This window comes from Athalia rosae, chromosome 1 (assembly GCF_917208135.1).
Source record: "Athalia rosae chromosome 1, iyAthRosa1.1, whole genome shotgun sequence".
In the NCBI taxonomy this organism is placed as follows: domain Eukaryota; kingdom Metazoa; phylum Arthropoda; class Insecta; order Hymenoptera; family Athaliidae; genus Athalia; species Athalia rosae.
This window is the reverse complement of record NC_064026.1, coordinates 24390536-24451483: the sequence shown is the minus strand read 5'-3', so window position 1 is coordinate 24451483 and position 60948 is coordinate 24390536. Positions and strand designations below refer to the sequence as shown.

General features: G+C 43.5%; 7 protein-coding genes across 11 annotated transcripts; 3 read left to right on the top strand and 4 right to left on the bottom strand.

Annotated features, from left to right (window-relative positions):
- Positions 1 to 4636: 4636 nt before the first annotated feature.
- LOC105690914 (cytochrome P450 18a1) lies at positions 4637 to 8630 on the top strand. Of its 2 annotated transcripts, XM_048648726.1 has the most exons (6): positions 4637 to 5158; positions 5234 to 5358; positions 5461 to 5582; positions 5683 to 6112; positions 6205 to 6469; positions 7141 to 8630. In XM_048648726.1, exons 1-6 carry the CDS (start codon positions 4986 to 4988, stop codon positions 7562 to 7564), a joined length of 1539 nt encoding a protein of 512 aa, XP_048504683.1. In that variant the 5' UTR covers positions 4637 to 4985; the 3' UTR covers positions 7565 to 8630. The 2 variants fall into 2 exon arrangements, with proteins under 2 accessions (XP_048504683.1, XP_012264491.2); XM_012409068.3 differs by having other exon boundaries at positions 4638 to 5358.
- A 3270-nt stretch (positions 8631 to 11900) lies between these two features.
- LOC105690922 (cytochrome P450 306a1) lies at positions 11901 to 35211 on the bottom strand. Of its 2 annotated transcripts, none has more exons than XM_048648727.1 (7): positions 35010 to 35211; positions 13664 to 13812; positions 13358 to 13563; positions 12788 to 13070; positions 12564 to 12716; positions 12327 to 12501; positions 11901 to 12237 (listed from the first exon to the last, which is right to left on the bottom strand). In XM_048648727.1, exons 1-7 carry the CDS (start codon positions 35068 to 35070, stop codon positions 12059 to 12061), a joined length of 1206 nt encoding a protein of 401 aa, XP_048504684.1. In that variant the 5' UTR covers positions 35071 to 35211; the 3' UTR covers positions 11901 to 12058. The 2 variants fall into 2 exon arrangements, with proteins under 2 accessions (XP_048504684.1, XP_012264503.3); XM_012409080.3 differs by lacking the exon at positions 35010 to 35211 and adding an exon at positions 23004 to 24061.
- Positions 35212 to 38303: 3092 nt separating this feature from the next.
- Positions 38304 to 41834, top strand: LOC105690884 (seminal metalloprotease 1). The gene is made up of 6 exons (XM_048648728.1): positions 38304 to 40096; positions 40155 to 40616; positions 40689 to 40871; positions 40938 to 41240; positions 41306 to 41439; positions 41577 to 41834. Exons 2-6 carry the CDS (start codon positions 40454 to 40456, stop codon positions 41733 to 41735), a joined length of 942 nt encoding a protein of 313 aa, XP_048504685.1. The 5' UTR covers positions 38304 to 40096; positions 40155 to 40453; the 3' UTR covers positions 41736 to 41834.
- An 11-nt stretch (positions 41835 to 41845) lies between these two features.
- LOC105690966 (serine/threonine-protein kinase fused) lies at positions 41846 to 45370 on the bottom strand. 2 transcript variants are annotated; one of them, XM_012409165.3, is made up of 9 exons: positions 45113 to 45370; positions 44913 to 45026; positions 44664 to 44809; positions 44373 to 44552; positions 44097 to 44241; positions 43822 to 44015; positions 42535 to 43739; positions 42274 to 42449; positions 41846 to 42161 (listed from the first exon to the last, which is right to left on the bottom strand). In XM_012409165.3, the coding sequence occupies exons 1-9, from the start codon at positions 45221 to 45223 to the stop codon at positions 42093 to 42095; spliced, it is 2340 nt and encodes a 779-aa protein (XP_012264588.2). In that variant the 5' UTR covers positions 45224 to 45370; the 3' UTR covers positions 41846 to 42092. The 2 variants fall into 2 exon arrangements, with proteins under 2 accessions (XP_012264588.2, XP_012264589.2); XM_012409166.3 differs by having other exon boundaries at positions 42274 to 42446.
- Positions 45371 to 45674: 304 nt separating this feature from the next.
- Positions 45675 to 49073, top strand: LOC105691010 (DNA-directed RNA polymerase II subunit RPB7). 2 transcript variants are annotated; one of them, XM_048648730.1, is made up of 9 exons: positions 45675 to 45834; positions 45922 to 46031; positions 46101 to 46260; positions 46331 to 46381; positions 46451 to 46516; positions 46599 to 46670; positions 46738 to 46771; positions 47638 to 47688; positions 48607 to 49073. In XM_048648730.1, the coding sequence occupies exons 1-8, from the start codon at positions 45823 to 45825 to the stop codon at positions 47649 to 47651; spliced, it is 519 nt and encodes a 172-aa protein (XP_048504687.1). In that variant the 5' UTR covers positions 45675 to 45822; the 3' UTR covers positions 47652 to 47688; positions 48607 to 49073. The 2 variants fall into 2 exon arrangements, with proteins under 2 accessions (XP_048504687.1, XP_012264665.1); XM_012409242.3 differs by lacking the exon at positions 48607 to 49073 and having other exon boundaries at positions 45676 to 45834; positions 47638 to 47935.
- LOC105691009 lies at positions 48068 to 50109 on the bottom strand. Its single transcript, XM_012409241.3, has 5 exons — positions 49836 to 50109; positions 49062 to 49559; positions 48879 to 48967; positions 48571 to 48792; positions 48068 to 48485 (listed from the first exon to the last, which is right to left on the bottom strand). Exons 1-5 carry the CDS (start codon positions 49965 to 49967, stop codon positions 48227 to 48229), a joined length of 1200 nt encoding a protein of 399 aa, XP_012264664.2. The 5' UTR covers positions 49968 to 50109; the 3' UTR covers positions 48068 to 48226.
- On the bottom strand, positions 49977 to 57966 carry LOC125499695. Its single transcript, XM_048648731.1, has 2 exons — positions 56540 to 57966; positions 49977 to 50920 (listed from the first exon to the last, which is right to left on the bottom strand). Exons 1-2 carry the CDS (start codon positions 56839 to 56841, stop codon positions 50881 to 50883), a joined length of 342 nt encoding a protein of 113 aa, XP_048504688.1. The 5' UTR covers positions 56842 to 57966; the 3' UTR covers positions 49977 to 50880.
- Between the last annotated feature and the right edge of the window lie 2982 nt (positions 57967 to 60948).

Sequence of the window (60948 nt, the reverse complement as noted above, 5' to 3'; positions counted from 1 at the left end):
CGTAAATTGTAAATTTTTAATGGATGAAAATATAATTAGGATACTTAATGGACGAAATTAAAAATCACCATCTGAACAAATGATGAAGCCGATGAAAAAAGGTTAAAAAAAACAATCATTGGCCGAATTCGTGGGGAATCCCTTCAAATTGGCCGAATTTAAAACACTCGATAGAGGCATCTACGTAAAATGATCTAATTACATGTGCAATGTATGTACCTATAGGTATATCGTGTTATTAATGCCAAATGGACGTATCGTTTTTCTTTTCCAATTATTATTGATTATTAGGTACAAATCAATTTATTTGAAAAAAATATTAAAACCAGAAGGGCGTACCCAAAAATATTGATTTTTTTTTCGTTTTTCCCACAGTTCTACTCATATTTAAGTTAATTGGAGAATTTTTGTTTTTCGATACGCCCTTTTGGCATTAGTAACGCGATGATATATAGAGTGGAAAAATTATCAACACTATTGAATTAGTCCACAACGTCATAGGTTTGAATTTCATAACGTCGACGCAAACACATTATGTCATGTAATGAATGGGGAAAACGATTCTTATCTAAATTGATAAAAAACACATATTTTGCATATGGCGTCGAGATTTTCTCAATATTTAAATCTTGAGATACGTAGAGAACTCGTCGCAATAATTATATCGTTGAGTTCGTAGAGTTGAGAATTCAGTCGTACCCCCGCTGATACTGTATCATCTTCGAATAAATCTTCTTTTTTTTTCTCGCTTATTGAATACGAATGGAAAGTCGAGTTGCGGATCAGGAGCAGGTAACTATACGTAACCTAACCTGACCTACGCGTTTACAGGCCGGGTGCAGAGACAGAGAAGTGGGCGAAAATTTTATATTTAACTCGTTTGTCCGTTTGTTCTGTGTGCAGAACCGCAGCACTTTCTGCCCGATCCCGTCCACGGCGCCCGCGTCCGCGAAGTTCGGTCGACCTCGCCATGACCGCGTTCGCGTATATTGTTCTTCAAACAGGACCAGGTCCCGGTCCCGCTAGCCTCCTCCGCTTCGGGGAGTTTACGATAAATCAAGACTTCTCTCCGCTACAGTAAAGGATACGCCGCACATGAGAAACTGTTGTTTTTTCACCCCGTACAACGACGCGAGGCGTCGAGTAGGCCGAGGGAATAAAATACTTTGCGTTCTCGCCCGTGTATTCTGCGGCAGAGTCGAACATCGAGGAAAAACGAGTCCTACTTTAACCTACATTTCGACAAACAAAGGACAACGGTCTATAAATCTCCAATGCGGAGAAGGAAAAATTTCAAGGGTGGCTAATTGTTACGACAAATATACGTACGCATAGATATGTGAGATGTGCACGTATATTATGTATACCATATGTAACAGCGGCTCTGGAATTTTAAGACGCCGAATTTATCCAGCGTTATATTCGGTTGACTCGAGTGTCGACCTAATTAAGCAATTTGCCTCGCGCGTTCTCGATCCATTCGATAAAAACCGCGATTATGTTCGCTCTGTACATGCGGTGTACACATGTATTCATATATACATATATATGTATAAGTATACTTTTATACATTGTGTACATGTATATGTATAAATACATATGTATAAATAAATACATAGTACGTACATAAGTACGAAACACAACGGAAATTGCAGCGGCACAACGTCGTCGTAAGTAATTGACTCGTCCCAATTTTCATTTACTTTTTGCAATCATCGAACCGGAAATGGAACATTTTTTGTCTCTCGATATACCGCTCTACATGGATCGTGTCATCTTCGGTGTACACCGAGCAAAAAGAGGAACATTGCAACAAAAAAATACCGAATGGGCACAAGAATTTGAAGCGGGGGCGTGTAGGGGTTATATAGGTGACAAAGTATACATATAACTCTCGACGTAAGTATATAAGGTTATACGAGTTTCCGTGCGTTCCGCAGGTGCGAACGCACGCGCTTTGCATTAAATTGCATCGCATCGATGTACTCGCGTGTGAGGAAGAACAAGATGAAGAATGAGAAACGAGGGAAGAAGGAAGGGCTCGTTCCTCTGGGCGCAATGCCCTCTCATGTAAACAATTGCCAATCGCCCGTCGACGTCACGGGGGGCCACCGTGTACGGTAACCGTATCTAATTAACATTCAAAAAGACCACCATACACGAATCGATACGTATGGGCCGTCGCACGTCGAAGCCGACGTTAGTGCTCAATATATCTGCCGTACGCTCACGATACAACGACACGATACGATTTCGTTTTTATTATTATTAATAATAATACCGAACACTGCGAGGGGGGTCATCGACCGTTATCGTCTTTGCATTCGATGTGTGTAACGCGCATATATTTATTTCTCTCGTAACACTAGAGATGAATTTGTTCCCCTCGTCCCTTTCTCCGTGGCAATGGCATCATGTACGCGTACGAAATAAAAATAGAAGAAACAAAAAGGAACAAAGGACAAATGAAAAGCAATGAAAAGAGATGAAAGGAAATGAAAAAAGACGGGGACATTCGCAACACCTACGAGAACGAGGCGATGATAACTGCTCTCCTTATAATACCGCTTTATCACGATCGTGATCATCGAGTCCCGTAGGGTATTCTCTTTGGGTCATACCTACCGGGCGATTGCGGCTGAGGTGATAAATTTAAGGTGTGTATACAAGGCGTGTAAAATGTAAAGCACCGTTCTAAATGTATTTGCATCGATACGAGAATAACGATCAGCGCTGCAAAAATATTACCGTGCAATTCGTACGTAAGTACTTACAGGTCGTTGTTTTGTCAACTTTCAACATCGAATGAATTGACCTTCGATCAATACTAATAAAAATCACGATCGTCTCCTATTCGCGTACTCGTTGCTTATTAATCGATTGCTCGAAAATTTCAGAACATGTAGTTAATGATACGAATAAGTTGTATCGTAGACCAGCTCGGAATCTATATAAGAGGTGAACGACCGTACGTTGTCCGATATATGTATATCTATATTGTACGTACGTACGTACGTGTATGGGCAGGTATGTACGTACGTACGTGTAAATACATCATGATGTACGCCGAGGACATCACACTTCGTACGATTAACTCCGAGACTTTCTTGGAGAGTTTTTCTCCTTCTTCCCGCATCGAAGCATAGGTAGAGTCAAATATATCTGGCACGACACTTCACAGACTTTCAGCCGGAGGCTGTGCGAGAAAAGAAACAAAAAAAGAAACAAAAAAAAAAAACAAAGAGAGAAAAACGATTTACAGTACAATGGTCGTGACTTGGAAAGAGCGAAAATTTGACAGATCGAACGTATCGAGATTATTTCTCCTCTCGAGGATAATAGAAACAAGAGAAGGAACGAAGAATAAAAGAAGCGACGAATGACGATAGGAATGTGAATCATTGCAGCGTTGCATCCGGGGCCGAGGAACCCTCGAGGATTTTTCTTGGATTTCACGAAGCGCGTACATCTAGAACTAAGTGATGCAAAAATTATTCAAATAAAAATCGACGAATGTGATTCTCTCGATCTTCGGATAAATCGAGTTTTAATGTAATTGATAAATTTGCATCAACGGAGAGACTTTGCATATCGTCAAGTGCATATATGCGAGGTTTAGTTTTTATCTCCAATTCGTACATGACGTGCGCTCCTCGAACCGAACTAACGAGTTTCTTTTTTTTTTTTAAACGTACGACACGACGATCATTCCCGCGGTTACAATGACGATTAACATTGTAATATATGCGCGTCCCTCCTTCCCAGAGGAATTTGGAGAAGGATTTTCATCTCGCGACGGGTGAATCAGCCCTTGGATATTCTGAAAAATGGAAGGCGAAAATCGTCGGAGCCGCTTCGTTCGGACGTGATAAATTATTCGGCGAGATCGAGACTCCGAGTTTTGGTTGCAGGGTCGATGACCTTCCGAACGAATGCAGGCCGAACGGACCCGTCGCGTATCGAGTCGGAATGCGACCAGGAAATTCGACGGAATAAAAAGGTTAACGAAGCGCGGCGAAGGATGAACGAATAATTCCACTACTTCTCCCTCGTTCCGCGGAATGAAAGATCACTCGGAAGCGAAACGATGTACTGGAAAAAACGAGACGTGAAAATAATCGGATCGCGTCGACGGACCCTTCACGATCGGCAGCGCGCCGGCGAGGAGGCCCATAAAATTCATACGCGACCTACCGCACTAAATTTATGCGACGGGGACGAGTTTAACGCGTCGCCTTTCAGCCCTCCGACATAACGAGCACGACCGCGTGGTTGGGTGTTCGTATTTCCGAGCGACGTAAGATCCTGAGCAGCGTCTTTACGGGGCTCTGGGCCTCGTCTGAATCGTTTTACGATCGGGCAGTCGGTTCGGGCCCGTCTTAGTTGGCCGTAGGTGATCCCCACTACTAAGAACAAGGCCCCACCAGGTTACCGAGTTTTCCTCGGATGGATCAGGGGCCGGGTGGCCCTGCTCTTCGTTTGAGTCCCGCCCTCGCACTACTGGAAGTCCGAGAGTCACTCCCGAGTAAGATCCCCACCGCCCCAATAGTCCCCTCTTTTTAACGCTACGGGCGTCAGTCCTCGGCTGATGAGTCACTATATAAGACAGCAAGGACAAGAAGGTGTATGTTAGTACACATTCATTCTTCCTCAGACTCGTACAGTAGTCGGTCAGCAAACGACGTCTTATACTGATTGTGAGACCGACCGCTTTATCGCTGCACAACGTGCGGTTCCTATCGCCGGATAACAAAAAAGCAAACCATTGGAAACACTCCTTCTAACAATTGTCAACCGGCGAAGAAAGTAAAATAGGAAAAGAAAAGGAAAGAAAAGAAAAGAAAAAAGAAAACAGGGGAACGGAACGACGGTCGAACTCGTTCGAGATTCGGAAGAAAGAGAAAAGCTCTTCCTCGCAAACGTTACCTCCAATTTTCGGAAAGATAGACTTTTCTGTTTAACTCAAACACAAACTCACGTTCAAAATGCTGGTGGAATACGCTGCCAAGTGGGTTTGGAAGGCGTTAGGGGGTTCGACGGGGGATGTTATGTTCACTCTTACGGTGTTCGCGTTGGTGTTCGCAATAGTGAGATCTGCTCAGTGGCTAAAGTTCGCGCTTTCCCTTCCTCCTGGGCCTTGGGGCCTCCCTGTGGTCGGGTATTTACCGTTTTTAAAGGGTGATATTCACATACATTTTGGACAACTCGCTAAAAAATACGGTTCTATGTTCAGTGCTCGGCTTGGTACTCAACTCGTTGTCGTACTGAGCGATTACAGGGCGATAAGGGACACTTTTCGACGCGAAGAATTCAACGGAAGACCTCACAACGAGTTCATGAACATCCTGGGGGGATACGGTAAGTTCCTCATATATATATTTCGATCATATGTGATCGGGAGGATACGTACAATCCGCGACTTTCGGTGGTCTGACCTCGGAACGGTTCTTCCTTTCGCAGGTATCGTGAATTCCGAGGGTGCGATGTGGAAGGAACAGCGGAGGTTCCTTCACGACAACCTGCGGAGTCTTGGAATGACGTACCTCGGTGCTGGAAAGAAAATCATGGAAACCAAGATAATGGTGAGTGAAGAACCGAACGAAACCGCTCAGAAATTTCCGAATTTCGTTCGCTGAACAAGCCCCACTGACCCTCCGTTCTTTTGTTCTGTCCGATTTTCAGAGGGAGGTTAACACGTTCCTCCGGTCGTTGTCCGTGCGTCGCGGTGCTCCGACGAATATTTCACCGTCACTCGGAATGTCCATAAGCAACGTGATATGTTCGATAATAATGGGGGTTCGTTTTCACCACGGAGACAGTCGGTTCAAACGATTCATGAGTTTGATAGAAGAGGGTTTTCGGCTTTTCGGGACTATGGTGGCTGTTAATTTTATTCCCATGATGCGGTATCTGCCGGGACTTCAGAAAATAAGGGCAAAAATATCGGAGAATCGGTCGGAAATGGCCACGTTTTTTCAAGAAACGGTCGAACAACATCGCGCCACTTTCGACGAGGGAAATATCCGAGATCTCGTCGATGCTTACCTCCTGGAGATTCAGAAAGCTAAGAACGAAGGCCGCGACGCTCAACTCTTCCAGGGAATGAATCACGGTAAGTTCGGGAGTTCGATAGAAATTCACCAGATCGATCAGCGCCGATTCGACGGGACCGTTTCCTTTAGCGTGCGAATTGAATTGTTCCAGATCGTCAGATGCAGCAAATCCTTGGTGATCTTTTTTCCGCCGGTATGGAAACGATAAAAACTACGTTGGAGTGGGCGGTTGTATTGATGCTGCATCATCCCGAAGCAGCGAAAGCGGTTCAAGAAGAATTAGATCACGTAGTCGGTCGTTCACGAATGCCAGAATTGGAAGACCTTCCATTTCTTCCGATAACCGAGTCAACGATCCTCGAAGTTTTGCGCAGATCGAGTATCATCCCCCTGGGTACAACGCACGCGACAACCCGGTGAGTAAAATTCAAACCAGAAAAACGAAAAAAAAAAAAAAAAAAAAAAAAAAACAATAATAATAATCATCATCAGCGTTATAAAATGAAATAACTTATTGGTCAGCCTAGGAGGGAGTGAGGTCGTCGTAGTCGTTTATAAATCGCGAGCGAATATTATAGATTCGGCAAAGCAAAAGTGAAAGCAATATAGCCGCTATGTAGATATATGGATATTTATATATATAGGTGTACATATATGCTATATATCCATACGTACATAAGTATTCGTATAAGCCACCTGCCGGTTGGTTTACCGTCCGAGACAGAACGCGATCTGAAAAGGTCACTGACACCTTCGCGGTCCTCGAACAAAGTAGGCACTTAATTTAACAGGTATACAGGTATACGTATACGCGCCAACGTACACTCGTATACAACCAATTCCCCAAAATTATGCTCGCGCATAAAAATGAATGGTGCGCGTAAACGGTAAAAGTTGCATTTTCAAAGGTATTTAATTCTGCACAATATTTAAACTGAATCTTCAAAATCTTCCCGATCTCGAGTCAACTTTCGCGTTTATCTGTTGTAATTGACAAAATTGTCAACATTTTCCGTGTAGATTGGACGACAAATAAACGTCAGAACCGAACGTTTCGACTGACAATCGCCTCTCTTTCTGATTTCAGGGAGGTCAAACTGAACGGTTTCACTATTCCCGCTGGTGCTCAAGTTGTTCCTCTTCTTCACGCGGTTCACATGGACCCCGACCTCTGGAACGAGCCGCAAGCTTTCCGTCCGGATCGTTTCATATCAGCGGAGGGTAAGGTTTGCAAGCCCGAATATTTTATGCCATTTGGCGTTGGTCGTCGCATGTGTTTAGGCGACGTGTTAGCGCGTATGGAGCTTTTCCTATTCTTCAGTTCTTTGCTCCACACATTCGACATCACTCTTCCCGAAGGTGCGTCCTTACCAAGTTTGAAAGGTAACGCGGGTATAACCGTTACTCCCGATCCCTTCAAAGTTTGTGTTACCCAAAGAACTCTAGATGGTCTAGATTTCGAAAGTCCCGAGGGCGTCACCGGTTCCCTGAGGAACGTAGGGAGTCACTAAAATTAGGCGATCGTTATTTATAAGAGAACAGAAAACAAAAAACATAAAAAAAAAAAAAAACTAAATAAACAGCACGGTAGTTCCTAATACCGGTGATGATTATATCGTACACTTCAAGTATGAAACGGAATTATTGAATATATTTCAATTTCATCCCACTTATAATATGTATAGATTACTGTATACCGTGACGGGAGAAAAAGTGCCATTACTTTATGTTCGATATAAAAAGAAAAAGGGAAAAGGGTGGGGGGAAGGGGGGGGGGGGGAAATACGTTCGGAAATGATACGTGGCAGCTTTTTACGTTGGCTGGCGATATCGAAAGAGAAAAAAAAATTTTATTTTTTTTTCTTCTCTACCGTTCAAATCATTTGATCGATCCAAAGAACCTGCTTCTGCAACGCATCTCTTTCACGCCCGTGCCCCTTTTTCATGTGTATATTAGACAGTAAAGACACGATAATGATAACAATGACAATGATAATAATCATGACGATCATGATGAATAATAATAATAATAGTAATAATAATAATAATAGTAAAAGTAATAATAATGGCAATAATAATGATGATACTAATTATGACAATAAGAATGATGATAATGATAGGGATAATAATAGTCATAATGATAATAACGAGTATCGACTAATCCTACCATATAGATTGTAAATCGCAATCACCCTAATAATTCTCGCCCATACTTAACGCCATATAGATATGTACGATAATAATGAAAATAATATTTATTGCCGCACACCATATATAAATGTAGGTATTATCCAAACACCCGGATAAAATATTTTTTAATGATTAAAATAATGGGGGGGGGGGGGGGGAGTAAGAGGGTAATATCATCCATCGTGAGAGTCAAAAGAAGGAAAATAGAAAGATGGATAAAAAAGAAAGAGAGAATGAAAAAAAAAACACCGCGAGTGTTCAATAATATAAATCTATATGCATATATTATAACAGTTATAGACGAGATTTAATTCCAACTATTACCTATACTATACGAGGTGCCGAAATATTTAACAAAAATTGGACATATATATATATATATATATATATATGTATATATATATATATATATATATTTTTTTAGCTATGTATATGTATATTATTATTACGATAGTCTGCAAAGAGAACTATAAGACTACATATGCGACGTCATTAATTGATACGAGAGTTTTTTTTTCAAATAATGTTATTACATATTGATGTATGTAATATGCGCGTCCTTGTGATTTATTAGTTTAACAAATAATCAACGGAATATAACAGTGATTATTTCATATATTCTTCATTAATATAAAACCGGGCGTGAATGTACATCCATTATTCAACAGATATTTATTAGATATTTACGATGTGAGGTTATAATTCGCTTACTGTATCACAAATAGGTCTAACCCTCAATAATTATTACCTATAATAATTATTACTTCAATTATTATTATCATCGTCATCATCGTCATCATCATCATTATTATCATTATTAGTATTATTATTCTTGTTATTAACATTGATAATATCATTTATGATTCCTCACACTCGGCTACTACTACATTGTTGCTGCGATATGTTATGATTATTGTAATATTAATTATTGTGTATATGCATACAGTATATACATGTATGTAGCTTATATGCAGGATATCTTTGTTAGAATGTTATTTCTTTCTATGTATATCATCGTCTTTCATTGTTATAACAGTTGTTGTTGTTGTTGTTGTTGTTTGTTGTTATTGTTGATTATTGTATTATAGTAATTTAAGACAAAAATAATGTATAGTAGCAGCTGCAGCAGCGTGTGACCGATTTTCTTCTTTTTTCTTATTTTCATACAAAATTCTCACATAATTAAATGATGAAAAAATGAAAAATATCGGTAGTATGTTAACTGAATAAATTTAGAATGTTTAAGAATTCAATCCATATTATAATTATTATTATTTTTTATTTGTTTCTATGAAATAAAATATTATGTATCGACAAAACCATTGGAAAAGAATTTTTTGTTTAAAAAAGAAAGAATAAAATCAAAAAAAAAAACACACACACACACGCATACGCATATAAATGCAAATCGTTGATATCCTCATCCTATATCCCGATCTCTTCTTCTACATGAGCCACATACATATGTACATGCGTACGATACCTACGTATGTGTTGCATAATCTTCAGAAGTTATACGATACGTGCGTTAAAAGTACGCAGCTATACATAGGTATGTACTTATTTTGTATTCTTGTTGTGAATAATCAATGCTCCATGTATTGTGAGGTAAATTTAGCATATGTAACAAACGTGCTGGTATAGGTATACGACATACGGTATATAAATACATTATAATAGCTCGTTTCGATCGGCAGTAGTTACTTGAACGTCGATCCGCATGGCCTTCTCAAGCGTATAGCTTTCTCTTCCATCGCACCGCCGAATATGTGTTTGGTAAAATGCCCAACGAAGAACGCCGCCGCACGTTATGAGTGGGTATGTGTTATGCACGTGTGATGCACGTGTATACGTACACGTATTCATTATTCGTGTGAATATGAGATGAGCGTGCATGCGGTAATTAGAAGGCGTTGGCGTTCAAAAAATATCAATGAACAACTCAATACATACTCACTACGTACCAATGCCTACTCATTGGTTAATTTTATCGCTAGAATATATCCGTATATTGTATATTTTCGGTTATACGTATGTATGTGTATGTGTATCGTATGCCTGTAGGCGAAGCGAGGGGAAAAAAATTTGAAAAATGAGCCGACGAAAAGCATAAAGACGAGAAAAAACTAATCAGACTAAATGAAATGAATTGTTTTTCGGGAAAACGATAATCCGGAAAATGAATATTCATTACACTATTATAAAATAATTCCATTCCTTCGGAGCACCGGATTTATTAGTTATATAATATCGTGAGATGTCATGTCGAGACGTTTTCTTTTTATTTTGTTTTTTCCTCAAACGTAAAACACATGAAATAAAATAAAATATTCGAAGACTTCATTCGATCGTCGGGATAATCATTGCAAAACTATCGCGAATTAACGCGTTGATCTTACGCACGCATAGCTATTATGTAGTTATATGGGTAATACTTGTGTGTATCCGTATACCTGTACACACATCCAGATAAATTAGGAACTTAGGGTGGCTATAGTTGGATAGAGATCACGGACGTGATCGGGGAACAAATATAATACGAATACGTAAATAATATACAAATGAAATGAAAACGGAGGCGAATATATATGCATATGATTGATATTACATATGCATTGCGAATTGTATGCACACATAGCGCGATACTCCGTGACTGTAAAATTGTAAGATATATAAAAGTGGAAAAAGGCATTGATTACTTGTATGTGTGTATATACCTATGTATATACACGCACTTACATAAGAGAAACTCTCAATTGGTCAGTTCGCGCCGGAGGTTGATTTCTAACGAAATATCGCCATCCGAACGCGGATAGGTTCAATCCTGCTTCATTAACGTATCGACAAGCGACGGGTTAATGAAACTAGAATCCGAGTGGGCAAGAGCTCGACAACTGCTCGTCAGATAAAACTATACACACCTGTGATACAGGGGTTATTATGTAATAAACTCAGTGCACGATTAATGAATCGGAGTCTTCGTCTATACGCATACCTGTATGCGTATATGAGGGATGAAATTGCAAGTGAAGTATTCTTACCCTATTCTTGTCGTGCGTTTTGTCGCTCATTGAACCCGATTCGATTCATTCATTCGTTCATTTTTACGCGTTCGATCCAGACAAGAAACGAATACGACAAAACGTAATATTCCATCGAGACGGCAACCGATTTTCACCGGCAAGTTCAATATTGGCCGCAGCGACGTTCCGCGCAATATCATCGGTGAAATTTTGGCGGTCAGCTGTGCAAACCCGATGATTGGCTATGCGGTATGAATAAGTACATCAAAATCACGGAGTGATGGAACAAACAAAAAAGAACTCTCACCTCCATGTTTTTCTACTTTCTTTCCCTCTTTCTTTGATTTTGTCGGACTTTTTTCAACCGGAATGTCGTCAATTTCGGCACTAGGTGAGACGCGCGATCGAGAACCGAGGAGAGAAGTCGAACACAGTCCACCGCCGCTATATGATATGTATATTACCCAGGGCTTATAGGTGTATATTTATGTATTATATATGTGTACATATGAATTTCGGTGCCCACCCGCGGAGCCCAAGGCCAGCAGTTTTGCAGGTAAAATGTCGCAACATTATACTTATTGGCAAGTTCTGATATATGTATATATGTATGTAAACGGCATAGAACGAGACGTATATGTATATAAATATATTTTTGCTCAACGAAAATTCTATACACCGTATAAATATATATACTTAAATAGGGATCGCTAAGTATGCGATTATTGATTTTTAAGCAATGCATAAACGGAACAAAAAAGAGAAAGTGAAATGAATGATAAAATGGAAAAATCAATGCCTTGGGGTAAATATCAGCCTGTGGGGTTTCGGCGTTAAAGTGATACCGCAGTCTCCGGATAATTCCACGGTAACATCGGGAGGCAAGGAGATTTTACAATCTTGAAGAATACGACCGGCAAAAATGAATAGCATCATCCCAGCGAGTTCTATTCCAAGACATACCCTCTTACCTGTATAACAAAAGATGTTAAAAATGGATTTGGAAACGATCCGTCCGCGGGAAGATGATATATTTGCGGCGTAGATCGATTGTATTTACCGCTCTGAAAGGGGAGGAAATTGTCCCGTTTCGCGAAGCTTCCATCTTTTGATATGAATCTGCTAGGCTTGAAGTCGTCTGGATTTTCCCAATACTCTGGATCCATGTGAATTGCCCATTGCAACGGGACGACCATCGAACCCTTTGGGATGAGGTAGCCGCCGATTTCGGAGTCCTGCGGAACAAATCCTCATTTATTCCCGGAAAAAGAATAAATATTTTATTCCTCATTCAAACCTCGAGAGCTCCATGGGGTATCCCGATTGGAACGACGCTCCGGATTCTCTGAGTTTCCGCAATCGCGGCCTCCAAATAGGGCAGGACTTTTCTGTCCTCGAGTTCTATCGTCTTGCCTTTCAAAACCGTCGTTATCTCGTCGTGGATATTTTTCTGCGATAAAATGGGGGAAACGGAAATATTATCGAGACTGCTAAACGTTCTCGCGACGTACCGTTGTTCACCTGTTCCTGCGGGTGGACGGCCAGAAAGAGCAGCAGCCACCGAAGAGTTGTGAGAGTGGTGTCGGTTCCTGCACCGAAAAGATCAGCTAGTAGGTGCATTTTTTGCGGTTGATCAAAGTGGCCATTCGGTTCGCCATTCTCTCGTCTTCTCTCGACTTCCTCATCGAACGCTGACAGCACGCATTCCGTGTTATCCTCGCGACTCATCCCCGCGTAGATTTCGTGGGTTTTTACTTTTCCCTCGATGAGAAAACGCATCATTTTTTTGTACCGCGGAAGCCATCTGCGGATGATAAAAACGGACGCGAGGTGCGTGCCGACAATTTTTACGTCCCATGTACCGTTCGTACATATGGATTGTGCACGGGAATACGAAATTTGCGAAAATATTAACTGGATGCCAAAGAAATGATAAGCGTCGCCTCGCGTCGCGAGTTCTCAAGTGGCACTATAAATTTTCTATTTTTACCCTCGCCGTTTTAAATATAGATCTATATGTTTATCTCATGATTTATTTAGTTTGCAACGACTTTTAACGAATTACAATTGTAACGTCTACGTTTAATTCACCTGAGAAAAGGGAGAAAATTTAGCGGCCCCGCTATTCCTATGTGTTTTACACCGTCCTCTTGAAGACTTTGTAGCCATTTCCAAGTTTTATCGTCCTCTTCGAATACCTTGCCGAAAACTATCGAATTCATTACGTTTCCCATGCAATGGAGCAAGGTGTGATGGGGATCGACGCCGACCCCGTCGTTCGAACGCGTCAGTAGTTTCTGTGCAGACGATGAAAGAGAGTAAAAAATTGATATGACGCAACTACGAAGTTGAGGAATTTAAAACGCGAGTAACAACAGGTAGGATCGACTCGATTACCGCGATGCTTTCGTCGACAGCGGTTTGCAACCTGGTCTCCATTTTTATTTTCTTCTTGATCCCAAGTTTAACCATTCCAAGATTTCTGAGACATCCGACGGCGAAACGGCGCTGTTCTCGCCACAAATCTCCCTCGGCGCAAATCAACCCTTAGAAAAAATAACAATAACAATCATATATCCGTGCACGCGCGGATCTATTTAGGAAAATACAATCATAGCGCGGATGCGTCGCGGCGATAAGCGTATTCTCAAAGTCAAGTCAATTATCCTATCATCATTGTTAGATTGAAAAAGCACTCGCACGTATATGCGCTGCCTTTTGCTTTTTTATTTCGAGCCCGATGCAGCAGCTGGCCAGACGGCAAAACTTGTTCCAAAGAATGACCTACCGAGACAATCGAATGCAGAAAGCTGCTCATTGGCGAAAAAACTTGTACAACGATATCATCTCGGATATCGTATCCTTCAACCGTGCGCGATGCGCTGTGGGAGTAAATTACGCAGCGTTCAAATTACTTGTTATAAATAAAAGTAAATTGATTCTCGGTTAAATTATCCTCATTAAAATAAATTAACGCTGGTTGTAACTTCACGCGTCATTGGAGAAAAAGAAAGAGGGGAAAAAGAGACAATCGCCATCGAATCAGATCGTATACAAGTATTGCAATTCTAGCGATGGAAAATTAATTTTCCACACACATCGTACAAAACGAGGCGTATTCTCTGCATTCGTACGAGCCGCAACACGAGATTAGATCTGTGATAATCACGAGATAATTGAATAAATTATAAAGTCATTTGCAGATGTAAGCGGTCTGCGAACAATATACGTTGCAGCGCGGTGTGCAGTAATTTGGTCATTCGGTGGCGTTCTCTTTGACATTGATTTTTGTATGGTCAACGAACACTAGCCGGTCGGGAGTTTTATTTTTTTGTCCCATTCTTTCTTTCTTCTTTTTTTCATATCGCCTTGAGCTAGATGCGCTCGGAGACTGCTGAATGCTTTAGCGCGCGGAATTATCGAACCTGGAATAAAAATAACCTGCACATCGCGCATCAGCTGATGAGCCGCGGCAACCGATAAACAACATGACAATGCATCGGATATAACGCACGCACCGGCACTAGCCGGTTTGATCCTATAATAACGAAAATTTTACAATTCAGCCGCTTACATACGTATCTGTGTATCGGTGGCAGAAATTAAGATCTTTCAAAATTGTATACACCGATCGAGGAGACTGACGTGAGAGACATGAGAAAAAGCAAAAAAACCGACTTATATCTTCACCAGGAGATAATTTACTGTAGCGAGATTCACGAACTCAAATCAAAGGTGAGAAGAATGACAACGATGACGTATGTACGGTTGTACTTTTTGACTTTTTTTCCCTATTTTAACTCGCAGGTGAAATTTCCCGCAAATTGACCAAATTTCCGAGTACAGCGATTAAATTCCTATAAAAAAATGGGCAGCTTATGATTATTGTTTTATTTTGTTTGTTATTTTTTCCCACAACCCGACGCGGTTGCAGCAAATCCATATTAATGTAGAACGTTTAGATTATATTATAATATATAATCTCTGCATATATGAATAAATACTTCAAGGTAAATACCCGCGGGTCTTGGCGACAATCACCGATAGACGATCATCGGCATCTTAATTCTCCTCCTCCGTATAGTGGAACAATTTGTGCATTTATTCTCAATATCACCTTGGGGAGCCGGCTGTATCGAGCGCGTAGATCGCGCGTCGCGTCTTTATAGGGTTACATTGTTATGCAACGGAATGAGAAATCATTGTCTTCGCCCGACTGCAAGCGGCGGCAAAGAACAAAAATAAAACGACGCGAAACGAAACGAAATGATCACTCGGTGTTTCAAATTTAACAACAATATAACCGTGTACGTGTGCGTAGGTGTACGCGACTGTTACAATGGCATCGTAAATAACACGATCACCTATAGACGTGACCGTTCGGTCGTCTGCTGCAGCTTAAAAAGGAAAAAGTAAAAGGGGGAAGTGGGTACACGTATTGCAGTATTGTACGTACATATAATAGCGAAGAATTATATGCAGCGGTAGCAGCAGCTAGACGGTAAATTATTCGTCGGATCACTGATCTTAACGACCGCGCGATTTCCAAGGCCGCAGACGTTGTGCGTTTAGAAGTCAATCGGCAAGCGGCGTTGCAAGACTCGTTGCGGAAAAGAATAAGAAAAAGGCAAAGAAGGATCGAAATTGAAAAAAGTACCGCAGTTACAGTATATATGCGCACGCGGAAAACAAAAACCATGATTTTTAGCCAACATTCCGTCCGTGACATTCGCAGACTGTAATAAGCGGCATACGGTGCGCGGGAATATCATTACCGTCAAATAAAGCAGACGACACAATGACGACGACTACGACGACGGTGACACGTTTCCCGCCGAAGCTTCGAAGGTGCGACGTAAAGCTATCCTCGCTACATAATTGTGTCTGGACGAAAAAGGTTGATCGATCGGATCGATTTTTCGAACGGATTTAAAATTCTCGTCCACGAAAGGGAGATGCATGAAATAAAATGGAGACTATTTAGCGCGCGATGTGATAAGGAAAAATTCCAGTCTTCCGCAGTCCTTGCGTCGGTACATTGTAGCCATGGTTTTCAGACACGTGGACACGTGGGAATGATGAAAATAAATCAATAGAAAATCGTAATTACAATATTAGATCGACGATAACCAACCGTATCGTGAATATTGCAATATAGTCGCAATTATTACTGCAATATAAATGCATATCTCAATTACTCTTGCATTTACCTATACCAACCGCGTGTTCAACGTGATAAAAGACACCCTCCGAGCCGTACGTTGTATGCACAAAGTATCTGATGCAATAATAATTTTGGAAGCAGCGGGGACCGAATCTCCCGTCTATGGTACCGTGAAGAAAAGGAAAGGAAAGGGAAAAAAAAAAAAAAAAAAAAAGGTAAATTAGATACACGAATAAACGAGTGAAAAAATAAAAGAGATACTTCCCGCCCGCGACTAATTATGGATCCGTGGAAGGTCAGTTACGATTCAGATATATACATAAGTGATATTGCATACAGGTATACATAATAATACACGTGTAGATATTTGTAATAAAATAAGAGATGTAAGGAAGTGGATTCCCCGAGCACCATGTGATCGTCTAACTGTACCTAACGTACAGGTTATACATACACACGTCAATGCATATATGTATACCTTGGTACAGTATACGTAGGTGTAGGTACAGGCATTTAGAATATCTCGGCAAAATCCCGCGGACGACGTATATGGGTATACATACGTTATCGCTGACGATTGCATCAATAGAATTTATGTATAGTTATACGTAATATGATGCAAATACATATGCATAGGAGAAGGAGGGGCAGAACGAGGTAAGACTTCCGAATATCCCCCCCCCCATCTTGATCAAATTTTACAGACGCACAATACGTACAAAATTAGGTTGAATTCCCAAGTAATAAGATGCGGGAAGATCTTAGTTCGCGAAATATGAATTTTCCAAATAATAATAACCACGTTATTAATGTTAATTTTACGTATAGGTATACGACTAAACGTACGACGAGTGACTTCCGCAGTAGATTCGTTCAAGTCTACATTATTCGAATTGTCCTCATGACCATACAATCCATCACTCACGCATTCACGTCCTTCCCCCGAATCATCGCCTCACCAAATATCCGATGAGTCTACGATCTGGGTACTAAAAATCACAGATACAAAAAAGGTTAGCGAGGCCTCTACGCGAGGTGGGTGGTGCCATTAAATCTCAGCCTTATTGGGGATATACTAACAATGATTCTACCAGACGATGAGAATGATTATACATATTTGAAAACATTAGCAAAATACATCACTTCTCTCAACTCTACCCCGCTAGTGAAGATAGTCAATAACCTTAATTTGATCGGATTTGAAGGTAAAACAGCCGAACCGAGCAATTACCAGCATAAAAATAAAAATATTTTCGTTAAATGAATGTTGAATGAATTTGCTATGCATACGATGTACTCGACGAGAAGATCACTCGGGGTTTTCCTCCGCGGAGATTTCAATGCAATAGATAGTTGAATAGGCGCGTGATCCGTCGTTTGACGAAAGTAGGAGTACTTCGGATGAAAAGCTGCACGATTATCAGGCGCCCCGATTTTCACACCATCAGACAACGTCCCTACCTATTATCGTTTGTTATATATCTACGTGTATCGTTACTCTGTACCGCGGTGTGAATTCGTTAATTACCCGACGGATATTTGTACACGGTACCTCGCGTACGTATAACCCATCCGTATACACCTAGGAAGTTTACAATTATCCTCGGAATATGATCGCGTGTTGGATTTTTAAGTGTATATCTTGTGGCTCGCGACGATGTTACGTACATCGTTAAATGTCAGGATGACCAGACAGCGGCTATCAGGGTCGTCCTGTTGAAAAAAGTCCTTGAAAGCGTACAGCCTGCTGCACACGTCTTCCTCCCTCGGTTTATTTTTTCTATCTTGTTTTCAGGACGCGTGGCAACTGCGAAAATTTTATCGCGACGTAATCGAGATGCAATTCTTTATCAGGACAAACCTTGCGGAATATGTATTCGAACCACGTGTCACGCCCCGTCGAGTTCGGAGATACGATGATCGCGGTGCGCCTTGATTCGAAATCGTCGCGACGTCATTTTCACGTTTCGAAAAATCGCGCGATTCTGTCCCGAGCGATATTCTGAGAAGGTGTATTCGAATACCAATCGTCTTCGCAAATCGTTACTGCTGGTTATTTGGTTTTTAATTTTTACCATTTTTCAAATGGTAAAAATTTGAATAGCCCGGATAATTATATCATTATGTTTATGGTATACGCAACGCGCGGTTTATCGATAATTCTATCAGAGGTGAGAAGATGAAGCGCTCGGATATCAAAGCAGCATCATCATCGTCATCGGCATCGGCATCTGATGTTAGTACACATAAATATATGTACACGTATGTATATCGCATCTAAGCCATATAAACTTAATACATATATATATATATACTTATACATATACATATATATATATATATATATATGACACGATAAATACCTCACAGCTCGATAGGGAGCACCAACCGAATTCAAGGTCTGTTTTCGCAATGTATAAACGTAAATATTTATGCGTATCGCATGTTTTCTCACATACATACAGGTATGTACGTAGGTATGTATAAAACCATAGGTACACACATACCTGTACAATATATTATCATATCGGCCCTTTTTCACGCCTTTAAAATACCAAGCGTCATCGTCATCGTCGTATCGTGTACGTAAAGTATAATTCCAGAGGTGAACAGCCGCCGTTATATCGGTAGCAAAATAAATATTTCTTCTCCAAGTTTTTAGTCAAAGACATTTAAATGTCCTCCCTGCCCCTCCCCTACTCCCGCCTTTCGAACACGTATGAAAAAAACATTGAAAAAAAAGCAAAAAAAAAAAAAAAAACACATTAGCAAATACGCGGCGGGTAGGTACGCACAGCTATGTGATTTCGAATAAATATGTACTCATATTTCGGCGATGCGGTGAAACAATTATTCGTATGATATAATTTCATCGATGTATATTCAAATATAGAAATCATTGGAAAAAGAGATGGTGAATGAAGAAGAACAGGATTGAATAAATGTCGTGCATATGTAGCGATAAACTATTGTCCAGAAATTCCGTAAATTAAATTTCAATATCCGCTATAAATTACAGTTCACCGCCGATACAGACCCATTTAATTATTCAGAGATATAGGTATAATATCGAGTTGATAGTATGACCGTCCTCGAACCCAGAATGCCTTGCGCAATCGCCTTCGGTTTAACGTAATCGCCACGGCTGCGGCTTATACATATCAGCTCTTGTAGTGGCATCTCCCGTACGTATCGTCTCGGTTGATTCATACGTGTATGTGCTTCACATGTGTAAATATATGTAGAAGAAATATTTCACACACACGTGAAAAATTTCACTATATCTCATTTATTATTGCCCAAACTATTGATATCCACGTAGCACACGTGTATACGTGCAAACGATACGATATGATCTCAAGTGAATGACAATTTTCAGTTTTTTTTTTTTACTTTATACGTATACCTGTGAAATGTAGGCAATGCGAATCGATCGATAAATGATTATGAAAATGATTTTCTTCTTTATCCGCCACCCACATAATAATTGCGGTAATCGGCACGCGTTGTGCGTGTATGTCGTATGACTGATTTTCTTATTTATCTCTCGACGTACAAGTATAGCGTTCTACTTGTTATGCGGATGCAGAATCGAGTAAAATTCCATTGAATGGAGAAAAAAAAAAAGACGATTACATACCTGAATATTATTGTTTCAATAGTCACGTGGTAATTGTGAATATGAGGATGCGACTTTTTATTGTTGACGATATTTTTTTGATTTCGTTCAATTTTTCTCAGCTACCCAAATACTATCTCTGCGCCATATCGTGATGTCAACGGAGCGCGACTCCGAACATTATTTTACCGCGAGGAGAATTTCGGAACGACCTTCGAACAAACGGTTGAAATCGAAAGAAAGGGGTGAGACAAAAGAAAATAAATGAAAGACCGAGGAAGGATGGATTGTTCCGTGTTCGGGAACCAAGTTTCGGACGTACGCACGACGTACAGCGACACGAGGAAGTATCCGGCAAAGTGGAACAAGAGATGGGAGAGAAAATGACATGCAATACCCCATTACACGTATAGAACATAATCCGCGAATAATCGCGCGTCGAACGAAACGGAATAGATCGGTATCGGATGTATACAATTGACATTGGTACAAATGGCATTGCATTTATTTGCACCGTATGCTTATTACGATACACGAATGTTTTATATGGAGGTAATGAATAGGGAATTAGCTATTAGATTTTCGTCCGTCTAGACGGGAACGGGCGACGTGCGATAAAAATGCTGTTTCGGATGACGTATCCCAGGTTCAATGCTACTCTCACTTTCGTATTAGGTGTATATAAGATACCAATTCAGACACGGTTGCCCGCTACGATCCGCCGCCGCCGCCGCCGCCGCCGCGCCGCGATACAGAGTCACTCGTGCACATAAAGGCCTGTTAAAAAAAAAATAAATTGTAAAAAGAGGCGCGGGGATACAGGAATATATATATATATATATATGTATCCGCGAAGGTCCCAGAACCGGGACGTTTGTATTCGGGTTCGAAAGAACGCGTGGTATTTCCGTTTGAAAATTTGAACCTTCTCGGAAGTCAGAAAACCCTCGGCGCGGTCCCGAATAGTTTTCACTTTCGTAAATTTCACATACAGTACCTGCGTATAAATTTAGCCTCGGGTATACGTTACGTTGTTACAAGGCACACACCCGCGATGACCCTATTTCGATTCGACGATTGAACAATAAAGAATACGACGTCTTATTGATGAAAACTAGAATTATCTCATTATACTGCTGCCGCGACTACAGGTAACGCTATTAAATCGTTTCTGTTCGATGACTCGTATTCCGCACGCGCGCGCCACATTCTCGCCCGTATACACGTATACCTTAATTATAAAATATATATATATATATACATTGATCGTCTGCGGCACGTCCAAGTTCTACGAACGTTTAAATACCTAAATGATTAATTTCTGTGTGTATACCTACTAGATGGATGGATTATTGATTTTTTCACACACGCGCCGTTTCATCGACATAACCCGCGCGTATCGTTAATGTATTCAACGATCCGCACCCGGTTTTACATAGTTGTGTCGGACCCGTTCATGTAACGCAATTTTCTATTGGATTGTAAAACAAACGCGTAATCGTGCAGGTAACGTCGTTTGTCGTTTGATTCGAATTTTTGCGGGACACCTATAATTCCAATCTCGCACATCGCCCCAACGATATCGAGTCGATCGCGAATTCCGCGGATACGGAGCAACAGAAATAAAAAAAATAGATCAATGAACGGCGGTAGAGTTTTCCATGTTTCTTTTTTTTTTTTTTTTTTTTTTTTTTTTCCTCTCTGCTTTCTCCGATAGCAAAATCGACGGTAGCGAAGAGCGAGTCTTTCCGATCGGAAATTGAACGAGGAAGCGGCGCGTCGTACAGACCAGGTTGACCGAAAGATGAATGAAAAAAAGAGGAAAGTAAGCGAATGTGGATGGATGGGCTTAGAGACCCCCGTACGTCATTCGGTCGGGCGTAGCGGCAGCATTGGGGAGCGTCGCGCAGTGGAGTGTCGGGAGTCGGGTCGGCCGGCGAGTAGTAACGCCCGAGGTTCGTCGGGCGCGAAGCGTACGAGCTTAGCGGGACCGCGACTACTGATATTCGATATAGATATACGGGAACCGGCGATCCCGCGCCTCGGCAGATGGTACAATCCCATATACAAACATCGCAACGTGCTGCGCTGTGCGGTATCGTGTGTCGCGGGACGGCTTCTTCAGGGACAGTTCCGAAAGGGCGTGGCTTGAATCCCTCGCCGGCGTCGCGAGTGGTGAAAGGACACCTTACAAAAGACGGTCGTCGGGAAGAGGGAAGCCGTTTCGAGCTACTCGGAGGGGAGCGAGATACGGTGGTGGGAAACGCCGTTGGCCACTGATCATTATTATTCGCTCGATTCTTCGATAATGAAAAGTTTCTCATTACGCGTATCCACCTATACTACAGATGCCCACCGCAAATTTCACACCCAATTCCAAAGACTTCCGATTTGAGGAGAGAAAGAAAAAAAAAAAAAAAAAAAAAAAAAAAAAGAAAAAAAAGAGAGTCTTTTCAGGAATCACCCGATGCACCGCGCAGGTTGATCGAAAGCAAGAAAAATACTCGAAGGACGCTGATATGGGAATGAATATATTATTCGGCGGTCGAAGAACTTTGACGGCAATATATCTATAGGTAATATATCGCATCTTCGAAACAAAGAAGGCGAGGCTGATTTTCGAAATTCTCTCCACGGCTAATTGGGGGATTCGGAGAAACGTGGCATATCTTTATCCTCCGCAACGATGTTTTTGCTTCTTTTTTTTCTTTCTCGTAACGCGAACGTGGTGGTCGAACCTCGTGCGAATCGCTCGCGAATACATCCGAGTAGATCACAGCGGCGAGGCTGCGGACGTACGTATATATTTAGTAGGTTAGTCGGTTGCGTGGCCGGCCAGATTCGGACGTTTCGACCGCTGAAAACCGTTAGATCATCCGACGCGCGGACGGCTGCCCTTTCATTGTCTTCGCCCGTTCTCATTCGCAGCTCGATGGTCGAGAAGAATAGCTCACCGTATCCTTGCATTATCCCGTGGGTCACGTAAAGAGGTGCTCTCCCGGAAAGTTCGCTCCTCCCGAGTGCCTGAGAGACGAGACGATGATCGGCGACGAGAACCGTGTAGAGGGATCCCAATTTCAGGCCACACACCGGTCCGTATTTTCGCACGAGTCCGGTGAGAGTTTCGTGAGGTGCGTCTGGTTTTATCCAGGGTAAAAAGCCGAGGATCGGGACTCCCCGCGGACCCGGCGGCAGCCTGCGACCCTGCTTACGATTCGTCAAAAATACGAACAAACAGAATCCGAGGGTAACGCAAATCCCGATAACGAACTCCGCGTAAGAAGACATCTCGCCGTCCGACGGCCGCGTTGCGATATCGACCGTTGAGAGAAATGATTTTGACCGGAGGTTCTCGCGACGGTGTAGCCGTAGCGTGAATGTAAACAAACGATTTAATTACGATACGGGAAATAGATTCTGAAATTCAGCGTCACGGTGATTTGTTGAAATAACACTAGATGCCGGCGCGTCGCCGCAGGGATCGTACGGGCGCGGGGAAAAACTGGTTCGCCTTTTTAAAAACGAACCTCCGGCAGATCCAGGATTCGCACAAAGAACAATGGCGGTTCTTCCTCCGTCCGCCGATGCCCGACCGATCGGTCGTCGTCTCCTGCTTTGTTTCTTCTCCTCGGTGCGATCCCGGAGTCCCGACGAACCGAACGACCGCTGCTACTCGCGGTACGACGACGAACGAACGTATATTATTCCCTCGAACGATACACGGCTGCCTCGCGATATCGGAGCTGTTGTCGGACCGAGGACTCCGAATACGATTTCGTCAACGTGTATACGCGCACGGTCAGCACTGCGACGAAATACGGAGTAGCAGCCGGATGTCACGGACGACGAGCTCGTCGGCGTTCGCTATTCCCGCGACGGAGTGTCGACGGGTCCTGAAGCCCGGTTCCGGCGCGCCGTTTTCAAACGGACGTCATTTTCGAATGAAAATACCGCACTCGAGCTTCCTCACCGTTTACCGGGGACAGTCGAACGTGAAATGCGTAGATTCGTGACACGCGAGTCCATTTGAAGCCGTCCGTTCGGTACTTTGACTAACAAATTCCTGATTCCATATTCGAAACCGATCGGATTATCTACCCCGCGTGATCTCCTTGACCCGCGCCAGCCGAGATTCCCCCATGTTGATAAATACATCCGTAGCACAGAAATCGTCAGCGCGAAACAAATTTTTCTTTCAATGCCACGGAGCGAGCGCACCTTGTACTTGTATACATATGTTGTATGTAGAGTAAATATGTATATCGAGAGCGTAGAATTCGGAACGTCGAGCGAAGACAACGCGGCTATTCAACCGGCGTAATTTCTCACAAACATCATACACGGGTAGTACACACACATGTGCGTACAGTATAAACACACGATGATTCCCAGGTATGATAATCCGTGGAATCGCTCGAGCCGATCCTCGAGAGGTAAACTTATCATCCGTTCGTTTATTTGTCCGTTTCACGTTTAACCCCAGCGCGTGCATTCCTTCGCCACGCATTTTTCTTACTCTATTTTTCCGTCCCCCTCGCGTCTCCGTCACGGGGTGACCCGATCGAATCTTTCGACGAACGGAGGGGGCGAGGATCGAGCTCGTTCCGCCGCCGAGAATCGTAGGCGGGGGTACGTAGTCGGCAATTAATTCCGACGATCGCGAAGAGCGTCCGTCGGCTGCAGAGTGCAACGTCCCGCGCGCGTCCGTGAAAGTGAGAGTATATACCTCCGAGTAGCCTCGTGTCCAGAGATGGACGGACACCTCCAGGTACGCGCGTCCCCATCGCGCGTATACACGCGCCTACCGTCTATGTACGCGCGTCTCTTGTTGCTTCAGCGTTGTGTATCTTGCCAACGGAACCCGGGGAAACCCAATTCATTTGTCATCCGCGAGGAGCTTTGGGACCGATCGGATGGAATTGGAAATTTGCAACGATCTGCTCTTATTATTGGCGATCTATGCGCGAAATCGCAGCATCGCAGTCCCTTTTCGAACCGTTCGCTCGTATATTGTCGGCGAGCTCGTTACGTGTTGTTGTTGTAGCGGGAGACTTGGTAACGAATCTACCGACATACGTACGCCGCTACTGGTACGTAAGCGAACTTACATCGAACACTTTCGCGTGCAGAGCCATTCAACTCCAGTTACGTCTTCTCGTGACACGCGGGCGCGGACTTGTTAACAACTTTGCTCGGCACGGTCGTTCAATCGTTACGCAATTTATTCGCACACCGCCATTCATTGCGGACCGTCGTCGTTCGCTCAATTTCATACGTCGGCCCTTTTATTCGATCCCGATGCCGCCGTACAGTTAATGTCCGTTTCGCTCCGTACAGGCGCGACATCGTCCGAGTTAAATCGTCGTTCTTTATTCTGCTGCGAAAAAGAGTAGAGAAAAAAAGGAACTGAATTCTCCGAGTTTAGAGCATACGCGTAAAGTGGGCGGCGAGTCGCGAATAATATAAACATAGAAAATGGCGTCGTCGCCCGGATGCTAATGGATGTTTTTCAGGGGGACTGGATCGGGTGAGTTGAATTCTGGCATTAGAATCGTGCGGTATTCAGATGTAGATCCGACGATATCGAGGAGAAACGAACGATACGTGGTCGGCGGCAGTTAGGGAATCTCTGGGGGCCTCCCGTCGGGGTGCGTAACCAAGGATAATCGAGTTGTACGATCCGCTTTTGGAATCCGTGAGAATCACCGGGATACCGAGGAGGTCGTCGCCGTTAAAAGTTACCGGCACGGAGACCTCCCCTACCGCGTATCCCCCGATGAGTCCCAGCGGATATCAAAGGTTATCAAAGCCGAGCCTCCTGCCGGCGGTGCTGCAGAAATGCCGTAAACTCTTCGTCCGACGGTTGTGCCAGTTTTCGCAGACCAGAGTCCGTTCAACTTGGTTAGCACCGGCATTCTCTTCGGCAGCCGCCTCCGCTCGACGAGCGATCTTTGCGCGCGAATGCCGTGCGTATGTATATTGTATACATAGGTGATACATAGGCGTACCTACGCATACACGCTACAGATGTGTATTATGGAAGCGTCCGAAAGTCTGGCGCTCGATCGTCGCAATTATATCGTCGTACGTTTCGGCGGCCGAATAATAATCGAAGAAAAAAGACGTTAACCGCATCCTTCTACGATTTGCCGATGTGGTATGCGTAGGAGAGCGTACGGTAGACGAGTGCTGTGATTATTTCGCGACGATCGAGAAGTAGCGTTTATGTACGTATATACGTGTACTCCTCCTTATCGGAATTCAAGTGACGCAACGAGGTATGCAGCGGCTACGTCTCGATTACCTTCGAGTTAGTCGAGTGCAATGACTGCGAATAAGTTATACCGATGCATATCTAACGTCGCGAACAAAATGCGATATCCGATTTTCCTGCTATACCTATACCTACTCGGGTGTATATGTATATATATATATATATATTTACGCGTACGTAGGAATACAAACGAGACGGAACGTGGATGTGTGTGCAACGTGTGTGCGCGCGGTGAAATCGGGCGGAACGCGATCGACGAGATTAATAAATTATCCTTGAAAGCGACGTTTTCCTCCACGGCCATCGGCAGACGATGCACCGAATAAATCCGAATGAACGACGACATTTTTTCGCAATCGAGAAACGGAAACAACAAAATGAAAATCCACATCAAAAATGAGAGAAGAAAAAGGAACAATGGAGACGCGCGCGTACGCGCGCTGCAGGGGCGAAAGTTCCGGCGTATCGCCGAGGTGCCGTACCTACGGCGGGCGTCCTCGACGCCCCGCACCTTCGATCCTGCGGGCGCGACGCGCGACGGTTGGCGGTTTTCGTCGATATATAGGCGCGGGTTGACGGGGGTTCGGGAGCGAGGCGACGTGCAACGACCGACAAAGGTCACTCGCCGGCTTTAAGTCGGCCATGGCGCCCGGCGACGTCCGCCGATCGGCGGTAAGCACCGGCCTGCAGCGGTACCAGGGGGGAGAGGCTCCTTTCTTAAATCGGTTGGCTCGGTGCGACTCGACGATACGGGGAGTCTCCGCAGGTATGCCACCGAAGAGAACGAACCACGCGGTGCCAACGAGCGGACTCCGCGCGCTACCGAGGGGTCGATGTCTCCGACCGGCGGCTGATCACCTCGCCGAAACCCGGTCGACGCACCGAGGCGCGAACAGCCGAGATATCGTCGCGATATCGCTACGTTCCGCCCGCCCCGATGAAGATGTCGAACGAACCGATGACCGACGACGAAGGACGACATCTCTACCCCGACGCGAGACATCGGGGGAAACCGAATTCCGGCGGTCCGTCCCAACGGAAACACGAGCCGCGGACTCGCTTCCCCGAGCGATTCCCGGTTCCCGTTCCGCGAATCGGCCACGGATCCGAGCCTGAGCCAATGGAATTATTTTTATCAAAATGTAAGGACGACCGCTTCGCTCCTCGGGTTCAATGGAACGGACTTTTTTTCTCGCGATCTTCACCGTAGCGCGAGGGACGCGGGCGGTCTACCTGCGATTATCGTTGCGGGCAAGAGGATCGGCGACTTTTTGCCGAGTTGCGAATCGTCGAGAGAATAACGAACCCCGTCCAGCGGCCGCTGATCCCCGAGTCCTCCTGCGGATGCGTCGGACCCGAGGGGGATCGATGTACATACTCGCGAAACGTCGACGATATACGTGAAATGTATCGGTGCGCACTCACAATCGGCGATATGCTTCGATCCATCTCCGCGTATCTTATACGCTCATACATTTTATCGCAATCTCTCTGATTTTCCATCACCGATTTTTACCGAGTCAACCCCCCTGTAATGTGCGTTCGAGCGCGCTCGTAAAGGCACAACGTACTCGCACATCGCAGTACATACCTACCACATCGAGTTGTCCCGTGTAGTATGACGTCACCGAAACAGAGCCGACGCTGCTGACCCAGATCGCGTGCCCCGCGGCACTCGGTAGAGGATGAGAAATGCCTCACGGGTGGTTGATGCGGCATTTCTAATCGCTTTTTAATTTCAATTAGGTATACGTGGAGTCGTACACCGGAGTATTACCCATTACGACGGTCGAGTGCGCTCTCGACGATCCACGCTCGATACAACGATATCGACGCACGTCGTAACGCGTAGGAAGACGATCGCTTCGACGAGTCGTCGTCGATCGCCCGTGGCTCAGCCGGACTTTCCTCGGAACCGAATATATCGGGAATCATTGGTCCGCGTCGAACGACGATGGAATCGGGACCGTGACTGGGAACGTGATCTTAATTTGCCGACAATACTCGACACACCGTAGGGGACAACGGACGGCAACAAAGGATGTCGACCTAGATTTTCGACCGCGACCGTCGATCACCGATCAATTTACTAGCTCGATAATATTCTCCACCGCATCTGCAGTCGTGTAACTATTTTGCGAAGCGATATTTTCTCATATCCCCATTACATTGGATATAAATTATGCATATTTCGCATACGTGGAAGTTATGTCGGTAGGTGTGCACGCACGTAAGTAGATGGTACATAAAACTAGTAGTTATAAGGCGTCGCGGTCCCCCGGGTCTTTGACCTCCCTATGTGCCATGAGATACGAGATACATACCAGACTGGTGCAGACCCACCGTCTCTTCTGTATGCCTACATATATTTAGAAAAGATTTACATCCGCAATAGCGAAACACCTGGCCATATCGATATTATTACCTGTATTCCGTACTATATGCCGATAAACGGAGCGTAATGATAACAATTATTAACGCTGGAAACGCGGCGAAGGTGCGCCAACTTGAGGCTATCGAGAAAACCAATGGTGATATTATTGGTCCACCGATCTCCGTATAGAGATCGTTACATTGGTCCCATTCGAACGATTCGTGAATATTTCTTTCCATCTTCTCTTTTTCCCCTTTTCTTCGAAACGAGTAGTCTCCAACGACCAACGTTTCGGCATGTGGATAATGGTTTCAGGATACTTCATTATCGCTGCACTTTGTTCTCGTTAAATAAATTAATAAGTTTATTACCTTGGTTCTTTTCTTTTCTCCGAACGCAGTATAACGAATGAATATTTCCGTTGTAATTTGAACGAACCGTGTTATTCTCCAATTGAAACGTATGTACATGGGAGAAAGAAGAAGAAGAAGAAGTAAAAAAAGAAGGTTTTCATTCCTTCTCTTTTCATTTTTCGCGTTTGATTTTTCTTCGCGACATAATGGAACGCGACGAAAAAGTCCGTCTTCAGAATCGCATGATCCGCAGGAACGTACGTGCGGTTTCATTTTACAGGTCAAGGATTACCGGTCCAAATATAATATATAGCGAGTCAAACAAAGTCATTGTTCTCGTTATCAAATCTCATATAATTATTGTTAACATACGATCGCGAATGACGTATACGCGCTTTCAAAGTTTCATTCAAACTTTCAACGTGTCGTCTTCTTTGTCGCGTATAACCGCATAAATAAGTATCTACCTCTCGTCATAATAATGATCATTATAATCGTTATACACCACATACGATGCACTGCACATTCTTCGCTGAAGAAGAAGATAATATTATACCTTTATAACGAGTATACCCATCTAGGATCCCCGTGATACGCGATATTGCCTATATATTCTCCAATTCCATGGACTTGCAGCTCGCAGAGAGCAAAAGAAAAAAAAAAAAAAAAGAAGAAAAACAAAGAAAAAACAACAACAAATGGATAAAAAAAAAGAAATCACGCAATGACGATAAGACACGATCCGCAAGGAACCACGCGGCCGTTTCCACCTCCCGTTTCGTGCGACACTGTTTTTTTTTTTTTTTTTTTTTCTATCTTCTTTCAAAATAAGCATAACGTATGCAAATGCACGTTAATTCTCGTTTTCTTTTTCCTCTGTTTTAACTCCCCTGAAATTTTCAACTCTCCTACACTGTACTCGATTACATCGCGTCAAGCTTGAATAAATCAAATCAAATCGATTTTTTTACATCTCGTTGATACGCCCGCGCCATTTTATAACCCAAAAGAGCAGTTATAGCTGAACCAGAAGAGGAAAAAAAAAGAAAAAAAAACACAAAAAAGAAAGAAGAATCGTGTAGTGACTCGTGAATTAGCACGCGGTTGAGTTCGAATCGTCCGTTTACATTGCACCTTACGGCCTGCACCGTATGCCTTAGGTAACTATGTAAGGTAATGAAACATAAAAATATATATAGACGGGCACATACACAATATATGTACATGAAATCGTCAGCGTGCAAACACTAGAGTAAGGTATATATTAACCATATATATATATTAGCATAAGGAGAGAAAGTTGCGGTCGACGCCCTGTCGCCGCTCTTTGGCATCCGCGGACGTCTCGCGATCGCGCGTTCAGATCCAGGAGTGGCAACCGAATCTGCGCCCCCGTCCCCCCTCCCCCTCCTCCTCGTCCCGCCGCCGGTCCGCAACCCCCCCATTTTTCACATCTCGTTTAATAAAACGTCGCTGTATATTTTTTATAGACTTATATACGCGAACGTACGTCCAGGTATATTCCTGTTTGTATACATATAGGTATATAATATATGTATATACTCCGCAGCTGGGCGGCGGGACGGTGTTCCTTAAAATAGACTTTGATTGGTTTATTGACTCCTGCACAACACTCTTATTCATTTATACATATATATATATATATATATGTATGCAATTATGTACGAGTTATTATAAACAGGTGTATAGATACATTTGCTGTTTATTTATTTACTCGGTTACGCCATTATATACTATTCTCTGCACATATCTTCTCACGTATAATATACGAATTGGCTAAAGATTTCTACATATGCGCCAATTCTGTTTTGCAAACTGACGAAAAAAATTGCCAATATCGGACATTTTATGATAGAGCGTTAACTATAAGGCACAGGTGAGTCGAGATAATTCATTCGATTCATTCATTGTTCGACGTTCTCTTACAAATGGGTAGCGCATGTATAATAGTTCTAATTCAAACGTTGATACAACGAGAGTGACACTGACCGCGAGCTTTGGTAAATGGTTGTTGCACCGAGATGTTCGCGACATGGTTCTTGGAATTAGGGTGTTTTTCTATCTTCGAATTGCCACGTCCCATACGAGTCGCTCGGTTATTACACATATATACATGTATGGATGGATGTGTACACATAAATGTAGATTATACCGTGCGAATGTTCGGAAGAAAAAAAAAAACGGAATGAATTAGTAGGTGAATCTAATTATAGCGTACGTTATAAATAAATACCTAATTCCGAGTGAAAAAATCGTTCGAAAATAGGGTATCTAGTATATATATATATAGTAAATATAGTAAATATTTTACCGCAACATTAGCAGGATATTCGTATGGGCTATACGCGAGCGGTATCGACGGGGACTGGAATTAGGTGCGACAATCGTCGAAAAACGGAGAAACGTAGAGCCGACGTACCGATTCTCGAATAGCAACCGTCCGGACCGGCCGTGATCAGCCGCCATCCGGTATTATAACGCTGCGTAACGGTACAAAAAGACACGTTTGCGGAACGCGCACGGTCTCAAAGTGATCGCCGCTCTAACGTGTCACGTGGTAGAGATCGCGCGCGAATTATTGCCAAATATCGGCGAGCGCTACGTACCGCGGACACCGCGGCTGAGAAATAAGTATTCGTCGTCGTAACAATGTGGGGGAGACAAATCGAAGCGAATTAACCGTTTTCCATCGCACGCATACCTAATCGCTATGAGACCGCGGATAAATCATCGCGCATGACGTCGCAGGCAGTTTATACCTATGGAGTACAATTTCATTGTATGATAATTTTACAGCGACGACGTCCCGGTTAGCGAATTTCGACCCGGGCCTACCCCACCGTGTTGAATGTGCGCACATGGGGCGTTTCACTGGTGTATAAACTCGACCATAGGCGATTTTCACCATTATTCACGGTACGGCTGCTGAAAATTCTCTTTCGAAATCAGTAAAGAGTTACATCGGTTTGGAAGGGAATGAAGTTTGAGTCAAATGACCTTCTTCTACCGTTGTCAGAGGACCGGAGGAAAGACCGCGCGTCATTCAATGTCTCGATACACGTTTAGAATAACTATCGAAATAGGTAAAATAAAAAGGATATGGTGAGGGTTAGTATCGGGTCGAGTTGACGTGCGTAATCTATATGTATAATGGTACGTCTCAAACGATTCGACTTGATGTGTATTTGCCTGGATTTAATTTAGAGAGATTTCTTCGCTCCGAAAACCCGCAGCAGGGATAATATGTGTGCGTACATAATTTTTTGGAAAAGGTGTTCGCGCATTTCGCGGTTCTCTCGCCTCTCGGGAATATAAAGAACGGAGTCGTATCCGAATGGCGTTCGTACGGGTCGATGACCCAAGTAGAGGATTTGTAAACTTTATGCAGGCGCGCGGTGACTGCGGAGACCGTAAAAAAGATCCACCTGAAAAAGTGAAAAAATGAGAAAAAAATCAACAGTTAACTCGATACGTATCTTTCGAGCGAATAATACGTTATTGTGTAGCTGCATCGGTAGCTCTGAGTTTTAGCATGTATTGTAGCGGAATTTTGTCAGACGTATCAATTATGTATTTATCGCCATAAAGACGGCCGACCTAGGAGAAGATCAACTTTCTTCGTTCATTCATTTTGGAAACGTAGATACATCCTGCAGCAGACGCGGGCGCAGATTATAAGCCTAGGTCAAGAAGATTCGAAAGGCGAATGGACTGTAAAGTTCATTCGGTGTTTCGTCCGTTCTTTTTTTTTTTTTTTAATTTTTTTGTTCTTATTTTCGTTTTTATCATTTCGGTTCGATATACATTCGATGCATGACGAATGGTTTAAGTAATTATTTTCGGTTTACAGCTGCTTCAATGGAGTTGGGTGGGAATAACAATAATAAGCGGGTTGCAATCGGCTCGACGAAATCATTTTTATTCACGCTGGTTATTTTATTTTATTTTTAATTTTTTTTTTTTTTTTTTTGTGAGGCGGCGTGAAGAGAAATTCGAATAAATCTGGTTCCCTCGAAAACCGGACCCGGTCAGGTTTTTCCCCTACGCGTTATAGCTTCGCTCTTTCCAGCTGTTACGCGCCGCGTGGCTATATAAAAATTTGGCATATATATTGTATATATATCGCGGTATAGGTAGTACGTACCTATACGAATTTTTCGATGAACAAAAGGGATGCGTGTCACGCGGGTGTTCGCTCCAGCGACGTAAGTATCGTTGAATGCGGGGTTGAAATTTATTCGTGGATCAATTCGCTCAGCGATCCAACGATTCGCGTTTATTTTAAAAGGCGTTTGGGTCACTCTATAGCAGAAATAAATGAACAGAGTTCTGTCGCGGAGCGGTCAACGCACTCGAAAGTTCGTCCGCAAAGCTTTCCCGGCTCATCAACATGCGCACCTCGCAATATTGTCTATTAACGAAAATTTCTAATTTCAATTTATGATAATTAATAATGAAGCAAAACCCAACGGGCAACAAAACACGAATATTACCAAGCGCGCCGCGGTATACATGCCCGTGAGATGCAAATATTTCCCGAGGCACAAATGCCAATCACGTTTATAAATGCCGAAATTAATCAACGTACGAATCGATATCGTATATTCATTCGCATACATTCCACAAGTGTAGCTCGTCAAAGGTATAGATTTTCAGACAAGTTTGACGGGCCCATAAAAGTTACATCGCATACAAAATAATTATCGAAATATGCAACGTATATTAGGCTTTGTCATTTTTACAAAAATAGTTCGAACTCTATGAAGAAAAACAGAGACAATATACTATCCTCGATCACGCGTCCAGCTGCACGTTAACTTTCATGAACTTTGACCTCGTTAAGAATCATCAATTCGAACATCATTCGCAATTTGTACCGTTATAATATATTAGAAGATATCCTGTAGGTAGGTGCACAAATTGCCGTATCTACACGAGTTGGAATCACGTTACAGAGACGTATTATACATATTGTATTTAGAATCGTGATCGCGGCGAAGTAACATTTGATCGTATCACATAAAACTTCGCGAATTAATGTATACTGTACTATAATGAGTATTTTGACACGGTTGCGTAACAATATATCAATCGTTATACGTGCGAATCGGAGATGATCCGATTGAGCCAATACTTCGTTATAAAATTAGCGAAGCGACGAGGATCGATCGAACGCCGATCGATCGACCGACCGATCGACCGACCGACCGACCGACCGATCGATCGTCCCAGTTCACATTAGAAGGTATCACGTCTCAGATGTATAATAATCTTAGAAGTAGCTATAATGATTTCGCAAGGCAGCAATGTTACAGAGGTTCGCGTATAATCCACGTTTTTTATTCAAACGGTTCAACTGTTCTAACGATTCCCACTCATGAATGCGATCGATTGATTCTATTTGTCAGAGATCGGCTTCGCGATGAGACAATGAGAAAAAAATAAGTTGCAGCGTACGAAATGTTTACCGATTATCCGGCGCCAGAAACCGGCGCGGATTTCGCGCGTACGAAAGAAGAGGCACCTTCGGGATCGGTATGTGGCGAAGGAAGAGGTTCACTCGCCGAAGAAGAGTAGGAGAGGGAAATGTGAGAGAAGAAGAAGAGTCAAAAGCGAAGGAGGAGAAGTGGTAGGAACGGGAGGATATGGCGGCTGAAGAAGAAGAAAAGGTGGGAGACGAGGACGAGAACACTTTCACTATCACAGGTGCATGACCGGGGCGTCCAAGTTGCCCAGTTGCACAGTTGCGCTCACCGCGACTCCCCCCCTACCCTCCTCCCCCCTCCCACCGCCCCACCCCCAGCCGTGTCTCCCGGGTCGTTCTCGATTCTCGGCTAACGGCTAACGGCCCCCCCGATTGTTTTCGCGGTCTTTGATCCTCGCAGGGTTTTCGCCTCGTGTCTCCTCCTCCTCCTCCTCGCACTCCTCCGTTACCTACCGTAAGTATACCCCGGATCACATATCCGCAGATCGCCTAGCGAAACCTCACCTGTAACCATCCGGAAAAAGAACCCTTGAAAATTTTCAAACTATCCATATCACGTAGCTATAAATTCTTTGGTCAATTGGATAACAAGTTGGTCGATATATTTTCCTGCAGGTGCGGCGGACCGATTAAGATTTTTGTCCTACGATTGCAACTAATCGTGAGTATATTACGTTTTACACGGAATTACAGATACGCGTATATACCTATGTATATAAAAGTAACACCGTCTGGTCGATCAGCTGTTCTAACGGCATCTCCGGTTTGATCCAGAGCTATCGGCTGCAGACCCGCGCGTCGCCTTGTACCGGAATACAGAGCGTACAGAAAAAGAAGAGGAGGAAAAAACAGAGCAAAAGGAGGAGGAAAGCAAGATTGAAGAAGTCAAAGAGAAGAAAAGGAGAAAAAAAAAAATGGGGAGATTCTCGTCTATCCACGTGATCGTGATTCCAGGAAACTGCACAGCTGGGAACGCGAAGTCGTATAGGAATTTCATTGTAGAAAATTGAAAAAATAAGAGAATATGCAAATGGGCAGGATTGGTACTGTGTGATAATATCGTTGTTCCAACGTAGAGAAGAAAAGAGTTTTGATCGTGTAACGAAGTCAAAGATAACTTGATTTTTTATTCAAATCCAAAACCATATGTATAACGCACAATCAATAGAGTGACTTTCAATGTACATATATAATCGAATATCAACATGCAATAAATTCCTATTGATAAGTAGAGGGAAAAGGAAGGAACGGAGAAAATTTTTGAACCGCTTCGCGCGACGAAAATTTTACTTCAAAGGCCAATCAGTCCTGTAGAACGGTCATTTGTCGACCGTGGGATCACATATATATGTATATATATATATACATATATGTATAAATACATAGACGTACGTACGTACGTAAGCCGGGCGACACCTGCGACGAGAGGTCGATGAACCGATACACGATATCTTGGAACGTCCAGCGGCATGAACAGCAGCAGCAGCAGCAGCAGCAAAAGAGCCGCAGAAGGAAACATTTGCCGTACAACCGCGGGGTAACGTTCACGATGGCCAACCGCGCTACCAAAATACGCGGCCACCAGTACCACAAGCTACGTGTCCCAGTGGGTCACTGGTTCACGAGGCCCGCGGCTTTACAACGCCCCGAGGCGTCGTTTTGTTCTCCCCAGTTTTACCTGTGGCAACACGTATGACAGCTCGTTAGAACTTACGAGGACCAACGAACAGCCGGAAAGCATTTACATGCGATGATTTTTGAATAAGCAATTCCACTATATACGTATACAGGTATATCATTCCAGCTGAATTTTTGTCCACCGATATCCCTCGACATTTCCAGAGATGAAAATTTCCTGCAAATTATTTCCACACCCGCGAAATACGGTGCAGCAAGGGTAACGAAGGTTAGAAGGGAAGCGCTGATGATTACTTGAAACTTTTCATAAGTCAGACGAAAGTGTTGGAAGATGGCGAACAAAACGCACGATTAGAATTACGAAAACCCTGTCGGGGGAGTCCGGTGCGAAATGACCGGACAGAAGAGATATCGATTGATATTGGATAACGACGAAGATTTGCCGATAAATTAGCTCGAAATCATGATATCGACGACAAGTAGACCGTTGTGCGGTGCATCGCGCGCTTCTGGGCGAAAATCGGTTCAGTTCGTTGCGTTGCGTACGGGCATGATTATTGAAACCGGCATAAAGAGGTTAACTGTTGTGCTGCTAAAAATATCCCTCGTGCGAATATACTGCACGTGTAGTACGAATACCTTTAGGTAAAAGTGTGTGCAAAGGTACGTGCGAATGTGTACGGTGTACGTTGCACTAGTGCGTGCGCAAATATCTTCTGCACTTCGAACGAGAGACTCCCGCGATTCGAGTTTGCTCAATGCGATCCAAACCGCAGGAAGCATCCCCCCCACCATTATACCATTTCCATTATGCGGTATACGTGAATGTGATATGGTCAACTTGCGGAGTTCGGTCGTAGGGAACGGGTACAACCTTATCAGGATTCTCCTTAAGCAGATCGTGTTCTGAGGCAGTGTACTTTCTCGCCTCGCGATCTTCACGAAAATAATATTATAAGTAGGTAAGCGTTACCACGTGAAAACAATAACCAAATATTACGAATAAAACTTCATCAAATTGTACTTTAACACCTACCTATTAGAGCGGTATGAGAAAATATACCAAAGTCTCAACTTTTATTTATTACTCGACTTTCGTAAATGAAAAGAACCCTCCGCAGGATTTGGTGTTTGAAAATCTGCAACGCGGTCGTTTTCAAAAATTTCCATCTCTCTGAAGCATGAGACCGTATTCTTTCTCTCAAGACCCTGAATTCGGCGATAGATATATGTATGTATACGCTTTGTTTTTGTAAGATGGTAAAAAAGTAAGTGTAACTTGGGCTTTTTTTTCACCTGGCTGCGCAGATAGTACAGCGTGAACATCGCGATGGCTAATTATGCTGAGCACGTTGTTTTATGCGCGATCGAGCACTGATTTCTCTTGTATGAGGTTGTTGTCAATCCCCTCCAATAGTTACTTTGATGGAATATATGATCGGGATGCTTGATTGCCGTTTGATTATGATCAACGTTCTGAGTACACTGTAATCTTTATAAGCCGCGCGTGTTGGCTAGTTTCACTTTAACGAGAAACGATCGATCTCGTCTTCGATATACGTTTGGTACCTGACAAAGATCCCACCCGTTGCTCATGACGTATACCTGAATATAATCATACCGGGTTTTCGCATCTTCCGATCGAAAATATGGTCTCCCGTAGGTACGTACGCGTTCCATTTCGGTGTGTATGCGTATACTGTATACTCGCGATGCACCTGCCTTCGAGTCGTACCTGTTAGACCTGCGGGAGACCGTTGACCCGGGAGACACGTGCTGCAAGTTTCAGCACGTGCAACAGCTCTTTCTGCATGCGTGCAACGAACACGCGGGTAACTTGCATTGAACGGTCCTTACGAGCGTTCTACCTATATATACGTATTTACATGTAATACATATGTACAGTGAACGGAGCGAGACCGCAGTGATTGAGAAATACATCTACGGACGCGCCGCAGATGTGTGCATGATTTATTTCATCAAAGCTGCTGTAGAACCAACGCTACTTCGCGTCGATTGATTCGTATGTTCAGGTATTTCATGGATGGAACCGAAAAAGCTGAAATTTGAGCAAAACAAGTGATTGTACAATAAATTTGTTCGACCTCGTTTTGTCATCCCTAGAACTTACGGCTCGGTTTTTTTCCTGGAGTTAGAAGAATATTCTCTGGTAAAAGGTTCAACTGTAATAAATACCCTCGAACAAAGGTACCCCGAGTTCAGGGTTATTTACAACTAATAAAAGAACTGTCGAACGAACGGACTCCGAAATTCCATGAAATTCAAGTCGGATCCAGTGATGGTATAAAACTTAAGAGCGTCCTAAGTTAGGTGCTATCAATTGAAATGGAGTGTACAAAAAATTGTCGGTCCAGTGTCAAGATATTGTTGGATAAAAAATGATTCTTTGAAGTTGAAAACCCGGAGATGTGGTGAAATTTTATTTCTCAATTTGAGGGTGATCTTACCGATTTCCTTCACTGAAGCGAAAAATTAAAATCTTTTACGATCACACCTCAAGGATGGTGCGGAGGACCGAGGACTGAATTAAAGACCCAACTCGAGAGAGAGCAACGACCGCAGCTGTGTTCCAGATTCACCAAGACCTCCTCATGCATAGCCTAAATTCTAGCCGGACAGCTTCTTCTTCTTCTTCTTCCTCTTCTTCTACTTCTTCTTCTTTTTCTTCTTCTTTATGCGATCGGATCAAAGAAAAGAATAACGAGCGATTGTGTATATAGCACGCGTTTCTGTACCAATAGCGATTAACGCTATATCTGCACTACGGTCAATAAAATATGGGAAATAAAATCCATTTCGTGGAAAGAGAAACGAAGGGGAGAAAAGTAAATCCAGCAAAACGGATCGCAGACAACAATAACCCGATCGGGATCCTGTAACGGGTTATAGGTATATCGGCTAGACTTCTAGATCAAGCGTAGGCGGATCGGGTTCGACGCGTCGTGATCACCGATGCGAGGATCGGGAGCACCGGGTGAGTCTGGTTTCTCATCCCTGTTTCAACGTGCCTACAACATACATGTGTACAGCTACATAAAAATGCTATACCGTAGCAATAAAATCGTAGTTCGGTTGACGCGGTTCGGCCCCTGTTAATGCAGAGAGACGCGGATCGGCGGCGTGTAAGGCAACGTCAACGACCGCGAGAACTGCTCCGATTTTTTATCGTCCAGGTCTCCAGGCTCGCATTGTACGATTTCACGCCGTTTTTCAAAGCATTCCATCGCGTCGAGCTACCGCGCTTATATATACCGAATCATTAAATATACAAGGATTATCGTTCCGTCTCCATTAAACTCGCCCGACGATACACTTATAATGTGGGCCACTATTTTTCAACACTTTTTATATACATATACATATATGCACATCGTTCATACATCGCAAAGATCGACCACTCTTGGAACGATCTCCTCTGCGGTCGGTCCTCCATCTGTATACAGATGGTGTGCGGAGAAACGATTTAGAAAGATTTCTATTGTGAAATACCCAAATTCAAATGGTGTAATTTGGATATGTAGGTAACGATAACTCGGGACTCTCGCGCAGTGTTCTCGTCATCGAATCACGGGATCTGATATAGTCACTCCGGTGCGGGTTCAACGATTCCCTCTTCTGATAATTCGAAGGGCGGATGATGCGGGAGACCCTCACGAGGGATGTTCGGTATGTAGAGAACGTATCGTGTCAAGGACGAAGGAGCAGTTTACGAAGGAGCTTACAGCGATATGTTCTCTATCAAACGGCCGCCATCCGCAATGGAAAATTTGCGATTTGTATTCTACCGACGCTTCTAGGCGTTGAAGATACACGCTATCGCGTGGGACTTCCTCTATGCCAGTTCGGTGGTTTTGTATCTCTTCAGGGAAGCATCTGCGCAGGTAATATTCCCAAAATCCATCCAATCCGGCATGAATAATCAAAAATCTTGTTTTCAAGGCCTCTGAAATATGGTCATTGTGAAAAAGCTTGAACTATTTTGTCCTTACGGCCGAAAGACCGCCATTCGCAAAGGTCAAAGATCGAATGAAATTTCGTGACGATGGTGACCCGGCCCTGCGAATCACCGTCGTCACGTAGCATTATATCGTCCCTCAAAAAACCCCGCGAGCATGCGAGTTGCAATGCTGTGAACATAAATAAACCGCTGAAGCGATCGAACAGTACAGTGAAGGCAGTTTTCGGGCCCCACAAACACATCGCCTTACGGAGACGGTTCGAATACTTTGATAGACACGATGGATGGTGCAACTAATCGAAAGAATACGGTGTTTTGGATAGGAGCGCTTTACTTTGGGGTGTTTCTCGGATTTTCAAGATTCGTAAATGGCGGAAAAATTCAACGACCGGCGCCCCGTTTCGGTGGCGTCTTCGCGGCTGACTATGACCACGCGGAAGTTGGTGAGAAGATCGAAGAAGACGCGATCGGTTGGGCAATGCAGTAGATATTGAATTGCGGAATAAATTTTACAGGTCGGAGGATCGAGCAATGGAAACCGGACGACAAAGAGCAGCTGTGGGAACTGAGCGGACTTTATGAAGGGGACATTATGGTCCATCCGGAAGGCCGAGCGCTTTCGAAGAACGGACTTATCGACCCTGAAGCTCGATGGCCGCGCGGTATCGTGCCGTTCTATGTACAAGAGGAGGAATTCGGTGCGTGAAAAGAATCTACATTCCTGGTTTCTGGTCAAATTACGGATGTTCTGTACGGTTTTACAGATAAAGAAGGCTTGGAGGTCATAAAGGGCGCGTTGAAGGAGTACCACGAAAAGACCTGTCTTCGTTTTCGACCGTACAACGAGTCCGATAAAGATTATGTCGCCATAAAAGGTTCGCAATCGGGGTGCTGGTCGATGGTCGGACGGCATGGGAAAGGTCAAGTTTTAAACCTGAACAATCCGAAGTGTGTACGACACGGAATTGTTCTTCATGAGCTGATGCATGCCATCGGTTTTTATCACCAACAAAGCGCGGCGGACAGGGACGACTGGGTAGCAATACATTGGGATAACATCAAAGAAGGTACTTAAATGCTAAAAGTTTTTAGTTTCATCTGTTTACTTTAACTTCTTTTGTATCTACATCAGGAAGAGAGCACAACTTTAAAAAATACGACAATGCCACCGTCACGGATTATGGAATCCCCTACGATTATCAGAGCATAATGCACTACAGTTCGCATGCGTTTTCGAAAAATGGCGAGCCAACCATAACTTCGAAAGTAAGACGAATTTATCTAATTGTTAAAAAAAAAAAAAGCATAAAAGTTTTATGGCAGGCAACTCTTTCGGCCTTGCGGAATCGCAGTAGTCCGCTGCTAGGCGTAACTGTATGTGAAATCACACTCGCACTTTTCAGCGGGAGGAAAGTCAGGAGCTTGGTCAGCGGAAGGGTTTCACGGATAAAGATATTGCGAAAATCAATCTCATGTATAAGGAGGAATGCGCGGCGCGAGATTCAGAGAGCGCGAGTGAATCGAGCGAGGAAAAGGACTTGATTGGATGGCTTTTCGATTGACTAGCGAACCTATGCGGGTCTAACAAGAACGGCGAATCTGTCAAGGGGAACGCAAGCGTACTTTTACGAGCCTGAACATATTAGATTCTAGATATAACACGTATGACATGTATAATATGGAAGACCGTATTTATTGTCTAACACGAGTTATAAAAAATATCAAACTGTTTTAGAGTTAATCGATGAAATTCATCTTTACTCGCAGCGGAATGTGCATAGAAAATTGAATGCTCCAGCAACATTTATACTGTTCTATAAACTAGTCTCAGCTACTTCACAATAAACTTAAGCTTATTCTGAAATATGATTGAATGATTTCACAATTTCCTTCATTGTTTTTGGGGGTGAATATCTTCTTTAACCTGTCGGACTTTGCTGGTTGTAATACAGGAGCTGCTTCAACTCGCTAACCGCAGCCTCAGCGGCCTGTAAGCGATCGAATATTGGTCAATGATTACTTCAAACAACAAGTCCGCTTCTTGAGTATGACAGCTTTTCTTTCTTTTTTTTTTTTTTTTTTTTTTCAACAAATACCTACGTTTCGTACGATGTCTTCGTTATCCATGGTAAGACTCTCCAGGAGATTTCTGAGCGGCCTACCCCAAGCCTGTTGTAAAGCCCTGCAGCTGAATCTTCCGAGTAATCTGACTAGCGTGCAACTCCTTACCCGAAGCACACTTTGTCTATGCGTTAGTAATTTTCCAAGTTGTTCTACTGTGATACGGGACAATGTTTACTAATTTTAAGATATTCAATCTAGCCGTATCATTTTAGAAATTGCGCTTAGTTTCCTGCTTACCCGGAGCTTTGGTACGCAGAACGACTCTCTCCACGAGTTCAGCATTTTCAGGCTGACACCTTAAAACGTTGTTGAGTATAGCGACAAGGTCAGCAACGACTCGGGATTTCCTTTTTTCTAGAGTAAGTAGCTGTTGCAGGAGCGGCATACCATTCACGATGTAAACAGCGTCGCAGAACTGAGTGAGAAATTGCTCCTGCACATAAACTAGTCGGCAGAGAACCAGCATCACGCATTCGAGAGCTTGCAATTCGTCAGCAGATAAGGTTGACGCGGATCGAGTATCTGCTGTGGGAGGTGGAGTAGAGTCCTCTCCGCGTTCAGACATGAGCAGCTTGACCGCGTAAACTAGATTAGGTACGACCCTGACGTCGAGGTAGACTTGTTTAATTTTATTCAGATATTCCACGCTGACAGGAACCACAAAGGGTAGCGAAAGAAGACAAGCGACATATTCAACAACCCTGCAACCAGCGGCTGAATTTCGTAGAGGGGAGACGAACACGGAAACACAGTTTTGTTGCAATAGGGAAGCCACTTCTCCATCCATCACTTCTTCCATCGATCTTTGGAGGAATGCAACCCATTCTTCGTTTTCTATGGGCTGTTCTACTGCCCTCGGATCCCAATCCGATAATCTCACCTGCTTGCTGGCCAAATTTTCACTAAATTCTTGTTCGTAATCAAAACTCAGTCTGCTCTGCACATAGTCTCCGTTAGCACCAGGTACTTCTTCAAGTGCACATTTGAGTCTGGAACCAATCCCAGTACCATCCCCTTGTGCCTGAGAATTATTATCTGTTATTTGGTTTTCTTTCGACGTCCATCGTATGGCACTCATTCCTTTTTCGACTCGACTTTTTACTGCTTCGTCTACAACTACTGGGGGCACGGTCTCTACAGTTTTAGAATCCTTTTGTCGCCCAGGGATCGTGTTAGGGCAATCATTGTGGCAAATAGCATGATCTGCTGCAAGCAAGTCACTCCTCAATGACGCCCTTAGACTTGGATTTCCTATAAGCACATCGACGCTGGCACTAGAATCCGTCCCGCTTGGCTCACTGTGCCGGAGCACGCGACATTGTCGATTTTGACAGTAACCACGGGTCATTGGATAACGGGGCTGGGATATACAGGTCCCGCGACGATGTTCCCTCAACTGTCGTTCCTGTTCCTGTATTTTTTGCACAGCCTTCTCGAGAACTCTATCATTTGCATAGACTTGTGCGTCAGTCAGTATAACAGATATTTAATAGTATCATAACCGGAGATTTTCAATAGACTTACTTTGATTGACTCGTAGACCTCATTGCAAGATTTTTTAGCTGCTGTTGTTTAGCTCGTGCTTGACTTGCGGATAAAGGTGTTGTAAATGGTGTTGGTGCTGCACCACCAACAGTCAAGATCCTATCTTTGACAAACGGGTGCTCTAACAGGTCGGGCCATGTTAGTCGTTGGGATGGATCTTTTTGCAGTAGGCCCTAAACGATTTGAATTAAAAAATAACTGATTTCTGATGCTAACATACGTACACACAAGTTAATTCTTAGGTAGAAATTTACCTGTAGAAAGCTCTTGCAGTTTTCCGAAATATAATCTGGCCACTTGACTGCCTCAAACCGTATCAATCTAACCAAATGGAGTATGGAAGTCGTTTGAAACGGAGGAGTACCAACAACTAGCTCGTAAACTATACAGCCCAAGGACCTACCGTAGGAAGAATAATCTCTTTGTCATAAAATCGAATGAGTATTCTTACTCCATGTTATGTGATAGAATCTTTCCTATTCGTGTAAGTAATTGACTCAGTTTCACCAATTGCCAAAGATTATGCGCACCATATATCGGCGTTGTGGTCATACGGACATTCCTCAATTAGTTCCGGAGCCATATACAAAGGAGTACCTTTTATAGAAGTCAATACGTGAGTGCCGGTGCTCATACTCCGTGCAAATCCAAAGTCGCACAGCTTCGCCACTCCATTAGCTTCGAGCAACACATTCTGAGGTTTCAAATCTCTGCAAAAACAGATTTTTCGTTGTGAAGAAAGATAGTTTGAAGAGGATAGCCTGAGATATTATCATTACGTTCACCCAGAGATAAAATATAAAAAATTAATTCTTACAGACCTATGTAACACTCTGTTTGAATGCAGATAGTAAAGGGCAGAGACGAGATCACAGGCAATGACTTGTGCTCTTTCTTCTGACAATCGTCCAGCTTTTCCCAATATTTCGTACAGTTCTTTATCAGCGTATTCTGTCACTACTACGATCTGAAATTAGTGTAATAAACGCTGCATGAAATCGAGAATAAAACAATTGATCAATGAGGAAAGGTCAATCGAAGGAAGAACAAAGGTAAACTTTTATAGCTACCTCGTTTTCAGTTTCGAAAGAATCCAGCATTTGTATGATATTTGGATGATGGAGATGACGTTGAATTTCACATTCTTGTCGCAGGCTCTTCAGTTCCTTCAAAGATCGTCCACGCTATATGTTAAAATTTAATAATAGCACTTTCAGACTTCCACGAAATGCGCGCGTGCGATAAGGGGTTCCGAACATGTCAAACTCACCTTTCGTATAACCTTAAACGCTACTATCTCCCCGTCCGTTCTTTTTTTGGCTTTATAAACCTGACCGAATGAGCCTTCCCCGACTTGTCCCAGCACGTCGTACTTGTCCATAGTTTATCCGCAGATTTAACAATTTTTTCCAATATCATCGAGTACACGTTCTCGCGTATTTTGAAATAATTTTTCAAAACAATTCACTTGTATCAGTGGTTCTTACAGAGCTGCGCATGGAACATTCACTTTGGCACAATAGTTTGGCACCACCTACAGTATGAACAGGGTATTTCTAACCTACCCGACAAAAATGGTACAAACCATGGACGTATAAAATATATTATTACGTCCTCCGCACCAGCTTGGTATGAGTATCAAATCTATTAACGGTGTATACATGGCCATTATCGTTCTGTTGCGCATGCCGTTAACCTAACCCACCTAACCTGACCTATTGCATGTATACCACCGCCAAACGTCGCCCTCTGGCCATATCTACGTTGAGTGAAGATAGGAATCCTATCTATCCTCAACGATATCTATGCCGAAAAATCACTTTTCGGCAACACAAATCATATGTAAATATAACCTATTAAATCGCCTTGCCGTGATAGATACAGGTGGTGATTTAGTAGCAACGTACAAAATTTCAATTCATAACAAATCTGAAAACTGCATTGGCTGGCCACTTGGGTGGAATATAACTTCGTCTGACAATGTTTTATCACGTAAATTATCAACCTAATGTTTCGTTACAGTGTAACTTCTTATTTATCAATTTAATCTGAGTAATTTGCAACATTTTTCTTCCACAGATATCGTTGGAGCATGAAATCCTTTTGCATCCAAGGTACTTTGGCCCACAACTATTAGATACAGTCAAGCAAAAACTTTACACTGAAGTCGAGGGCACATGTACCGGAAAGTAAGTCTTGAATTTCCATGAAATTTTTCTGCATTTCAAACATAGGTTACTATCTCAGATTGTTATCAGGTATGGATTCGTGGTAGCTGTAACAACAATAGACAATATTGGAGCTGGAATAATCCAGCCGGGGCAAGGTTTTGTTGTGTACCCAGTAAAATATAAGGCCATAGTATTCCGGCCATTCAAAGGAGAGGTTTTGGATGCGGTTGTGACACAAGTGAACAAGGTAAGACATTTTGGGATCCTTAATCCATAAGAAAAATTACAAATTTTCGTGATCAATGAATGATTTTCAGGTTGGCATGTTTGCTGAAATAGGGCCTTTGTCTTGTTTCATCTCCCACCATGTGAGTCTATTTTCTTCCTTCAATTTTTATATAATTTTTTATATGCGTCACATTTTTGTTGTATTTCAGTCAATACCAGCAGATATGCAGTTTTGTCCAAATATCAATCCTCCTTGTTACAAATCAAAGGAAGAGGTAATATGAATTCACACAACAAGTACTCTGTATTCATTCCAAAATCGTTGAATTTGATAAATTTGCATCAATCTGATTACAGGATGTGGTAATACAAGCTGATGACGAAATTAGATTGAAAATAGTGGGAACTAGAGTTGATGCTACTGGAATTGTGAGTATGGAAAATCATAGTTTGAAATACACAGTGATTATGCCCTAATTTTACCTACTATTTCCAGTTTGCAATCGGCACACTGATGGATGATTTTCTGGGTGAGATTTTGCTTTGTTTCATTCTACACTATTTTGTAATGGGAAATTCCAGCTCAACTCAACCATACTCGGAACCTCATGGTCTTCGATTTTTTTTTAACATTTCATTTCGTAAGTAGTACTACTTGATGCCAGGCAAGATTCAGAATCCTCAGCGCTTCGCGATAATTACAATATGGTTTATGTCTCATAAAATATAATCACCCCTTTGACAATAAAGTTCAGTTCTGTCGATTATTTTACTCAATGACAATCTAGAAAATTTGTATCGATCTCTTTATCAAGCCAAGATGATGTATTTCGACCAGGCTAGGTTGATTCCCGTGTGATCTACATCAATGCTTGCAAAGCTACCACCACTACTAGGTAATTGTAACGCGTACAGCAAGATTGAATAATTCATAACTTCTGAACGAAAAACCGGCCCACTTTCAAAAAGGTCTCAAAATTTTTTTCAAAAAAATCAATTACGTCCGAAGACCTGTTAGTCAGATTTTTTGATTTCCTGGGATAGTTTCCTGCTATTATGGGGAGTTAAAAATTCCATAATAAATTTTTTTCAAAATTTTACTTCAAAATACGTAAATTTGATCTGATGATATTTTTTGATACGATGATCGGTTGTGAAGATATTGTCGTTAGGAAAAATCTAAATTTTAAGTGACATAAAAATTACGGAGGTCATAGCTAAGCCAGATTTAAAAAAAAAAATCGTAAAAAATCGGTTTTGGTTACTTCAAGTAGTACTACTTACGAAATGAAATGTTGAAAAAAAAACGAAGACCATGAGGTTCCAAGCATGGTTGAGTTGAGCTCGAATTCCCCAATATTATTATCGCCGTTTTACTGTGAATGGTTCATTCCAGGCTTGGTAATGTGAGGATATTAATGGTGCAAGATACCCCATGCCACAAAAGGTGAAGTTTAACTATTGGAAATCGAATGCAGATCCAAAACTCTGAGTATTTTCTCGAGAATATTGAATATTGGTGCACAAAATGGTCCTTGATGAATCTCCGTTTTTGGAAGATTACCTATACGGATCGAAAGAATGTTCGTACGTTCGTAGTTTTGTATCTGAATACGTGAAAACAGCTGGAGCTCATACCTGATGTTGTCCAGTTCAAACACACATCATTACATAGTAAAGTTTATCATACGATACACGACCTATAGCTCACATCCCACCTCTCAAAATGTACCTCCTTCCCATAGTCAAGTTCATGAATACTAATACGTGCCTTGGAAAAAGTTGAGATGTATGTGGAAATTGAAATATTACTCAGAAGACCACGCTTAAATATTAAATCAATTACATCAGTTTATTTCTAGAGCATCTCGCGACTTAACAATACCGGACAAATATAACAACAGGCACAAGCATAGATATACCCACCGAATTCACCGAATACGTATGCTGGTGTTATGTGATACTCATTCAAAGACAATATCAAGTTACTTCATTTCTTCTAACTTCACTATTTCTTTTTCTGAACATGGTGGCTCTCCATTCAATCCGTATGTTAACGAGTAAATTTCGGAGAACGATCCTGCTGGTACTGATAATCCCAAGAACAAAGCCAGCTTTGCTGCTACCTCATTCTGGTTTTTCACTGTTTCATTCGTGCCTTGATCGGGCATCATTTTGTCTGCTACATGTCTATAGACTAGACCATCACTACCCACGTAAAATGAAGAGAATCCGTCGTACCATCTGGAAAGATGTGAAAGTCTTTGGTTGAAAAGTCTATGATTGATTGTTTGATGAGATGGCACTATAGATAAGCGAATTTTCATACAATTCTTGTTGGGCAAAAGCGTCTTTCAAATTCCAGAGTTTTATCCTCCAAAAGAAAATCCAGGCTGTGAATCCTGGAATTCCGCAAATTCGCCAGCGAATTTTGATGGAATCATCTTCAGGATGGATAGTGATTTTTAATACTTCAAGTTTGACGTATGCAAATTTAAGATGCCCAACCGTCCTCAACAAAGCTATTTGTTTGATGTAATCGAAGAGGCCTCTACACAAAGTATTGACTTAGAAATTGAACTGCACTGATGGTTTACAAAAAATTTTGAAAGCATTTCCAGCACAATGATCACTTACCGACTCACAGTACCTCTAATATTATTTATAAATTCCATGTCTAGCCGATAGATTTTATAATCCATTGAGTGAGTAAACAACCTCGGCACCTGTAACAGTAAATAAATTCAGTTGTGCATTTGATAATACACCTGTATGAGCAATGTTAAATAATCTTTCAATAAATCACATGAATAAGTGTACCGTTTCTCTCAATACATCATAGATATGCTGTAGTTGTTCTTGGCTTGGTCTGCCCTCAGGTCTTTGTACTGGTTGTTTGGATCCTTTTGCTTCGGTGCGCAGAGTACCGTCAGCTCGGAAATTGATTTCTTTCTCATAGTTAGAATTAGCTGACTTTTGCGCCACAGAGCCACTAGATAATCTTGTACAAGTGTTTTCCAATGATTCAATCTTGTGAAAAGAAAGACTCGTTTGGTTATCACAGTGTCTACGCCACACCACCATATTATCAGATTGTATTTTGTTAAGTCTTATATTAGGTAAGATAGGATTCAATGGACCAACTGATGTACATCTTTTTGACAAAAATTGTTTCTTTTTGTCCACTTCGTCTTCTCTGTAAAACGATTCTCTCCATACTTCGCAACTGTTGACTAAATCCAGAGAAGGTACAGCTGGGTTTTGCAGACTGTGCTTTGGATTTGCTATCACACTTGTTATACTTCTAGTATTAAGAAACTGAAAAAGTTTAAGAATATGTCTATTTGTAAGTGACCTGTTTGCAGGGATGTCAATTTAAGAGATTCAAAAGTCGAGTCAGGGCGCACATATAACCAGGGACGAATTTGACAGGATAAATACGCGTGAATATGACGAAAGTTATGTAAGATTGAATAGGTTAAAATTCGACGTCAAGTTTTTATGAAAATTGAAGCCTGGCAGTGTATGATTCTGAGATCTGTGAATGAGACGATGTACAAAGATTTTGATGATTATAGTTACTGTTTATCATACCTCTTCCAGAAATGTGGATGGTTTTATTTGATGCGATATTTTCTTGTCGAAATGCGTGACATGTTTTCTAGTGTTTAGTAGCGAATTTACGGTGACAAATTTATTGGAAACGTTTCGAAAGCACTGCGACATTTTTTTTAACTTAACATTAACTTGACAGACTACAATGTACACACTTTGTTTACGAGTTAGTTTCAATTAACGATTGGGACCGCAGAAAACACACGGTGCCTGCCATATCAAGTGTTGAGAACAGGGCTGTTTAAATCGATTCATTTTAAAATGGCGTCGCCGCATATCGAATTGTATCGGTTCGACGTCGACTGACTTCGATTACTAAAAGGGCACCAATAGTTTCAAACAGTGGTTTCAAATCTCTTTCACGAGCCTCAAAAAGCCTCAAGGCTTTACAGCAGTCGTTGCGTTGATTGAAGAATTGATACAACCCACTAGCCTTGAATAATTAACTAGATATATCTTTGTTATAAAAAGTATGAAATTCATTATGTAGACGTGGTTATTGATAAAATTATCACGCTATTATCCGCTCGAGTATAGCTCTGTTCTCTCATCCTATTTAGAGATTAACGTTTCTACTGACTCGAAAGTCTTGTCTCGGATCTGCTTTCTGTAATATATATATTCACTTTTATAGTTTTGTATTTTGTTTGGGGTGTTGCTGTACGCAAGAATTTGCGGTCTTGTTCGTCCTCAGTAACAACTCGTAGACCTCAGTCCTCGTTTCGACTTTCTGGTTAGGGTTTAAATTTATAACCGAGTTGCTATAACCCGGACTGCTGTATCATTGTGTATGTACATACATACATCCGTGTCGCCCAGATCTTGTGCGACGATATCATGTCATCATGAATTCGACCCGCAAATAAAGCTGCTCACCACGTGGGCGTCTTGTTCTTTTTTTTCATTTTTCTTCTCATTACGGCTCCACCGATTCCTGAACACGAAACGGAACGGCAACGAATCTTCGGTCAAGAAAATTTATCCCTCTCAAAATTACATCACTAGTAGCAATCCATCGAGCAGCTTATCCGATAACCGATGTCATCGTATCGACGAAAATAATTCTGAAAACATCGGGAGACATTTAGGCCTTCAATATTGTTGATATCTGCCGATAAGGGAAGTCGAAAGGTTTAGTCCTATAGCCGACCAACGTCTTGCATCAATTTATGCTGGAATTTAATGCTTTAGCGTAATTAAAAATCGGTAACGAGAAGTATGTATACCTATATGTCTTTATTTATTTAATCTCGTATGTATAATTTAGAGGGCCGCGGAGTATGTTAAATCGAAGGATCTTAAGACCGGTGATATTGGCGAATGTAGCAAAGAGATGAGAAACAAGAGGATAGTCGTTTTCGTCTCCGTCTTGGATTTAGGATACCCAACTTGGTTGTAAGATCAACACGAACTGTTTACAAGCGCGCAAGCACCCCAAGGGTGCAGGAAGAGACGCCTGCAACGAAGGGAACGAGTTGGCAGATGAACGTGCACCGACTCACAATTAGTACTTTTCCTGGGTTCCCGTAGTTTCGACAGAGATGAGCGAGTTTCTATCTATATAGCTTGGTATTTACATATATAGGGTATTTATATCGGGGAGTTATGCAGAGTATGTACGTATTTGTATAAGGATGATCCTTACGAAGATAATTTCTTAATTATAATCACTGCGCACTCTTGAATCTGTCCCTTGGACCCTGCAGGGTTCAAACTCTTGATATTAGTAATAATCCGACCCCTCACGCTACGGATCATTCAAGTGGGGAGATATACAAGTGTATTTTTCGAAATCCAATTTTGAGTTCCTATAATGCCGAAATAATAATTGACATAAGAATTTTGAAATTATAGTTGTTGTCACTTGTGCGTTGTACGAAAGAGTGATTTCGGAAATATTTTAGGTGATTTTCTTGTCACCTCTACATGCAATGAACATTTTTTCCATGAATCGGTGATTTAGAGGTCTCACAATCAGACTACAAGAAAACAGGGAAAACCTTGAGTTTACAAAGTAGAAGTTTACCAGCACCGCAGGCTCGGTAAGGGATATAAGGTGATCCGACGTCAGGACATACACCATACGGGCAAAGAATTAAGTAATTGCAAATCGACTATAAGGTAAATGAATTCGCGGCTCGCCTCTTCGATAGCTGCATGCCTCGCTTAACATTAACGTTGTGTTTTATACGCTGCTGATGCATTGAATATTGAGACAAAAAAATTAATTGACCAGAATAGCGGTTATTATACCACTTACGGACACCGACATTTACAACATAGACGAGATAACTGCAAATCTCTCGCAGGACTTGATTCAGTCTGCTAAGAAGCTACAAAGATGTTGAGTCTGCAGGTATAAGGTCGCTTGATCTTCAAGATTATTATGGTATAATGACCACGAGAGCTAGCAACGGAAACGAAAATCCTTGCTTTACTTTTGATGCGATTCTTATCAAATATCTGTACCGTAGTCTATACATCTGTGAGGCTAGTTTTTCTCGTCAGACGGGCTATTCTTTTTCATCGATTCCTTTTGTTTGTTTGCGATTATCGTAGATTGTTATACCTATACCGTATATTTTGTACCATTCATAGTTACAAGTTCCTTCGCCCCGATTGGCTCTCGCGATAACCTACCCATATAACAACGGAGTTGTTAGAAATGTACTACCCTCTTTTCGAGGGTAGACAGCTCTCATCGGGCGGTATGTATCTCACAAGTCGTTCTCATTGTCCGGGGTAAGAATTAATTTTTTTCTTGTCATACTTGTATTTCGAGTATTTACGAGGACATTTTCACACGTTCGCGTCGGTTTACTGATAGCGTATTATTTTCGTATTAATCGAAACGCCGACAGATATTTGTGGAAAAGGATAAAAATGAAACAAAATAAAGTGAAAAATGCGTCTCGTACCGTGTTATAGATTCTATTTGCCCTGCGCATATCCACTTGAGGGACACAAAGTGGATGTATGTTACATGTATGTACGTACATACATACATAGAATATGTTGAACAAAATATAACGTAACAAACCTCATGAGGATGTTTATCAGATACAACTACCTCGACCGCCGCGTTATACAGGAAAGTTCCCCCGCTACAGCAGGAAAGTTCTATGAAAATAGTTGGTGATTTCTTTTTTACTGTTTGTTTGTTTTTTCACGCTTTAAAGTACAAACTTCGGAAGCATATCCCGCCACGTGTTTACAGGGGTTTCATTCATGTTCTAGAATACAGCTGGCGCTAGTCAAGTACCATTAGTATGTATAGGAGCGCATGGTGGGTAGTAACCACTGAACCTATACGTACTTTGTTACGCGTACGTACCCTATACTGTATACGTATCATAAACATATACAGCGACTCATTCGAGAGTCCCGTTATCCGTTATCCGTTTACTTTCTTTTTTTTTTTTGCACAAATTTCTTCTCATTTCTTTCAAACATCGCGGATGAAGTATTGACGGGGGAGAAAATAAAAAGAATGTCGGAAAGAGTGTTGTACAGGTAGGCGGCATACTTGTGTACATGTATTTAGACAGAGTGAAGAATGCGGAGAGACGGAAATTGGCCGAGCGCGTAAAGAAATGCGGAGAAATAACTGGCGTGTCTAGTATTTGTAAAGCTCGGGTTATGCGTTGGGTCAGCGGGGGATACCGCGGATCCTTCAGGGTGGAGGGAGGCGGAGGAGTTAATGACATAATGCAGCCAATTTAAACGATTTTTCTTGCCTTCTTTTACGGTGGGAGAGTACATACGCAAGACGTAACTACACCGTAGCGTATACACACGTGATAACTGCATGCGCTCGTATTATACATCAGAGTGTCTACCACACATTGAAGTAGCCTGTTGCCTTCGCCGCTTATGTCGACTATGTATACATGTATAAATATATCAGGTATACCTATACGTGTCGTGTATGTTTTTTGTTTTCAATAGGTTTCGTGTATCAATTTCGCGTTTTAGTGAAATTTTGTTCGTTAATGGTTCGCGATATCCGACGCACTGCGAGGCCATTTATTATCGGGTATACGCGATTAATTAACAAGCGCACGTTATATATGTGGTTGAATTGTAGAATTCAGCAATATGTATATACAGTACATTTTGAAAATACGTACCAACATACGCTCTCGGGACAATGAATATAGGTACATATTTCTATGTATGTATATCTACATTATATGTAACATACGTGTACGTATATCTATACCGGGAAAACTATGTAACGGTCCGCGTGGGAGGTGCAATTTTTTCAAACTTTTTTTCTCCTAGCCTATACTCCAATAAAGCGACGAAATTTATATCTCGTGCGTCACACACACGTATCAAATGACTAGAATAGAACGCGACATGAATGCTTTTTATGTTTACGTATAAATATATAATTACATAGCCTGTGTCATAGATGTATCGAACGTGTACCTACGATACTATGTAAATGCGATATAAGTATATCGAATATATATACGCATATACGTATGTAAGTATGGCAATCGTTTTTCAATCAATTACGTGTTATTATTATTACATTATAGTATTTCCGAGTGTAACGTCGGCAACGGCAAAACCTTTTATTGGAGGTAAGAAAAAAAAGTGGAGAGCGAAGCTATAATAAATTATTTTTCCTCGAACGATTGAGGGCTGTATTTTACTCTACACCGAGGCAGATCGGGGCGCACATTGATCTCGAAATGCAATACATGTGTGTCCGAGATATACAATAACTATATAGTGTACGCAATCTCAATTAGACCTTCTATTAAATAAGGCATACTTGGACAGCGACTCGGGCACGGAACACGTATACACCTAGGCACGTCGACCCATATCATCAAGCGGACATGTCGAGACGCACCATATAATACGGGTATATAATACCTGAAGTATCGGGTAAATACGCACGTTCCCAACTATACCTCTAGCTGCAAGAACGTGCGCTGCGTAACTACTCGTATGTATGTACGTATACACACGTCGCGCCGGTGTACGTGGAAAATGATGCGTCCTAAGATAATTACGTAATCTACTCCGACTCGGCAATCAACCCCTTCGCGAAGGAACGCGGGGCCAAGTAGGTAGGTATTCCGTGCAGAATTCATGCCGCCGCTGCAGGCGCGGCACGAGCCGTACGTCGACGTATGTGTATGAAACACGTGGAAAACATCCAGATTCATAAATACCCGGCACACAAATGCCGACTGTAATATCCACTTTCGCGGCGGTTAACGTTCTACTTTAAATAAGAGTATCTGAAGGGGACGCCGATCCATTTACCGAATAATTATTCCAATCAGACAATCGATTCCGCAAAATGCCGTCGGTATAACGGTCGATTCGACGGGAATACAAGCCGAGCGTCGATGGAAAAAAGTGAGCGGAACGGCGAAGACGAAACGCAACGATCGATTTTTCCGAAATCGGGGCCAGGAAGGAGGGGGGAAGAGGCCGACGTCGGGGCGGGGCGGGGGGTCGTAAACGCGCTCGATGTCTTAGATGCACGTTCAAGTGCGGAGATGACGCCGTCCAGACCCGGACCTAGGTGGCGTAACGGAAGGGAACCCGAAGAGAAAAGCACAGACGGCGGTATCGACCGCCAGGACCTACCCCACGCCCCCGTATCGCCACCCTCGGCGTCCTCGCCTCCCCCGCCGCCGCCGCCGCCGCCGCCGCCGCCGCCGTCGTTCCACTATCACCCGCACCAATACACGTTTCGCGCCAACCACCCACGTGGTGCTTTTACTCGCGGGCAGAGGATCCCGCGCTCATGACCGATTGTCGATGGATCGTCTCTGCGTCTTTGTCCTGCGGACAGAAATATTTTACGTGCGAATTTGTTTCGCGTGCGAGCATACGCGTGTACAACGTACGTACGTACCTTGGCATGTGAAATATTATAAATAAGCGTACGTCGGTATTCGCGTCCCTCGTATAATCGCCGTATTGCAACTCAAGTATAGTATACGGGAAACGGTATCATCGCGGATCGCGGTTATAACGTACACGTTGCGTGCCTATTATTATGATGTGCGCATACGAGTTTGACCGCTGGTATATACACACACGAATTCAAACAATGCGCAAATCTATCTGCACGACATTTATATTTATCCTATACGTATGTATACACGTCTGTATAAAAGTGACATGAACATGTATATGATAACTCATTGTTGGCGCATATTCGTAAATATAACGTTTCGCGTTGGACGTGCAGGATACGATCGACGCAGCTAGAATCCCCTTCCTCAACCTATCTTTTGTTTTCTTGATTTCCATCGCGGTCCGATCTACGAGTACCGACCTACGGGGTTACAAAGTAAATTCGGTGCCACAAGGTGAGTCTTGGGATCGTTGTTAGTTATGCCTGGTCTGAACCGAGTTTGGAATATGATATCCGGGAATTGAGACCCTCGTATTATTTTACCGCGTTAAGGATCGTCCGCCAATTTCGAAGGACTGCAGCAGAACTCGAGTAATTCATGATTACCGATCAACGCTGTACGACGACAATACGATCGTCGTCGATAATCAAAGGTTAAGATCAATTGTAATTGCGACGTTTCTTGTCGTTTTCTTAACACCAACTGTTGCTGGCCACGTTCTTCTGATCCTCAACACTCGCTGTTACGGACTTGATTCAAGTCGCGCGCACGCCATAGTTTTTTCATTACCTCGCAAAAGATACACCCTCTGTTAGTTCGATATCGAACCGAACGATATTCCCTCGACCCGTTTCAGTTGATATAGCTGCGCCGGAACAACGCGGCAAAACAAGTGGCTTCCTGAAACTGGAGGTTGTGGAAACTGTTTCTGAAGGTACAGAGGAGGAGAATTCCGCACGGCGCACGAGGATGAACTCCCCCTGACAGTTGGCGGTTAACGGGATCCCGTGACACGAGGCTGCCGCCGCTACAGCTGCCGCGTGGTAGTGGAAAGTCGAGGGTTGGAAATTGGCAGAAGGTAGGGATGCCATATGGGGCGGAAAGAGACGGGTAACGGGCTACCCGGTACTACGGGGCGAACGACGCGGTCTGTGCCCGGTCTAGACGCACCGACACAACGAAATTGCACGGAACCCCCCCGAACCCCCCCTCGTACAAACCCACCTATTCCAGATAACCGGGGTACCTAACCGTGTACAGAGAATACGAGCTGCACCCACACATACCCGGATTTACTACCTTCCCGTTAATGCCCCCGCTCAAACCGGCAGTAAACATACACGTGCCAACCTATACGCCGCGTTCGAACTCGAAACTCAGGGGTAGCTACGCCGCGACCTGCACGGGATGCTGCGACGATCGCGAACGTCTGCCGGGATATGCATGTATTGTGTATATATAAATATGACGCGTCGACGCGCGGTCACGTTCACCGACTCGCGGATACACGCAAACCCGGGCGAGATGTGGCGGGAAATTTTAGTACCCCGCATAACGTGAACCGGATATAAGTTTGAGAGGGAACCGGTTCGAACGACGGTGCGCCGCGTATATCCATACATGAAATGATCGACGATCGATTGTCCGGTGCGTGCGAATTCCCTTGAACGTCCGACTCCGTACGTGGTCGTGAAAACGGAAGATCCGTCTGTCATCATCCGCGAAGAATCCGCCGCGATAATATCACCGAGAATTCGGATAACGAAAAGAACTGCAGCGTTAAAGGATGGCACCCGCATCGGGACGCTGTACATGTGTACACGCTCAGGCTGGGATCGACCCCGCATCGGCAAGACGACGTCGAGGACGGCGGTGCACGGATACGTATAGCGCAACGACGTCGCGATGGGGTTTGAGGGGGGAGGGGCCGGGATAGCCAGGTTAACGCATACCGTTGCAAATTTATGAGAAGGAAGGTTACGTCACGTAGATAGGTATACAGATATAGAGTCCCGTGGGTGTGAGGGACACGTAACCCTCCGGAGCTAGCTGATGGCGGATGGGTATAGTCAGCGGCGAACGAGCGTCCTCGGTTTATAGGGCTGCTGGTGCAGCAGGTAGTAGAGCTCGGGGTAGACGCGGAAGCGCACCGACGCACACCCACGTTAAACCGACGCGCTCGCCCGGTTTTACTGTTTCGGAAGTCTAGCCATCTAGCCCGGTTCCCTGCAAACCACCCCCGCCACCCCCTGCACCGGCTTATACGAGCTTCCATCCCCCGCCCGCCCGCCCGCCCGCCCGCCCGACACCGACCGACCCTCAACCGACGGAGTTCGCCAAACTGTACAGCCGCCGCACACACCGAGTCGTAAACCTACTTCCCCCCACTCCCCCCCCCCCCCCCCACTCCCACCCCCGACGCTCCTCGACAACCCCCGACCCTTTTTGGTCGGCATGCCCGGACGGTGCACCAGCTCTTTCTCATAATCTGCTACCGCCTGACACGCACGCCATCGCCGTCGGGTATACATGGCTATGCAGTTTGATGCAACGTTATTCGCTTCCCCCGCTAAACTACGTACCGAATTGCATGCACGCACGGTAAGTTCCGTCTGTATTATATGTATACGCGCCTCTCCGCCGTTCCCGATACAGCTACGCCCTTGTTCTTCTCTATGGGGTAAAAACCCATCTCTGCGTTATACCCTAGGTCATAAGCTCTGGAGAACCGCGCAACCTGCACCCCACTAGTCGGTGATCATTTCCTACGACGTTCGTGTTCGCTAAAACGCCGCTCGCCGCCGCCGCCGCTCACCGCAACCAATATGGCGGAAAAGTTCAGTCCGCCGAAAGCCTCGAATGATTTCGTTGAATTTGATATCCGTCTTTCGTATTCGTGGAATGTCGAGGGGTGTGAATATTTCGTAGAAACCCCCGATTGTCGGCGAATATACGCCGTGGAATAGGTCGGCGGGGGTCACGCGTAAATGCCTCACCGTCGTGGAACACGCGGAAGTCTCGTGAGAGTATACTGTAATGGGAGGTAGCTGCTAGACGTTATACGCGGTGTTTTACTGCCGTTTTAGGTGAGTTTTCAGGATATTAATACAGAGTTTAGCTTTGTGACTATAAACTAGATCCAGACGGTCGTAAAAGGGGTGAAATGGCCCGGGGACAGGAATGACGGTAGACACGTCTACCGATCCGTTAATGGGTCAGGCGGTACTTTCCTAAATACGGTTTTGCGGCACCAGGTGCGTGCTCCCGACGCGGGGACGTCTAGCCGACCGCCGATCTCGTGCGGATGACGAAACGAGACCCAGCGCGGCGCTGTACCCTGATTGGAATCCGTCGAGTTCTATCCAACCGGACTACAACGATCTCCCCCAGATAATAAGAATACACCCTGCACGTCATGCGTCGGTATATGAAAAATGTCCAGAAAACCGCGTGAAAATCATTTCCGATTCGCGGAATCGAATTGATTCGTATGTATCACCGTCCGCGTCAGTTATTCCAAATGTCAACTATCGCACGTCGCACGTGCGTGCAGAGCGAGTGCTAGGGGGCAGGCGTCGCGACGTCTGCCTCCTCACCTCGTCCTAGGAAGTCCTTCGGCGCTTCCACCCTCGGTGCTGGGGCGCCCCTGCGAACCGACGCTATTGGCAAACGCGTTGCCATAGCTTCGACGACAAAATGGCTACACTGACGTCACCCTAGCTAGCCCCTAGGCTTGGTCAGCAACAATCCGGTAGGTACCCTTCCGTCTTCTTCACCCTCGTTGAAAATTCGTGGGTAAAAACTTCTGCATTTTGTGCGGAGACCGCATTTCGTTTGTCACTGGTGTGGGTATGTCCGCGACGCGCGGAATGCTCGATTATCAAAGTACGTATTTTAATAATTGGCAACGGATATTAATGGCCATTTCATCGTGCGACCTTAACCCGAAGTCCGATTTCAGCCTTATGTGTGCGCTTCGATAACTGACTGAACTAAATCGACCGGATACGATAACTTATGCATAAAATCGTGGACCTGTGTGACGCCATTATAGGCGGTCGTAGAACTTGCGTCAGAAATCCGAGTTGAACTTTGCAGAAACTAACATTCGATGGTCGAAAATCTAGCGTATTTACACGACGCAAAATTTTTGCTTTGCTAAAGTTAACCCTATAAAATCGCTGTTGAAAAAAAATAAAAAATAAAAAATAAAGAAAGAGCCGGAAAATAAATGTGAAAATTGTTACACGATCAGCAATACCGCAAGGGTACGGCAGCGATAAATGTATACAGCGGAACGGTTAAACGTTCTAATTATTAAATTTAAATAATATTGAAAAAAAGAGAAAAACGATCGAGACTACCTGAACTAAATAATTGCGGAAAATAATTGCTCCGTTCCGTAAGTGCGCTTGACGCCGAGAGTCGAGCTTATAAAATTTTCTCGCGCGGTACCGTGTGGTCGATAACGCGACGATCGTGATTCTTTGTTCCGCTGCAGTTTGTTATAAGTTTCTGGTCAGTATGCAGTCGAGGTAAGCCCGTTCCCACGGGACGTTTCGGTTGAGACCGTTGGCCGGGAATATCTAAGCTGCGGTAGGTACATAATGTCTTTGTCAACTGCACCGTGGAATTGGACGAAAATCATAAAAGATACCTCGCCAGTCGTAATAGCTGGATGCATCCAGCGACTCTAAGGGCGATTATTTCCGCAGAAGTTCAAGGAATGGACCGGCGCCCGGTGCAGCTGGAGGGTATATAAGGGAGACTCCTAACCATCGATTTTGTCTTCGCCATCGCCATCGCCATCGCCATCGCCATCGCCATCGCCCGGCTGCGGGCTGATGCGATCGGCGAACGAGGGACTCTATACGACGCCGAGGGCGGATCAATACGATCGCTAATCCGGTGCATTGTGAGCCTAGGCGTGGCGTGGTAAAGAGGCGAGGTGGTCTTGCCTTGCCCCTTGCCGCCGTTTGATTCCCTCCCGAGCCGCCGATGCCCTAGTCCTTTTCCTCTTCCTCTTCCTCGTCCTCTTCCTCTTCCCCCCCCCCCCCCTTCCTCCTCATCTCCTTCGTCCTCGTCGCCGTCGTCATCGTCGTGCTCGTCCTCGTCCTTTCCCTCATCCTCTCGCCGCCTCATCCCCGTTTCTATCATTTCTGCCCCCGTCTCTCTCTCTTACTAGCCGCTCGACTCCA

Bases quoted from the DNA above. Each gene is read 5' to 3' on its own strand.
- LOC105690884 (XM_048648728.1), top strand. From the start codon at position 40,454: ATGGATGGTGCAACTAATCGAAAGAATACGGTGTTTTGGATAGGAGCG. The intron at 40,617-40,688 runs GTGAGAAGATCG...TAAATTTTACAG, and splicing joins CTATGACCACGCGGAAGTTG to GTCGGAGGATCGAGCAATGG. The intron at 41,241-41,305 runs GTACTTAAATGC...TATCTACATCAG, and splicing joins TTGGGATAACATCAAAGAAG to GAAGAGAGCACAACTTTAAA.
- LOC105691010 (XM_048648730.1), top strand. The intron at 46,382-46,450 runs GTGAGTCTATTT...GTTGTATTTCAG, and splicing joins CTTGTTTCATCTCCCACCAT to TCAATACCAGCAGATATGCA. The intron at 46,517-46,598 runs GTAATATGAATT...ATCTGATTACAG, and splicing joins GTTACAAATCAAAGGAAGAG to GATGTGGTAATACAAGCTGA.
- LOC105690914 (XM_012409068.3), top strand. From the start codon at position 4,986: ATGCTGGTGGAATACGCTGCCAAGTGGGTTTGGAAGGCGTTAGGGGGT. The intron at 5,359-5,460 runs GTAAGTTCCTCA...TTCCTTTCGCAG, and splicing joins GAACATCCTGGGGGGATACG to GTATCGTGAATTCCGAGGGT. The intron at 5,583-5,682 runs GTGAGTGAAGAA...TCCGATTTTCAG, and splicing joins TCATGGAAACCAAGATAATG to AGGGAGGTTAACACGTTCCT.
- LOC105690966 (XM_012409165.3), bottom strand. From the start codon at position 45,223: ATGGACAAGTACGACGTGCTGGGACAAGTCGGGGAAGGCTCATTCGGT. The intron at 44,553-44,663 runs GTCTGTAAGAAT...CTGTTTTTGCAG, and splicing joins TCAAACAGAGTGTTACATAG to AGATTTGAAACCTCAGAATG. The intron at 42,162-42,273 runs GTAGGTATTTGT...GATCGCTTACAG, and splicing joins ACGAAGACATCGTACGAAAC to GCCGCTGAGGCTGCGGTTAG.
- LOC105691009 (XM_012409241.3), bottom strand. From the start codon at position 49,967: ATGTCGCAGTGCTTTCGAAACGTTTCCAATAAATTTGTCACCGTAAAT. The intron at 48,968-49,061 runs GTACACTTATTC...TTACTGTTACAG, and splicing joins ATGATGTATTGAGAGAAACG to GTGCCGAGGTTGTTTACTCA. The intron at 48,793-48,878 runs GTAAGTGATCAT...TACTTTGTGTAG, and splicing joins ATTAGAGGTACTGTGAGTCG to AGGCCTCTTCGATTACATCA.
- LOC125499695 (XM_048648731.1), bottom strand. From the start codon at position 56,841: ATGGCATCCCTACCTTCTGCCAATTTCCAACCCTCGACTTTCCACTAC. The intron at 50,921-56,539 runs GTAATGAAAAAA...CGATGTTTTCAG, and splicing joins GAGGGTGTATCTTTTGCGAG to AATTATTTTCGTCGATACGA.
- LOC105690922 (XM_012409080.3), bottom strand. From the start codon at position 23,337: ATGTCTTCTTACGCGGAGTTCGTTATCGGGATTTGCGTTACCCTCGGA. The intron at 13,071-13,357 runs GTGAATTAAACG...TATCATCCGCAG, and splicing joins AATTTTCTCCCTTTTCTCAG to ATGGCTTCCGCGGTACAAAA. The intron at 12,717-12,787 runs GTGAACAACGGT...ATTTTATCGCAG, and splicing joins CCGTCCACCCGCAGGAACAG to AAAAATATCCACGACGAGAT.